Source organism: Labeo rohita, chromosome 18, assembly GCF_022985175.1.
Source record: "Labeo rohita strain BAU-BD-2019 chromosome 18, IGBB_LRoh.1.0, whole genome shotgun sequence".
Lineage (NCBI taxonomy): Eukaryota > Metazoa > Chordata > Actinopteri > Cypriniformes > Cyprinidae > Labeo > Labeo rohita.
Genome location: NC_066886.1, coordinates 14103855 through 14175943, shown reverse-complemented (window position 1 = coordinate 14175943; position 72089 = coordinate 14103855). Strand labels below are relative to the sequence as shown.

The 72089-nt window shown below is 36.2% G+C and overlaps 3 protein-coding genes across 3 annotated transcripts in view; 1 reads left to right on the top strand and 2 right to left on the bottom strand.

Moving 5' to 3' along the window:
* The window catches only part of bcar1 (BCAR1 scaffold protein, Cas family member), a 108701-nt gene extending 90841 nt beyond the window's left edge, over positions 1 to 17860 (bottom strand). Inside the window, 1 exon segment of the mRNA XM_051134573.1 lies at positions 17427 to 17860. Coding sequence (XP_050990530.1) covers positions 17427 to 17438 — 12 coding nt within the window. The 5' untranslated portion in view covers positions 17439 to 17860.
* An 8883-nt stretch (positions 17861 to 26743) lies between these two features.
* On the bottom strand, positions 26744 to 62240 carry cfdp1 (craniofacial development protein 1). Its single transcript, XM_051134300.1, is given in 8 exon segments — positions 26744 to 27479; positions 38049 to 38207; positions 58224 to 58352; positions 60553 to 60683; positions 60946 to 61065; positions 61067 to 61172; positions 61263 to 61395; positions 61986 to 62240. Coding segments are annotated over 8 exon segments (936 nt in total). The 5' UTR covers positions 62053 to 62240; the 3' UTR covers positions 26744 to 27388.
* A 1719-nt stretch (positions 62241 to 63959) lies between these two features.
* On the top strand, positions 63960 to 69249 carry tmem170a (transmembrane protein 170A). The gene is made up of 3 exons (XM_051135766.1): positions 63960 to 64412; positions 67013 to 67183; positions 67503 to 69249. The coding sequence occupies exons 1-3, from the start codon at positions 64271 to 64273 to the stop codon at positions 67631 to 67633; spliced, it is 444 nt and encodes a 147-aa protein (XP_050991723.1). The 5' UTR covers positions 63960 to 64270; the 3' UTR covers positions 67634 to 69249.
* The last annotated feature ends 2840 nt before the right edge of the window (positions 69250 to 72089 follow it).

Below are 72089 nucleotides of genomic sequence, written 5' to 3'. Positions count from 1 at the left end.
ACTAAACAGAAGAGAAAAGGACTGGTCAGCTGTGCCAAACCTCTTCACAAAGTATTTTTTCCACGGATGCAAAATTGACTTCTACATGGTTTTTGAAAATAAATGTGTCTAAACATTGTTGTGGACACAACCACCCTACAATAATAAAAATTAATTCACTCCTTTTTTTTAATCCCCAAAAACCTAAGCAGTCTCAATTATCAAGCTGTTTTGATTTTCTAAGCAGTATGACATCATATTGTTTAGGCCCCACCCACGGCCACTGACAGACTATCCCGTATTAGCATATTTTCGTCCTCAGCCAGTTGTACGCTGTCTACCATTTTTTCTACATTCGAGCAGCTGTAGCAAAAACGTCTTTGTAGTTGGATGTAAAAGTAAACATAAGGCCGCTTTCACATTGCAAGCACTGTATAAATGCTTCCAGTGTGAATACTTTTGGATAAGAAGTGTAAAACAGGCATAAGATTCATTTTCTCCCAACATTAGAGTCACTGAGGACGCATTAGTTTTGTTCATGATGGTAACGCATCACCATATGCACAAAAAAAATAGAAGAGGCTGGGTGAGCAGAGCTCATTAGGGAAAAAATAGAAGAGGCTGGGTGAGCAGAGCTCATTAGCATTTAAAGAGACATGCACCGAATTGGCTCACTGTGAACAGAGCTTTTTTTGACAAGGTAAAAAGGGTGTTGAGAAATTTTAAACAAAGTATGCTGCAGACAATTCATGAAGACCCTAAAGAATCATACCAACTTGTGGAAAATGGTAGGGTGTAAGATTATCCGTAATATATTTATTGCAATATTTAAAAAAAAAAAAAAAAACAGCAAATGAAGACTTGGAAAAAAAACAAATTTTGTACATTTTAAAGTTAAATTCTTCTATCTAATGCACGTTGAGAGTTCAAAATTAGGAGCTCCAACCTGTGTTTCTAACTAAGAAAACTTATGTCAGAAAAGAAGTCAGTGAATTGACTTGTTCCATGAACTTTAATGGGGACTCAACCCTCTTTTTAGTTGTGATATACTGTCACATTGGTTTTAAAATATAATGATAACAATTTCATATTATTATTATTTCTATGACAGTAATAGCTATATATTGTAAAACAACTGCACTGTGAAATAAATTCTAATTAATATTTCAAAGGTTTATTTTTTTTTGCTTTACACTACAGCAGGGAAATTACAATACTTCTTTCCTAATTTCTACACTTGAAAGAGATATTATGAATTTGGACTGCAGTACCCATTTAAACCACTAGCTGATATTCATACTGCATTTTTAAGGTTTTATTTTGATGCAAACGGCAGTGGAGCTTTTATTTTGAAGGAAAACTCCAGCTTCAGTGAAAAGAGGCTTACAAAAACGCATCTCACTACAAATCTATTGAAATACTACAATCATCTGCCGTGAAAATAAAGCAAAACTGGTGGCCGTTGCGTTCCCAAACATGCGCTAAATACACAGCACATGCATTAGTTCGTTTGACAGATACTGTGCCAAAGCCTAATGGCCCAAAACACAACTTTAAAGACCTTTCATGTTAGAATTTATGTGACCAAGTTTTATATTGATAATATCGTTACATCCCTAGTAAATGGGCATCTGATGTCCCCTTCAAATAAAATATAAAACAATGGACCCTGTGGTAGAAAACCCTAGCTCTGTATTTTGTGAAATGTAACTCATTAGTGATTCAGGGTGATGGTAATTAATAGTTAATTTGTTGGCTAATCATATTTAGTGTGAATGCACATGTTAAATCCATCATAAAGAGGCAGATGGATGATATACGCTGTGAAAGAGTGAGGATTGTTCATTTCATTTTCACTCTATGCCTCTTTCCTCTCTGAGGACGAGCCTTTAAGACATCCCACTGCGCACAAACAACACTGCTCTACTGGGCATCACATGTGAGCGTACTGGCTGCTGTATCTAATCAATTCTATATCTTCTGTAGTGTGATCGTATAGGTACAAACAATATCAGAATAGCCTGTGTCCTTATCTAAACCAAATCCTGAAGAGGGATGATCTTGTGTTATGAAGCTTTAAGGCAGTATAGGAGAATAAGCCAGGTGCTACAGACACACGACCATCAGAAGTAAACAATAACAGAAAACAAGCTGGGATGTGACAAGTGTATAGTTACAAAACCTCAAGTAATTCTGCCTTCGCACTCAGTGTTTTCATAGCATGAGAATGTCTAGTTAAAAATAGACATGTTTTATGTTTGCATTCACATTGCTTGTTGTTTTTAAACGCAAGAATGCAAACTGTGTGTAACTCTACTGTTCTCTCTGTCTATCTCTGGACATCTACCAAGGCCTTAGTTGAGGCAAGCCTCTGACAAGGCTTTCAAAAATGCCCACAGCCTAATTACTATAAACATCTTACTTTAAATAAATATATTCAGAATTATCCTCTTTTAATGCTGCGATTTTCATTTTATCCTTTCCGACTATGACAGCTGTGCAATTCATGCAACTCTGGAAAGATACTATCACAGATCCTCTACACTACTCAAATGCTAAAAATAATTAAAAGAAATTTTAAATATGGGATTGTTCCTTGGGAACCTGATATGTGACACAGGAAGCTGTTCCATGACACAACAGCTATCCCGAGTGCTAGGGTGAAGCCTGTGGCATTGGGGGCCGATGAAATGATCGAGTGCTGAGGTGCCTGTGTGTATATTAGCAGCACAGTGGCTGTTGACATGACAGCACTCTAGCCCAGACTCACGTTGGCTTCTCGGAGTTTCCAAAGCCCAGAGCTCCTGGACGCAGTCTGGAAAAGAAAGAAAAAGGAATTGGGGGAGAGAGAAAAAGTGAGAAAGAGAGGAACTGGAAGCCTGCATTCCAGTGTGGCGGTCCAAAAGTCTGCGAAATAGCTTTCCAACAACATTCAGGGACAGAACCTATACATAACATTACACTAGCGTTGCAGAAACATTTAAGGGATACTGTTTTGCAATAGAAATGTCAAAATAATCATGCACAATAAAAACAACTCATGACTCAAATGTTGTTTATCCACTGAAAAGTAAATGAAATTGAATACAGGAAAACATTGGGAATCTTGGAACCTTTACAGGTGGTACAACCATCATATCAACAAAGCTTTGAGCCTCTCATACAAACAGATCCTACAGCCTTCTGTCTCACATGCTTGACTTTCTTTTCTTCCCATATATTACTTCTTCACAATCCCTACTTTTCACTTCATATTTCTTCTACTGGTTCCATCTCCTCTATTTTTCTCATCTCATCCTCTATCTTTTACTCTCCATTTCTATCTAATCCATTCTTTTCCTTTTCATCTTCCTCAACCCCATCCCCCTCTTTTTTTCTCATAAGCTGGGGAACGGTCTGCGAATGAGCAGTAAATTGCTTGCCCTCCCAGTTCAAACCCAATTCACATGGCAGTTGAGCAGATTACCTGCCCAGGCAACAGGGCAAAGGGGCACGGGACAAGAACAGAAGCTTTTCCTCAGACTCTGAACACTGTAGATCTGTCCATCAACAGTCCCACATACATTAACATTCACCTTCTTAAAGGTTTAGTTCACCCAAAAATGAAAATTCTGTCATTAATTACTCACCCTCATGTCGTTCCAAACCCATAAGACCTTTGTTCATCTTCAGTACACAAATTAAGATATTTTCACAAATTAAGATATTTGTTGTCACTCCATATGACATCAGTGGTTCACTACACGACTTTATACATATCAGTCGGACCAACCCAAGTGCAAAAGCTTCTTGGGGATAAATTTTGCTTCAAATGGGACTAAACAGACGATAAGCTTTCCAGACCTCCAGGAACACTAGGAGTCCCTCAGCCATGTAGCTAAATTCAAACACCAGGAAAAATCCAGGTAGGGGGCCCAGATGGCAAACCTTTCATGTCATGAAGAACAAGGCCTTCTTTTACCAGTCTGCAATTGGCCACATTGGTTACCTTCATTTGTTGCCAAGCCTAGCAATGATCCATGAGCCACGGGGATGAACCCGGGGCCTCCACCTGCTATGTAAATTAAAGACCTTGATAAACGCTGCCTCTATCTGAAACCCATCATTTACCTGCTTCATTGGATCTACAGGCCACCTGTACTGACACACATCTCCGCATTCAGCAGAGCATGAACATCCTACGTATCACCTAAAAGACCAGTTGAATAGACTCAGTCAATACAATCATGGACCAAGAGACCATAATTTGAAAAATGACCACTGCACCAAACATGTCCCTTACTGTGGAACTGAAGTCTTCCTTTTGGACCCAAACCAGTCTCACATCAGCACACATGAGCAACTCTAATAAAGACGCATTAGATAAACTGTGGGAGAGAAGAACTAGGTTGTGAGAGTATGAATGTCCAGCAGGTATATCTATAAAAGCCAGCTGTGGTTCATTAATGTTAACTGATGAGTTTGCAGTGTTTGGCTAGAAGCGTTCCGGAGATCATGCTGGGATTCTTATACAGCGCACTGAGTTTGCTACAGGAAGTACAGCATTCCTATAGCACATAAACTGTGTAATAGCTACTCCCTCCTGAGACTAGCATGCTATCACACACACACTCACACAAGGACCTTATAAAGGAAGAAAAACATCAGCACATATAAACAGCTCGTACATCAAGAAACTGATAGAAGCCTATGGAAGACTGTTTCTGCCACTGAATAAAAAATAAACAAAGGCAACTGCGATTTTTTTTATCCTGCAGTTCTGACTTTTTTTTCTCAAAATTACGAATACTAAATTCAGAATTGCGCGATATAAACTTATACTTCTGACGTTATTTCTCAGAATTGCGTGACAAACTCGAGTCGCAACTGCAAGTTATGAAGTGAGAATTGCGAGATATAAAGTCAAAACTGCAAGATAAAAATTCGCAATGCTGACTTTTTTCGATTTTGTTCTGATTTTGTGGAATATAAACTTGCAGTTGCGAGTAATAAAATCAGAATTTTGAGATATAAAGTCAGAATTACGGGATATTAACTCACAATTGCGAGTAAAAAGTAAGTAAAAATAATTCAGAATTGTAAGATATACACTCACTTTTTCTTAGAACTGCGTGTTTGTGTCTTGCAATTGTGAGTTTATTTCTTGTTTATTTTTCTCAGAACTGTGATATAAACTTGCAATTGTGAGTAATAAGTTAGAATTGCGAGATATACAGTCAGAATTGTGGGACATAATCTCGCAGTTGCGAGTAATAAATTCAGAATTTCAAGATATAAACTTGCAATTCTGACTTTTTCCCTCAAAATTGCGGAATATAAACTCGCGAGTTAGAACGTCAGAATTGCAAGTCAGAATTGTGGGATATAAACTCTCAATTTTGACTTTTTTTTTAGAACTTTGTATCTCGCAGTTCTGACATTTTCTCAAAACTGTGCTATAAACTCAATTGTGAGTAATAAAGTCAGAATTTCAAGATATAAACTTGCAATTCAGAGTTAGAAATGTGAGAAATAAAGTCAGAATTGTGGGGATATAAACTCAAATTGCAAGTAAAAAGTAAGTCAAAATAGAATTAGAATTGCACAATTTAGACTTTTTTTCTTAGAACTGCGTGTTTGTATCTCACAATTCTGACTTTTTCTTAGAACTGAGATATAAACTCACAATTGCGAGAAATAAAGTCAAAATTGCGAGATAAACTCGAGTTTATATCTCGCTATTGTAAATGTATAACTTGCAATTGCGAGTATATATCACGCAATTCTGAGGTAAAATTCATAACTGCATGTTGATATATCTTACAAGAAAAAAGTCAGAATTGCAAGATTTAAACTTGCAATTGAGAGGAGAAAAATGAGATAAAATAATAATAAGAATAATGAGATAAAAAGTTGCAATTACCTTTTTAAATTTTTTTATTCACTGGCTTCCATAGAAGCTCGTTTCCATCTTGGAATAAAAAATAAAGCAGGTAATTGTCAGATAAAAATTAAAATACAAAATAAAAAAGTCACAATGAGAAGAACATTTTACAATTACAATAAAGTTTATGAGAATTAAAGTCAAAATTATCAGAAATAAAAAGCAAAGATTAAGCTACAAAAATGCCTTGCAACAACAATAGTAACGATTTTGCAAGTCACAACATTATGACAATCAAGTCGCAATTATGAGACACAAATAGCAACTGCCATGTCACATTGTAAAATAACTGATTAAACTATGATAAACAGTCAATTAGAAACAAAAGAGAAACAAATTGCAACTGTGAAATAAGTTAATGTGAAAAATTAAGTCACATTTTGATAAAATCACAATAAGGAGAAAACAAAACATTGCGATATATATAATCTGTCAATGACAGAAACAGAAACAGGTTTCCATAATGCCAGATTCTTGATCATAAACATGGAAAATACACTGTCATTCAAGTGAGAGAGATTTTTATTCTAAGTATGCAGTGTGTTTGACAATGTATGTGAGCTGTAATGGGACTGTTAATAAAGAACCAATGCTAATCTCCAAACAGTGGCACAAAAGCAAGATCCCAGCTGTCGCTGGCCACTCTACAAAACCAAGAGCAGCAAAGTCCTACAAGAGATCGAAAGCCAATCTTCAAAATCAATTTTCTTTCACATCAAGCTTCTTTGTTGCCTACAAATGACTTTTTTTACCGCAAAGCTGGAGTAATAACGTGCAACGTTCCTTTATTATCCTTCTGCAAGCGTGGCTCACTGGCGTCGGCATTAAAAAGGCAACAAGCTGCTTAAAGGTCGCCCCTCTAGCGGAAAAAGAGATGCAACATTGGGTTAGCGGCGTGCTGCAGCTGATGCAACTTTAATCCGCTGCACTGCATTGATGAGGAAGAGGGACAACAGTCTACAGAAAGGTCACATTTAGCAGCTGTGCGAAATGGAGTCGCCCACTTTCGAAACTGTCTCTCGTTTTGTCTCGCTCTCTCCCATCACCTCTTCTCTCTCTCTCACCTTTCGTTCTCGTGCTCTCTCTCCCTAAATCCCCAATCACACCTCACAAGTTCCATCATCGAAAAGGTCAACAGGAGCAAGAACACATCCGCAGCGACTTCCAATGAGACGCTTCCTCAAGGAGAACCACGGAGAGGTGATGAACGAGGTCAAGCCGAATCAAAGAGGGCAGCCCTAATCTATTCCAGCGCTAGAGTGAAATAAATTACATTAATTATGCATTATGCTTGCTGTTTATCCGTGGGACCCTGATTCTAATAGCTTCGAGTGTTAGCATACGCCGTACGTTATTTGCATGCCACTAAATGACCCCGGATTGTCCTGGAGGTCGGATATAGAAACCTGGAATGTAGTTAATACGTTGCGTAGTTGATTAATCCGCCTCATCCATCAATTACAAAATTGAGTTCCGGCATTCCAACACATAAAATGCTGTTGCTTTAATTTAAGGAATGCAACATACAGTGCAGTGTTAACCTTCACGTGGATTAGCGGACTTCAACTAAAGATTACAGCCTCTTCATGCTGCTGCAGTGCGGCTTAGGCACATCAAATAAGAGGCGCACACTCGCACATCAGTGCCACACACTCACTCAAGCACGCTCATTAGCATTAAGAGTTCCCATGTGCATATACAATATATTTCACGTACACACTCATAAGGACATACACGGCTGAGGGGATGTGATTGAGGTGCTCTACACTCACACGTCCTTAATGAGCATCCAGACAGGGAGGTTCATTAAAACACAGGCGGATACTGATGATGTCATGCTCATGCCCTGTGGAGAGGTTCATAAGGACAGGAGCAGTGCTGTTATTATTAACCATTTCAGTTAGCAAACTTTAATAGCTTTAGTTTTAAAGCTGAAATGAAATATAAATAATATATAAATAGTACTAAACAAAACACTGGATAACACCCAGAGTATACAAATTGATGGTCTTTTCTGCCTGTAGTCCACATACATCATCTTCTGTAATCTTCATACCTCAAAATTTTCATTTCTCTTCCTCTGTGCTTACTATTATCTTTTTTCCAAGCCTTTTGTGGTGACTTTCCTCTTCTTCTGTGTCCTTCACTGCAACCCTGCTCTCGTGTTGCCGTTCTGTCTTTCTCTTTTCAACTTTCATATGATTTTCTAGTTCTCCAGAGGCCGTTACACTTGACTTTTCCAGTTCTAGTCCCAATTGTGTCTCTTTCTCTTCCACCCCCCTCTCTCCTGGCTGCTGCTCTTCATCTGACCCTTTCACTTCATCACTCATCACTGCCAAGATACTCTGCAATTCAGAGGGCGATCAATCTGCAGATTGCCTGGCTCTGTTTGAGCTGGGCTGGACTGGTCTGGGCTTATCGGAGTTGAACTGGATTGGCCTTAGCTAAAACTGGACTGAACTGAGAGGCCTTAGCCGAAATAAACTCCACCTGTTTATCTAAAATGCACTGGACTGGGTTGGGTTTAGCTGAGTACAACTGGACTGGTCTCAGATTATCGGAACTGAAAACTGGAGAAACTATACTGGATCTGACTAAGTTTAGCAAAACTAAAGTGGACTGGGTCAGTTTTAGTTGGGATATACCGGACTGGCCTTAGCTAATTTGGACTGAACCGAGCACACTATAGTGGACCTGACTGAGTTTAACAAAACTAGGGTGAACTGGGTGAATCTTAGTTGAGATAATCTGGACTGGTTTTAGCTAATCTGGACTGAACTGGTGATGCTAAACTGGACCTGACTAGGTTTACCTAAATTTGACTAGACTTGATTGGTCTTAGCTGAGTACTACTAGACTGTCTTTAGCTAATCTGGACTGAACTGGTGATGCTAAACTGGACCTGAATGAGTTTAGCTAAACTTGACTAGACCTGACTGGCCTTAGCTAATATGGACTGAACTGAATATGCTAGACTGGAACTGACTGGGTCGGTTTTAGTTGAGATAAACTCGACTGGCTTTAGCTAATCTGGACTGTACTGGGTATTCTAAACAGGACCTGACTGGGTTTAGCTCAACTTGAGTAGACTTGACTGGTCTTTGCTAAGTACCACTGGAGTGACCTTAATCTGGACTGAACTGAACACGCCACACTGAGCCTGGAATAAACTGAACATGCTGAACTGAACCTGACTGGGTCTGTTTAGTTGAGATACACTGGACTGGCCTTGGCTAATCTGGACTGAACTGGGCATGCCAAACTGAACCTGACTTGGATTAGCTAAACTTAACTGGTTTTATGTGAGTACCACTGGAAGGCTTTAGCTAATCCGGACTGAACTGAAAATGCTAAAGTGGACCTGAATGGGTTTAGCTAAACTTGACTAGACTTGAATGGTCTTATCTGAGTACCACTGGATGGCCTTAGTTTATCTGGACTGAACTGAACACGCCATACTGGACCTGTCTGGGTCAGTTTTTGTTGAGATAAACTGGACAGACCTTAGCTAATCTAGGCTGGGTTTAGAGTGGTACAACTGTACTGGTTTTATCTTATTTGACTGAACTGGGCATGCTAAACTGGACCAGACTGGGTTTAGCTAAACTTGACATGACTTGACTGGTTTTAGCTGAGTATTACTGGACTCGGCATAGCTGAAGTGGACCTGACTGGGTTGGACTTAGTTGAGATAAACTGGACTGGCCATAGTTACTTTGACCGAACTTGCCATGATAAACTTGACATGACTGGGTTTAGCAAAACTGGACTGATTTAGGCTGTGTTTAGCTGAGTACAGCTGGACTGCCATTAGCTAATCTGGACTGAACTAGGCATGCAAAACCGGAGCTGACTGGGTTTAGCTAAACTTGACTAGACTTGACTGGTCTTAGCTGAGTACTACTAGGCAGGCCTTAGCTAATCTGGACTGAATTGGCCATGCTAAACTGGACCTGACTGGACTGATCAAGACTGGGTTTAAAGTAGTACAACTGGGTTTACTAAACTGCACTGGACAACACTGAGTTTAGCTGAGTACAGCTGGACTGGCCATAGCGAATCTGGACTGAACTGGGCACACTAAACTGGACCTTACTTGGTCTAGCTATCTTGGACTGGATTAGGCTGGGTTTCACTGGGCATGCAACTCTGACTGGGTTCAGATAAGGTGAACTGATTGTTCTAGTCTTATCTAAGTTTAACTGACTGGGTTTAGCTAAACTGGACTAGACTGAACTGGGCCAGGCTCAGATTATGTGGACTGGTTTTAGTTGAATTGATCTAGTCTAAACAGATGTCTCTGTCAGGTTCACTTGTAGGTACAGTTCCCTCCCCCATCCCATCGTGCACATACAGTCTAATCTCAGACAGCTCGGTGTGATTGATGGCGCTCCATTAATATGACCACGGCGCACATCAGCCAGCAGATTTACGACGGTGGCGACGGGACGATTTGGCACAGGCAGTGGCAAAAACAGACACGTGCACACAACTACACTCGCTTGTTTTTCTATCTCCCTTTCACTCTCACAGCTGCACTATAATGAGGATCCACATCAGAATCCAGCGTCCATCGAGCTGCAGAACAAATATGCGCAACACCATCTCTCTCTTTGTCTACCAACACAATCACTCAACACAAAACATGAATACGAGACATGCAAATTTTACACATACACACCTAACATAATCTCCATCCACAGACACGCGCACACACATAATCCCCTCTCCTCCCCCTTCTAATGCTGACGGAAGAGATTTACAGGGCAGTGGAACAAAAGAGCGGGTTACACTGAGTTCAAATCATCACGGTGAAAAAGCCCTGCGTTTCATTAGCGACTCAGCACAGCCAAGCCACGTTGACACACACAGACGACTTAAACAGCAGCATAAACAGAACTCTAGAGAGGGCCGTGCATCCAGTCCTGCCCGTCTGACACACAGAAACAAGATGCTACACTTTAAACACCCTGGGGTCAAGAGGAGGGGGACTTGTGACTTGTTTAGAGGAGACGTGTTTACCGTGACTCTTTTAGGTCCCGTGAGGACCGGCATGTGTCCTCCCAACCAGCTGAGAGCGGTCGTCTGCAGAACAGTCAACGCCAGGGTGAGTAAAACGACACCGGCTTTTGAAATCATAAGGGGCCTACTTGGATTTCACACTTAGTATGTCCCCCGCTGCTGCAAATATAACAGCAAAAAAGCTTTGCAACACAAAAGCACGTATGCGCACACACACAGACTGTTAAAAGCAAGAAAACTAAAATTAAAAACAAAAAGAAGCCACATGAACCTTTAGAGTGACAAAAGATGAAGGACAGAGAAAAACAGATGAAGAAGAAAAAAGGATGAAAAGCATTTGGCGAGAATAAAGAGGCTGGTGAAGCTATATTCAGACAAAGAAAACCAGCCAGAGAGTATCTTTTAGAAGTGATCTGTTTGTTTGCCAGTCTGCAGCCTTGCTCCTATCATTGCACATAAAAGCACAAATTCCATACCCTGCATTCTTTTATTACACTATATCAGACAGGCACTCTCTTTACTCCATCATGTGAATATACAGTATTTTTGCAAATACACAAACCATTTAGAACTGAATTGAAAATGCAAACAAATTCATATTACTGTAGTTTTTAACTCGAAAAAGTAAATGTAAAGCAAAATTGGTTTGAAGGTCTGCAGCAATTATAGACGGAGAGAATAATGATAGATAGATAGATAGATAGATAGATAGATAGATAGATAGATAGACAGACAGATAGATGGATGGACAGATAGATAGATTGACGGACAGAGAGAGGGACAGACAGACAGATAGATAGATCGATTGATAGACAGACAGACGGTAGATAGATTTATCTATCTGTCTGATTGTCTGTCTGTCCATACGTCCGTCCATCTATTTATCTATCCATCAATCTATCTATCTACCAATTATCTATCTATCAATCCATCAATCTACAGTATCTGTCTGTCTATCCCTCTCTCTGTCTGTCCGTCCATCTATCTATCAGTCCATCCGTCTATCCCTCTATCTATCTATCATCCTAATGTTCTATTGTTCTGACAGACAGACAGACAGGTAGACAGATAGATAGATAGATAGACAGATAGATAGATAGATAGATAGATAGATAGATAGATAGATAGATAGATAGATAGATAGAGACAGACAGAATTGTAGATAGAATAACAGACATAAGGATAGATAGATAGATGGACAGACAGACAGACAGAATAGATAGATAGATAGATAGATAGATAGATAGATAGATAGACAGAATGAAAAACAGAAATGAAAAATAGAAATGAATAGAAATTGACAGACAGACAGATAGATATATAGATAGATAGATAGATAGATAGATAGAGACAGACAGAATTGTAGATAGAATAACAGACATAAGGACAGATAGATAGATGGACAGACAGACAGACAGACCGATAGATAGATAGACAGACAGACAGACAGACAGACAGACAGACAGATAGATAGATAGATAGATAGATAGAATGATAGATAGAATGATAGATAGAATGAAAAACAGAAATGAAAAATAGAAATGAATAGAAATTGACAGACAGACAGACAGATAGATAGATAGATAGATAGATAGATAGAGACAGACAGAACTGTAGATAGAATAACAGACATAAGGATAGATAGATAGATAGATCTGGTGATTGATGAAGTTCAGCAGAGGAATGTGAGCGCTGTTCAAGGTAATTCAATTTTCATGCTTTACATACAACTCTCCATACTACAAACAACATCATGCTGAAAACACAACACAATTTTTCTCTTCATTTGTATTCTTATGCAAAATACATGTGCAACATACCAAGACATAAACGAGAATGAGGAATATTCACACATATACACATATACCGCATACTAATGCGAATGGTATTTAAATCAGATGAATACGAAGAGCTGTTTGTCAAAAGACTCCTGAGGTGACATAAACGTTAATATTTACATTCACATTCATCATACGTTCACCTGCAGCTGCTTCTAGCATTCCTATTTTTCTCCTGAGCTGACAAGCAATAAACTAATGAGCGTGTCAGCTGGTCTCTGGATTAAGATGCGTCCAGTGTAAGAGTGTGTGTATTTGAGCAAAAAATGGCCATCCTTAATCACTAAAAACGGATAAAGATGCCTGCCGGGAGTGGCAAAGCAGGGGGCCGCTGATGTGTGACTGCGTGTAGGCAAGAATGTCTATGAGATGAGACACTTACTATGCAAGGACAAGCATAAATAGTGGGATTTCTGAAAGGAATTTACAGACGTATTCACAAGCGCGTGTCGCAATTCGTCTTTGGAGTCGTGCTTGTTCATGCATGGCATGTGTAGCATTATACGCTGTTTACTATGAGTTACGCTGCCAATGAAACTCAAATGTGGAAGGCTGGTGGCCTCTAGTTGCCAGGGCAACGCATACAAATAGCAAAAGGTCTTTATTGGGTGATTGAAATGCGACAGCTCACCTAAGCCAACATTATTAATATGTATGTGGAGTATCATCTATGACAAGCACCAAATGTCAGGCGTCTGAGAGTGATCTACCAAGCTCGTTCCGTGCTGGCGTCGCATTTAACCTCTCGCGGCAAAACTCCGAAGGACGGTGGGGGGGAATAAATGCATGCCTTTCTGTCGTAGTGCGCGCTCTCTGGGAGCCGTCCAGGGGACGGGATAAAGATCTGAAGCTGAGGCAAATGACGTTAACAGCCAAACATTAATACCCATCAATATGTATGAAGCCGAGCATGTGTAGAACTCAAACTTATGAATTTATGTATTAAAGGAAGTATGCATGCATCCATACACCCTTGCAGAATTCAAGTGAAAATGTATGGAGACATGCATGTCTGGACACAGCGTCTTCATATTGTTAGCTAAACTTAAATAAACTTAACTTAACTTAAATAAAGCTGTAATAAAATAACATATAAATATTAGATGACAAAAATTGACTTTGAAACTTTTAAATTGCAAAGTTAGAAATACTATCCTTCCATTAAGTTTGAATACTAAAATTACTAAACCTTAAACTGGAATAAAAGTAAAGCTATATATAGAAATATTGTTTAAAAATGAATGATAACAAAATGTCAAAAGTTTTTGAACAATAAGATTTTAATGTTTTTAGAGAAGTCTCCTTTGCTCACCAAACTTGCATTTATTTGATCCAAAGTACTGCAAAAAAAGTAGCATTTTGAAATATTTTTACTCTTTAAAATAACTCTTTTCGATTTAAATATATTTTAAAATGTAATTTATTCTTGTGATTTCAAAGCTGAATTTTTAGCTTCATCACTCGTCACATGATCCTTCAGAAATCATTCTAATATTCTGATACGCTGCTCAAAACACATGTATTATTATTATTAATATTATTATTATAATTATTTTGTTGAAAACAGCTGAGTAGATTTTTTTCAGGTTTCTCTGATGAATAGAAAGTTAGAAAAATTAATACAAAAGTATTAGTTTTTACAAATTAAATACTGCTTTTTGGATCTTTCTATTCATCAGAGAATCCTGAAAAATGTACTAAGCTGTTTTAAAAAATGATAATAATAATAATTAATTTAAATATTGATAATTAATAATAACAGTAAATCAGCATATTAGAATGATTTCTAAAGGATCATGTGACACTGAAGACTGGAGTAATGATGCTGAAAATTTAGCTTTCACAGGTGTAAATTACATTTTAAAATATATTCAAATAGAAAGCAATCATTTTAAATAGGAAAAAAAATATTACTGCTTTTGCTGTATTTTGGATCAAATAAATGCTGGCTTGATGAGCAAAAGAGAATTCTTCAAAAAGCAATAAAAATCTTACTGTTCAAAAACTTTTGACTGGTAGTATCTAAAGTGAAAGTTAATTCAAAATATTAAGACAAATGTACAGTATTATATAAATAATACTAAAATAACACTGGTTCTACACTGATTAGGCTAATTTCATAGGCTTTCTTTCTAAATAATATGGCAAAAAAAAAAAAAAAAAGTAATATTTTACCTGTTTGAAGTCATAAATAGATGTCATAATTATAAAATGCTGTATACGGCTAAATAATTACAAATTCAGAGTTTATGTAGTCAAAATGTAGTCAAATGTAGTCAAAATGAGTCAAAATGTATTATTTGTTATTAATTTTGTGTGATGTTATAATAAATGTTTTAAATAATAAATACTTATACCATCCACAAATCAGTTTTTGGTGATTGCTATATCTGTTAAATATTAAATGAACTGCATAGTTTTGTAATATATCAAGTTCGAAGGTTCCCATATGAAATTTCTAAGCAAAATATATATTTTTAACCGAAATGTGCCCAAACAGATCAGAATCGATTGAAGAACTGAATAAACAAGTCAGGAAGTTTGGATTTAAACCCAGACCTGATGAATAAACCAACGTGGGTTGCAATCCTGACACTCCTGCAGGTTTCCTACTGATGCAAACAGGCTGCAAGCGCTAAATTAAAGTGCTTCAGCCATTACACTTGTTTGTTTTTCACTTCTTGGTGACATCTGTTAGTCTCAGGTAAACGGAATCACACCGGTTGCATGGAAAAACGAGGCACAAGACGAGCAAACCATACTCTCGTCTTTGTGGTAGAACAGCTGCTGCGATCAAGCTCGATCACCCCGGGCAAAAACAGCAATCTGGCTTCTGTTTGTTGAAAATGGCGTGGGACATCAGTACTCATGCGATGGTGAATCTGAACATACACTTTTCTTTCTCACTGGCACTGAGCATTATCTTAAGAGTTAAACTGAGCAAGGAACAGACCACTGAGGTGGCCTTCCGAGACTCGGATGCAAAGAGCAGAAGTGATTTTATTACTTATTCATAAGATCATCAAGATGCCAGTTCTCCTAAAAACAGCAGTGGGAAAATATATAGGTAAGCTGCCAAGACATGCAAATTAACCTCATTCCTCCCACAGGGATCCGCAATGATGTTTTGCAGGGCTGCGCATCCTCCACAGCCCCATATTAGTAATCCACTGACTTCTTCCACTTAACTTCAGCCAGCGAGGGCAAACATTAAATCGTGTTGCAGTATGTCGAAATGAGATGCCAAAAAGCAACAGGGAGGCAGAACACAGGTCTCACAGGTTGAGACTCGATAGAGAGATCTGAACTGGGACTCTTTTGGAAGAAACAGGTCCATGGTGCAGGAACAGATTTTGCCTCAGGATCAACCATGTTTACTTGTGAATATGCACAGTATTAGTAATATTTACCAATTCCTGATTACAATGCCACATGTTAACACAAGTATGGACCCACTTTGTGCATCCATCAAAACAAATCCATTGTGCATTCATAAATTGCTGCAAGAGAAAATTACTTTTAAGTGGCCTTTTGCTCTATGAGGCCATTGCACAGAGACATATGACCAGATCTTAGAAAATGACAAATTTGGTGATTTCTCAAAAAAAAAAAAAAAAAAAAAAAAAAAGCTGCAACAAGCTGTACGGCCAAAGGTGAAAAGTCATAAGGTTCTTCACATATATTACCCTGGACCAAAAAAACAGTCACAAGGGTCCATTTTTTATATCTTTATATGAAATTCGTATTAAAAAAAGGATTTCATTGATGCATGGTTTGTTAGGATAGGACAATATTTGGCCGAGATACAACTATTTGAAAAAATAAATAAATAAATAGTCTTCAAATCGCCTTTAAAGTTGTACAAATGCAATGCATATTAATAATCAAAAATTAGGTTTTGATATATTTAGGGTAGGAAATTTACAAAATATATATGGCATAAAATGAAAAATCGATTATTTTGACCCATACAATGTGTTTTTGGCTATTGCTACAAATATACCCTTGCTACTTATGACTGGTTTTGTGGTCCAGGGTCACATATGGGTTAATCATAATGCAATGTAACACTTTTTGCAAAGAAAAAAACAGTCATTTAAAAAATGAGGTGGGGGTGCGATTGATCGATTTAAGTAGCTAATTTAAGTTTTTATTTTTTTATTATTATTATTATTATTTTTTTTTTTTTTTGGAATGGAATGGAATGGTATGGAAACCTCTCATGAGGAAATTCTGCATTCTATTTGTGCGCTTATTTTTGTACATCTGCTCATTTATTCCGAGGTTGTGTGTCAAAACCTTGTGAGCTGCCTATATCGAACGCATTTTTGGGCACCACTGGCAGGCGCACCATTTCGGGCATCCTCGGAACGCGCCTATGACGCCCAAAAACGCTGTCTAGGTAGACAGCCCACTATGTTTTGACACACAGCTCTTGTATTGTCTTGAAGGAACTGCAAAAATTCAGTCCACTACCACTACTGTCCTGAACAGCTGCTTTATAGCAAATGACCACAGCGCGCAATACCGAGAGCAAACTGCCTATTCTTTCATACCAACATCTGTGCGACCAATAATACAATGCATGTAAGTTACTATCAAGCAGTTCAGTAACTTTTCCACATCGCGATGAATCAGACCAAAGGTTAAATTGAAGAACTTACCGGTACAGACATCTTGAGCTCCTTCTTTCAATCCACTACAAAGCTGATGCTGATTTTAACGGACCAGTTTCTTCCCCTCTAACGGTTTTTCAGCAGAAAACATCAATTTGTGCTGTTAGGCTTCGCTTGGTGTGTTTCTATTCCATGTTGTCGGTAGTAAGGGTGCAATCCGCGTCTCGATGGGGTGAGAAGTTTGATGTGAATGTTTCAGATGTGCCTCCGCTCCACCTCACACGGGCAGCGCTGCGCAGTTTCAGTCGTCCTCTCCAGAGAGCTGCGGCTGGGCTACTAATAAAATAGCTGTGTTAAAATGAAAACGCTTCTTCGCTCGTTTTTTCCGTATAGTATGGAACGACCTGGCTTCTGTTTGTCTGTATTGCGGTGGCGTACACTGACACTTCGTAGCACAGCGAACCAGCACGCTGCTCGCTCGCTCGCTCGCTCGCTCTCCCTATGATGGAATCATCAAGTTCTGTTTAAAGGGATAGTCTCCTGTTACCTCTGTGTGGATAAACACGGCATGGTTTATATTATATGCTGTGAACTGTATAACGCGTGTTTACATTCGATGCGCTTATGCCAATCCAGTGCTACTGTCCTATTTAATGTCCTCTGCCCTGTTTTAATTGTCCCCTCTCACTTACAAAAATATTTAGTGCAAGTATACAAAAGAATATTTGCAAGTATGCCTATAAATTCTTTGTATGATTAATACATCCTGCAAGTTTCATAACTTAAAATGTCATTATCAGTTAAAAAAGCATTTATGTAATAACCCTCAGAAAACGGCTAGTTTGGATCCGAGGTGCAAGGTGACGTCACCGAGCACAGTCGTTTGCCTAAACACCGCCTTCAGAGCAAGGCCCCGCCCACTTGCGTTCAGTCGCTTAAGGGCTTACACTTGATTATTGAATGCAAAAAAAAAAAGAAAAAAAAAAATTACTGAATGCAAGTGTAGCGTCGCATCTATAGCAAAATAGTTACAAGCAGTGATTACTGGGGTTCTTTAAAGCATTTAAGCACATATGAAAAAAAACATTATAGCAAGCCTGTAACCACCTAAATCAATGATTTAAAAAGCATTTTGTCAAACCCGGGTAGTTTACCATAGTAATATTATGTTTTTTAATGTTTATGACTGTTATAGCGGCAGCTGTGGTCCAATCTCCTTAAAATGTTGCTTGCTTGTTTAGAATCACCTGTTGCATGTACTCTGCATGTTTCGTAAAGTTTTAAGTTTTCCTTTAGGCTTTATAGGATTTTGGGTAAATTTGGACAGGCTGCTTTTCTAATCGACCATGTTAAACGTCAACATTTTTTTTTTTTTTGATAATTACTGACCTAGAAGGTGATTGTCCTGCAGTGTTTTTTTTATTTTTTTCAGATTGAGTGCAAAACGTAGGACTAGTTCGCAAAAGTATTATTATTATTTATTTTTTTTTTTTACGTCTTCTCAGTCATTTAACAGTTTGATTGACAGTAGTGGTTCTAGAGGTAAAGTTGTCTAGAATGAGGAGTTCTATCATATGATACGAATATGATAGCTGACTACAGCTGCATCACAAACTGTAAATGGTTTCATTATGCGTTGCCTGGAAATGACAGTTTTATTTTGATCATGTTGTCAAAACACATGCAATAGCAAGGGGGCGACGATACTGTTTTCTATGCAGTGACATCAGCCAGTCATAACAGTGGCTGATTACTGACACGCCTTAAGGAACCCGCCCCTTTATACAGGTCGTTTTAGACAGAGGGTCAGAATGAGTCAAATAATCATTTTTCCACATATTTGTTTTGTTTGTGCAAAAAAACTTTATTTACATTATAAGTATACCTCATAGAACATTAAAATAATTTAAAAATCCATTTAGCCCTTTAAACTAAAATCTGTTCACATTCAAACTCAAACTAGTATATTTGGTATATGTATAGTTCACTTGATCTAAATTTCATCATCAGTAATCACCTTGATTTTGTCTTTTTGACACTAAACAGTTGGTGCATGAGGTGGCAAAACAGGCCTGGGCCCTTGTTTCACAATCAAAAAAAAACAAAAAAAACCATGTAGTGGACAGGACAACAAGGACAAACAGCTGCAGAGATGCTGCAAAAATAGACGTCCACATTGACTAGCAATAGTGTTTTGCCAAGTAATAGCGAAAACACTGTACAAGGATGAAACTTTCTATTGTGCATGTGTCAAGTACCTGCAGGTTTACGTGAGCTTCACAGTCTTCAAGCCACCACATTTGCATGAATTGTTTCTCAGCTTTGTCGAGTCACCAGACATGCATAAATATAGTCACTCATGTTTGCGGAAGTCTCCGGTTCTCATTGAAAATGAATGAGTTGAGGCAACATTGTTGCTTAAGCCACTGACTGTGCAAATAATGGAGCTTTAGAGTGAAGATTTTGTCTCTGATCTTCCAAATTTCTTTAAAAATAAAGAAAAAAATGTCAACTATTTCAAACTTTCAAAAATAACACACTAGGTTATTACATTCACCTAATCCTTTCATTATTTAAAGATCAACAAAATTGTGGCTGTACATCAAGTTTTCAATTATGTTAAAGGTAGCAGGTGCATTTAACAAACCCCTTAAGACGTTCCTTAGAGACATTGTGCAGTCAAATAACATCTTGACGGATATTGATTCAGTAAGTAGACCTTTAAGACAAGAAGAAACTATAACAAACTATATTTTTGGCCAAAGATTGGCCAAAACATCAGTGTATCGTCTCGAGTCTTAGGGTTTAGTTTGGTTTTGTTAGTGTGTGTTTTTTTACTCTCAAATATTTGGTAGCCACTGACTGCCATTATATGACTGACAGACTGCAACGGTTTGACTTAAAAATCTTCGTTTGTGTTCTACTGAAGAAACAAAGTCACCTACATCTTGGATGCCCTGGGGTTAAGCAGATAAACATTAAAGTTTCATTCTTGGGTGAACTACCCCTTTAAGCACATCTTCAAAAAGGTTTAGATTAAACACCCAAAATCACCCTCTCATCTACAATGAAATTCCTTTAAGTGCATTATTTGCCAGACAGCAGATAGAAGTGTGTGTTGTGGACGACAATTAGTTTACAAGCAGCCTCATTCCCGAAGCTCTCACTGACAGCTATGCTATGAACACTGTGAATGGCTTTTAATTATACAGGGCAGCTGCATGAAGGAAGTCAAAGGTCCTCTTCTTATCTTCAAATGTCTGTTAAATTGGTGTCATGGCACTACCTCCCTTCATCTGCCAACATCGGCTAATGTTGAAAGGGCTAAAATACAGGAAAGAAGACCTTCAGAAGGAAAACTTTTTGGGGGGGCTGCCAAACCAGTCCACTGTTACAAGGCTGAATTTACTGCAAAGATGGAGGAAAAAAAAAAAAAAAAAAAAAAAAAAAAAAAACTCTTGTAGTCTGCAATTGGATATTAGCCACTGAGCCAGCCCGTATGGAATTTGCGTGGGCAGAACTCGATTTGGAACACCCCATTCATCAAGTTCTATACTGTACATCTGACACCTCTGCGTGTTTGTTTATGAAATATTTTGGGTAATTTAATGATGCTTTCAGGTAGCATAGTCTCAGCTCTTTTTAACACAATTTACATACATTTTAATTCCAAGATTTCACTGCAGAAAAATGCTAATAAACTGTAGATTCCATAAAGACAAGAACATTGTATAAAGGAATATGTGTGCCATAAAAATTAGCAGCACATTGTTCTAACCTTAAAAGCAAACCATACAGCTCAGCAGGCAATGTATTGAAAATGTAGGAGGAAATCATTTTATTATAGCTCACACATAGCGAGTAGTAAATACCCAGCAGTGCTTTTAAGCTCCTCTTAACTCTGGCGACCTGGAGGTAAGAGGCATTTGGAACATTTTAGCCAGCTGTTATTTTAGGTTCTCATCACAGTGATTGTTTATAATTGTCCTCTCAACAGCGCTGTCTATTTTTAAGGTTTCTGCCCCTGTTTGAAGTCATGCACTTGGTGACAGACAGATACACATGCCTGGAGGTGAAGTTTGTGCTATATATACACGCTACAGGAATTCCGAGTGGACACCTAAGGCCCTGTTGCTCCATAAAGGTCTTTTTTTTTTTATAGGACACTTGTAAGGATCTACAGCTCTATTACAGTATTAAATCTGTGGATTCACTGGATCGAATCCATTTTGGCCTGGTCTGACTCTATACATAGCACATTCTAAGTAATGTTAAAGAGATAGTTCACCCAAAAATTACAATTACCCTATGATTCACTCACCCTCAAGTCATTCTAGGTGTATATGACTTTCTTCTCTCAGTCGAATACAATTGGAGCTATATTAAAAAAATGTCCTGGCTCCTCCACGCTTTATAATGGCAGAGAATGGGCGTTGAGATTTTGAAGTCCAATAATGTCCATCCATCCATCATAAAAAAATGCTCCACATCGCTCTGGGGGGCTAATAAAGGCTATTTTTCTTACACAAAAGGATTGTTTTGCTTTAGAAGGCCTTTATTAACCCCCTGGAGCTGTGCAGAGTATTTTTAAGATGGATAGATGCACTTTGTTGGACTTCAAAATCTCAACAGCCATTCACTACCATTATAAAGCTTGGAAAAGCCAGGACATTTTTAATATAACTCAGATTGTATTTGTCTGAAAGTAGTAAGTCAAATTTACCTAGAATGGCTTGAGGGTGAGTAAATCATGGGGTAATTATAATTTTTGGGCGAACTATCTCTTTAATAACCGACAGTTGGTTACTACTGTGAAATCACTCAAGAAATGTACACAAGAAGTGAAATAAGACAAGAGGAAATAGAGAGAGGAAATGCAAGTATGACAGAAAAGGAAATAGTCTTGTGAAGTGGAAGTCAAAGTTAATGATAATGGCAGAGACAATTGCAAAGGAAAAAAATCAGACTCTTGTCATCAACACATCTAAGTGTAATGCAAGATGAAAGCGATGGAAAAATTGAAAAAGTGACAGAAGAAAAGGGATGAAGGCATTATTTAGGAGCTAACAGCAGTGTTCAGACCCAAGAGAGAAAGTAAAATCAGGAGAGGACAGGTGCATTTGAATAAAGATGAGGACGACTGGCTCCTCTCCACTCCTGAATACCACACACTTACCATCGACTTTGAGTGGACGGGGGAGGACATGAATAAAAATGAGTGTGGCTACCTCTCTATACTCCTACTGTGCCTTTACATGGAAAGGGTGATATGCATTAGATGCATATTTTAAGGATAAGTTCACTCAAAAATTAAAAATTATTCATCATACATGGGTCTAAGCCAGGGAAGCTACAAAAAGCACACATAAAATCTGTTTATACAACTCATATGCTTATATTACAAGTCTTCTTAAGTGTAACAAACAGACTAAATTTTAATTCATCATTAGCTGATAACTATTGCAAGAAGACCCTTTACACATTTCCGGGGTTCTCAAAAGCAGAAGTTGTCACAGTTGGGTAAACTTCTATAGTGGTGAAAGGAAACTACAACAATATTTTGAGACTCCATTTGCCACAATAGCAAAATAAAAATAAAAAATCCACAGTGGAGATTTTACAAAATGGGGGGAAAGTATTACACTGGTTAAAAGAGAGAATGATGTCAAATTTTCCATCACTCCCTCAGCCTTTATATTAGAAACACAACACTCACAGTGGCGTTAAATAGTTTTATGTAATTTAATGTAAGTTAAGAAAGCAAAGTGTAGTGTTAGAAATACGTTAACAGTTTAGCAACAGTTCAGAAGTACGTTAACAGTTTAGCAATGAAAATATAAGAACCGCTGCTAGATTTATGATGTTCATAACTGTGGAAACTAGAGCTGAGTCCATGAGCTGATTGATATCAATATTACATTAAATCGAAAAGAATGGCAAGCTTGCGAGTAGAAATCGAATTGGAATTGAATCGTGAAAACTGTGTCAATGCCCAGCTCTTGTGAGTAGAAATCGAATCGAATATCTCAGATACAGTACATAAAGTCTCTTTTACTCCAGTTTGTTTTTTGAAAAATAAAAACTGTCATAAAAACTTGACGCATTTAAATAAAATTATTTAAGAACAGTAAAACATTAGGGTACATATATTTAGAGAAATGTTGCTCTCTAGAGTTTTTCTATCTGACTAACGAGTTTATGGTCACCGAATCATGTTTTCTTCTGAGGTAAATGTGACGTTACAACATTGTTTACAAGCTGTTGCCGACTTTCCGCGGTTGAAACACTGATTGAGCGAGTACATGAGACAGGAATCAGGATATGGATTTCGGTAAGTTGCAAACTTTCTTTTAACATAACTTCGGACATATATTCAAGTTTATTTCATGCTGAAACTGGTTAAAGCGGAGATGATGATCAGCTCTTGAACTGAGGCGCTATCTGTCACTGCACATTAAACAGCGCCAAAATGGTATTGTTTGAATATTGTAATAAACAGGGCAGAATTGAAATCTGAGACTGTGTTTCATATCAATAGTAAAAAGCACGGATGTGAGGCGAGCTACAATATTCCATTCATTAACCAAAAATAGGCTAGACTAATCAATTTTTGGGATCTATAAATTGATATCCTTTTGTAAAAATGAGAATTGATTAAAACCGAGAAATTATTGTTGTTGTTTTTTAACCTGATCCTAGTGTAAATGCATCATTACAATCGATGGATGGCACATGGATCCACATAACTAATCTTAATTTGTGAACGAATCTTTTAGATTTGTGAACTCATTGGTTTAAAATTTCATTGTATAGATCTGACTAAAAAGATGTCTCGTTCATGAATCTGAATTCTCTCATGAAGCACAAAGAGGGTGAATATCAAGGTTTTTTTTTTTTTTTTTAAACTGGCATTGCGATTTTGGTCATTTTTTCAAATTTTGTCATTTACTCATCATCATGTAATTCTAACATTATGACGTATGTCAATATGTCTCATCCTCATGTCTATGTTTTGTCCATGTTGTTTGGTTACCAACATTCTTCAAGATATTTTCATTAACGGTCCACAGAAGAAAGAACATCACAGTTTTGAAACAACATGAGGGTACATAAATTAAAAATGTACAGATAATGTACTCACCCCCTTGTCATCCAAGATGTTCATGTCTTTCTATCTTCAGTCGTAAAGATATTTTTTTTTTTTTTGAGAAAAACATTTAAGGATTTTTCTTCATAATGTGGACTTCAATGGTGCCCTCAAGTTTGAACTTCCAAAATGCAATTTAAATACAGCTTCAAAGGGCTATAAACGATCCCAGCAGAGGAAGAAGGGTCTAAAGAATGGATTGGTTATTTTCTAAAAAATTACAATTTATATACTTTTTAACCTCTAACGCCCTTGTCTAGGTCTGCCTGAGGTCTGTTCTTTCTGGTTAAAGACAGTTAAGGTAGGTCGAAAAACTCCCATCTCATTTTCTCCTCCAGCTTAAAATTTGTCCTTCATCACTGTTTTAATTTTTTTTTGAAATTGTGATTTGATCTTCTTTGCATGTTCACTTTGCAAACACTGGGTCGGTACTTCTTCAGCGATGTAGGGCAATTTTGAAATTAAGGGAGAAAATGAGATGGGAGTTTTTCGACCTACCCTAACTGTCTTGAATGGGAAAAACAGAGTTCAGGCAGACCTAGACAAGATGAGTGTTTAAGGTTAAAAAGTATATAAATTGATCATTTAGAGCCCTTTGAAGCTGCATTTAAACTGCATTTTGGAAGTTCAAACTCGGGGCACCACTAAAGTCCACTATATGGAGAAAAATCCTGAAATGTTTTCCTCAAAAAACAATTTCTTTACGACTGAAGAAAGGGGGTGAATACATTATCTGTAAATTTTTGTTCTGGAAGTGAACTTCTCCTTTAAGAGCACAGTTATGCATGCAAAATGACACATACACTGTAATATGACTGCTTTTGTTTGCTTATGTACAAACATTTATTTATTACTGCCTAGAATGTACCAGTTTATTGGTGTGAAACACAAAAAGCCCACAGTGCTCAGCTTTGAGAACACTGATTAAGTAAGGGAATTATGCCAGTATCATTCAAATTCCCACCTGCAGAGTCTGATGTTTGCACAGGACAACATCAGAGCACAGAACAGCTACTCGTCTCCATTTGGGAAATAAGCAATGCAGCAGTGAGGCAGGGGACTGCTGTGGGGGTCAGCCATTACAGAAATCTGGAGAGATGCGTGGAACACGCCGAACATCCTTCTAAATGGTAGTCGAGCAGCAGGAAATGGCAGTAAACAAACTTTGTGCCCACACAGGCCTACGCGCAGGGAAAGGGAAGATTGAATTAAGTAAACAAGACCATTATCTTCAAGTCAAAGGATGAACAAGTTACCGCCCATGCCATCAAAAGACCCAACATGGTTTTTTAAGGAAAAATAACAAATTAAGAACTGACACATCCAAAAACAAACAGTACTGCAATTTAGTCTGAAATATACATCATGTATTTACACAACAATAACCGCTGACATCATTAAAAAGTGAGTTCACTCCAGACTAAAAATGTCCTCATAATGTACTCACCCCTGTGACATCCAAGATGTTCATGTCTTTCTTTCTTCAGCTGAAAAGAAATTAAGGTTTTTAAGGAAAACATTCCAGGATTTTTCTCCATATAGTAGACTTCAGTGGGGATCAACATTGAAGTCCTCAATATGGAGAAAAATTCGGGAATGTTTTCCCCAAAAACCTTCATTTCTTTTCAAAAGCATGTAACTCGTCCCATTTGTGGTACGCCCACCAATGATACCACAAATCATGCAAGAGAGGTGTGCTATTGCTTTTCTATACTATATGACTTACCATTTTGCCTTCAGGATGATAAAATGAGTGAAAAAACACTCAGACATTGAATGAAAAAAAGAGAAAAAATATCACAAAGATTAAGGCATGTGCTTTTAGGGCTGAGCAATCACCCATAACACCTTTGCAACTGCTTAGCAGTGCAGTAAAAACACCTTTTATACAGTCTAGCAGCACTCACATTTTTTAAAATGATGAAATTCTGCAACTACAGAACTTTCATAGTCAGAAAAAGACCTCACAGATTATTATAGCTTTGAAAAGAGGAAGGATTCATGCTCGACTCACTACAGTGATTCAGAGATATGTGACTTAAACCCTGCTGATCCATTTCCTAGATGGTATTTCAAAAAAAAAAGAACAGACAGTGGTGGGGGTGGAGCTTCAAGTGTGTAGGGCATCAAGGGGGGCATAAGCTGGCGAAAAGGAAAGCTGTAAGAGGTGGAGCCATTAATTAGTAGGTCAAAGTAATTAACAGCAAGACACGGTTCGTTTAAAAAGAAAGCGTTTAAACCCATTGACATGATTTATTTCTGTCAAACAGTGAAACACGATTAAAACGACGGTGGGGTAATTACCATACAACCACTCTTAGTGAAATAAATTCTCAAGACAGTATTAAGTATGCATGGAAAAAACAAAAACAACTGAGCTCTTATATTTCACCATCAAAAAAAGAACAGACCTGAAGGCTGTGTGTAAAGAGCGATACTATAGGACGTTTACATTTACAAAAAATCTTCACTGTCAAAAAAAGCTAAGTATGTCAGTCTAAGATGAAATCCCTTATCTGTGCATCTTAATGAGGTTTTTTTTCCCCATTAATGTCACTGTTATTGAATGGTTAGGTGTGGCTGACATACCTCAGTGAATTATAAAATGAGGTTTATGAGGAACTGCTTGAAGAAAACATCTTGAGCTGTTCTTCTTTCAGGTTGAAAAAGCCCTGATAGAAGTGGACATGCAATATTGGAAAATAAGACAATACGGGAGCTGTACATTTGATTGTGAAATCAGACCGTTTTTTGTTTTTTGAAGGCTACACGCCAGTATGACAATGAAAACTGTATGCAGGGTGTGTGTGAAAATAGGACAGTCTGTGTTTTGATCAGTGAATGTGTCTGCGCTCTCCTCTTGTCACCGTTTCATGTTGCTCAGTCGCACAGTCTTCTCCAACTCAAACTGTCGCTGGTCCACTCTCTCTAGAAAGTTCTTTCGCTCCACATACCTACAAACAAAGAAGGCAGAGACAGTGAGGACACTGAGATAGTGGCGGAGAAAATAAAGCACATGTAAACAAGCCCTTGGCAAGAATGAGAGTGACACAAACCCTGGGTTTTGCTTTTTCTTGTGTCTGTGTGAGTTCAATGACTGCCTACACTGAATATCATCTTTTTGCGACTGTTACACACTACATTTCCAGTGATGCTTTTCTAAAGCTTCTTTCTGTGCTTTTGTTGCCGTTTCCCATTGTGTCTTGGAACGAAGCGCAACGGTGGTGAGTGGGGACAGTGGGGTGTTGGTAAATGTCAGCACTCAGGTGGTAAAGTGATTTCACACACATATTTGTTTCTTTTTTTAGGCGTGCTGGCTTCACAATGCTATTATCTGTCACAAGTGGATTGCAATTGCTAAGGACCACAGAATTTCACATTTTGGATGTTTTCCTTTTCTGACATACCCCATTCAGGTTTTGAAACAATTACTCACTTACGTCATTCTAAATCTGTATGACTTTAGTTTTTCTGCAGAACATAAAAGATTTTATTATTATTATATATATTTTTAGAATATTTCCATTTTTGTCCATGTAATAAAAGTCAATTGGGTGCAATTTTATTATGAAGGGGAAAAAAAAAGAAGATGTTTTTAAAAAAAAAAAAACTATAGAAGGTTCAAATGCTCACTGATGCTTCAGAAGGAAACACAATGCATTAAGAGCAAGGGGTGAAAACTTTATGAATTTGAAGATCAGGGTAAATTTAACTTATTTTGTCTTCTGGGAAACATGCAAGTATCTTCTGTAGCTTCTGAAGGGCAGTACTAAATGGAAAAAAAAACATGATATTTAGGCAAAATAAGAAAAACACATCTTCATTGTGTTCAAAAGTTTACACCCCTTGCTTTTAATGCATAGTTTTTCCTTCTGAAGCATTAGTGAGCGTTTGAACCTTCTGTAATAGTTGCATTTGAGTCCATCAGTTGTCCTCAGTGTGAAAATATGGATCTCAAAATCATACAGTCATTTTTGGAAAGGGTTCAAATACACAAAAATGCTGGAAAACCAAAGAATTTTGTGGGACCTGAAGGATATTTCTTAAGAACAGTGGGCAGTTTAACTGTTCAGGACAAACAAGGGACTCATGAACAACTATCACTTTTAAAAAAAAAAAAAAAAAAAAAACATAATTCAGGTAACAACACAGTATTAAGAAAGCGTATGTAAACTTTTGAACAGGGTCATTTTTATCAATTCAACTATTATTTTCTCTTGTGGACTGTATGTAAACGTCTTGTGTGAAATCTTATTCAGCTCAGTACTAAATAAACAACAATATGCATATTGTATGATCACTCTTATTTTAGTAAAATAATTAACATTTTGCAGATTCTGCAAGTGTATGTAAACTTTTGACCTCAACTGTATCTTCTGTGATCCACAGATGAAATAAAGTCACACAGGTAAGCTCAAATGATCAAAGGCCAGAAATTGTCTCAGATAACACAATAGTGGCTTTAGTGAACCTGTATCCATTAGATGTCGGAGGTTATTCAGCCTCCCTGTTTACTGTCATCACAAGACATGCTGGTACTCAGAGTAAGAGCGCATGCTGAGGACAAAGAGAATAAAATGGCCCTTTCAGGCTGACATCATCTGGTTTTGTGGTTTTCCTCATAATAGTCTGGGTTCAGGTTCAGGGAGCTTGCTGATGATCAGCAGAGAAGGGCATCTCCTACACAAAGCTTTATGTGAGGTCTAAATGAATTGTTCTGTGGAGCACTGTGCACACTAGGAAAACCCTCGGAGCAGCTGCTACACAGACATGCGAGGCTATGGCACAGAGAGTGAACATTTTATTAGATATCACATCACGCCCCTGCCAATGATGAAAAGAAGACAGAGAGCAAAAACTGATTGCCTCTGTCTTGTTTGAAGTCCTAATGGGATCTCTGTAAGACACACACAAACACCCACATGCTCACAAACACAATCTGGCTTGAGCAACAGTGGGTTTAAATGGCTCATATCGTGCATTTTTTACAGTTGGCATGAAATGAAATTTTACAAATTTTTAAATGCTACTGATGATCTCCCACCATATTTTGAGTGCAACACCCATATCTTAAGGCCTAAAATACAACCGATGAACTAAACCAAGTCCCTGTCCAACGTATTTTCTTTTTCAATAATCTGTTGCACTCACACGTATATCACAATACACAAGAAAAGAGCTGTCAATACTTAAGTTTCATTGACGCTTTAATTTTACTGGTGTCCCCCAGGGCTCAATTCTTGGTCCTTTGCTTTTTAGCGTTTATATTTTTCTACTCTGTCAGCTATTAAGATCTCTTGACCTCAACACCCTTTTTTTTCTGTTGACACCTAGATTTTATTCCATTCAAAACCAGGACAAGATGTGGACCCATCTTTCATATTGTATTATGTAATTCTATGTATTATGTATTATATAATTCCAAATTGTGGAATTCTCTCCCAGTTGACATCAGGGAAGCAAAATCTTTCCAAAACTTTCTACTTCAGGTTTGCTTTTACTTTTTTATTTATGTTTTTTAGTTTCTTGTTTACATATTTAGTGTCATTACAGTTTTTTTCAGTGTGTTGCTCTGTATTTTGTGTTTTAAAGGCGCTGTACAAAATAAATGTATCATTACTATAACTATTATTCATGGTAAATTTTTGGCATTAAAACAGACATAAATTTATGCCCACTCTGACCTTTACAATTGCAGTGGTCTTTTTTCATGCTCTGCCTTTAAGAGTTCTATGTAAATGCCTTTTTTGCATATGAAATGAGAAACGGCAATTTGCTGCGCTTACACATGGGCTAAAGGTTCGCTGTTGCGTCCAAAATAGCTTGTGCTGCCCCCTTTTTTTTAAAAGCCAAATGCATTCTGCAATTAAAGCTGCAAGCAGCGTTGAAAGGGCCCTCGCACCTGGGCTTACCAACACCCGGTGGCTTTAGGGAAACAGTGAACAGTGAGCAACATGCATTTAAAGCAGTAAATATAGGAGGAATATGTCAAAGTCAATTATATGTGCTATAATTCCTGCTGCCAGCTGGTGGCGCTATGATTATAACTGAATATCGGCATGTAAATGTCTTCAGGTCAGGGCTTTTGAACATGGTATGTTTAAGTTAGTTTAAAACAAGTCATTTCCTGTTGCCAGCAGGTGGTGCTATCATTATAATGGAAGTGTGGGACAGATTGGACATTGTATGGCTGAGTTACAACAACAACAACAACTTTTTCCATGGCGAAACATCGAACTTTGTCACACAGAAACGCCCTTTAACGAAAACTCAAACTCTTTGCAATTTAACATTGCAAAGGCCTTTAGAGTAGACTGACCAAGTATAATGTTGATGTCATTAAATCTCTAGGAGTTTGTTACAGCGGAAAACATGCTACTTCCTGTTGCCAGCAAAAGGCGCTATGACTATAACTGAATATAGTCATTGGCATGTGTTCAGGACAAGACTCTTATCAAGCATTTGAAGATGCAGATCAAACATTGTATGCGTGATTTATAACTTCCTTTTTCATAGCAAACATCGACATTTGTCAAGCCGCCACAGACACGCCCTTCAACGAAAACTCGCAATTTAATGTCACAAAGGGCTTTAGATTTGGTGTTGATCTGTATAAAACTCTAGGAGGAGTTTGTTTAAATACAACGCCTGAAATGACAAAACCGGCACAAAACTTGTAGAGAAAATTCTAAATAACAGACTTCCTGTTGGTTTTCAGGTTTCATACCAGGGGGGACTTATTTGCAGGTATTAGTCTGTTACATGTGTTTACCTAATTTTTTACATGTATGCGAAACAAGGCTCAAGGGGCACTTTATTGATTTTGCCACACCCACTTCTGAAACCCATATCAGGTGTAAATTTTTACCAGTTCTGATGCATGTGCAAAGTTTCCGAACACGTTTAGGCCCTCAAAAATGCAATTCATTTTGGAGAAGAAGAAGAAACTGAGCAATTCCAAAAGGGTCTTTGCACCAACGGTGTTCGGGCCCTAATTACACTGCGGCAGGGTTACATAATCATATGGCGCTCACCCTGTTTATGTCAAAGCAAAAATATCAGGGACTCATCGGGAGAATCTGCAGAGCAGAAGGTGCTACACTCAGCCAGGATTTTCCACATTTTACTCATATCGTTAGTCCATCTAGGAATAACAGTATGCTTCCTATTACGTTTCTAAAAACAGAACAGACATCTTTCTTTGAACAGGTAATTTAGTTTTGCATTCTAAAAAAACACAGCATACAAATCATTAGCACACAAAATTCTTTTTAAAGTAAGGAACAGTTAAAAGTTTTTTTTTTTTTTTTTTTTTTTTTTCACAATATGACTAATTTAAAGCTACTTTAGTTTTTTTGTGTACCTAGTTAAATTCTATTAACACTCAGAGAAACATATTGTGCATCCCGCCTACAGTATTTGAAGAGCACAATCCGTCACATGTCCTCTCCGTTCCCCCTAAATCCCAACAGAAGGGCACTCTCCCCAGTGTCTCAATCCCAGATGTACTGGAAGCTCTGATGCCCAACCAACCGTTTGCCTCCAGAGACTCAAGGCCCTGGGTTTACCGAATGCATGAGCTCTGACAGATCTGGGTGCATTTGTCGTCCTACATTTTGTGAAAAAAAAAAAAAAAAAAAAAAAAAAAAAATCAACCATCAGTCTCACAGTGAAAGCAGCCCATACAGTCCTGTGGGCATACAGTTTGCCCTAGCGGCCTGCGAACTATGCTATTCTCTGGTCTGTGCATCCTCCACACCCTTCAGCGATCCTCCTCTTAGACCACATCCCTCTCAGAGAAAAAGAAATATGGAAACAGTGGCAGACCATAATTTTGTCTGCTTTATTTTTAAACCCCCAGGCCAGGTTTTTAATTTAGTAACTGTTCCACTCCCTACAACTGTCTGATAGAGAGCTAACACAGTGCTTTTTTTTAATCCATATATTAAAAAAATAGGAGCATCAGGCCATTTTAGGAAAGCCAGAGCATCAGTGCTGAGTGTGCAGTGAGATTTAAATGGATAGTTTACCCAAAAATTATAATTCTGTCATCATTTATCCACTTATAACTCTACAAATTCATAGTAAGGGAGTAAAACATTGGCAACTGGATGCACAAATTATGTCATAGTACATCGCCATCCCCACTGGAAAAGATGCAAAGTTTCTCCTCCCTCATCTTCCTGCTTGTTTATACACCAAATGCATCTTGGGAGTGGGGTAACGTCGCACAAATGTGGCGCTGCATTACCCCAGAGGAATGTAGGATGGGTAACTATGGTGACAGGGCTAGTTTTGAGCAGTATACACAACAACAAAGTTGATGCACTACTGAGAAAACCTAAAGCCACATCTGTGGCACGAAACCCAAGAGACCTCAGAATTACTCACCTCCCGAAACCCATCGGTGTGCATTCACGAAAAGCTTGACAGGAAACATGCTCCACCAAAAGATTTCAGTTCTCCCTAAACTCACTATGAATAAAATCTAATCACGACTATAGAGTAGACACAAACTGTGTGTGTGTAGATCTCAATTATGGTCTTGTTTAATTGGCGAAGCCTTTTGAAGTCTAAAAACTGAGATGTAGATTAGTAGTACTACAGTCGGCCCTGACAGGGTAAATATACTTAATCTATGAACGTTATTTTCAATCCCTTAAACATACTAATTTGTATCATAATGTTGTAATTTGCCAGAAAAGACCATATATTTAGGCTTGTGGTAGCAACCCTGGGGACAAGCAAAAATTAGCTTGCTATGTAAAGAAACCGTCCGTACAGAGTACGGTTCACTCTCTATCATCTCTATATGCACTTAGTCTCCATTACAGCAGGCGTAAACCTTTCCACTGTAGACTGTTAGATATTAATTATACATTCGAGATGAATGAGGTATGTTGAGGGGATCGATAAAGCGGTATGTCTCTTGGATCAGATATTATTCAAATGAAAACCTCTTTCAAAAACGCCATCCTTAATATTAGGGAAAGGAGGGTGAGAACAGCATTTCTAATCCTGCATTTACAACATGACTTGCATCTTTATTTATTAGGATGATTGAATGAAAATAGAGGCCTGTTCATGTGTTCAGAATTGCGTATGTGCTTGTATAGAAGAGATGTGGGCTAGAACGTCCCGCACACTTCTGATTGGTCGATTAGGAATCAGCCAAAACTATACTAATATACAAAGGCGTTCATAAGAGTCCACATGTGACAAAGCCTCAGATTTGCATTTTTCTAATTTAAAACAGCTTTTTTCATAAAGGGATTTGGCAAAAAGTTTAACTTAAAAGTTTGCATGAATTTCAGAATGTTCTAGTACGTGGTTTGTCATCCTTTTGCTTTAAAGGGTTAGTTCACCCAAAAATGAAAAGTCTGTCATTAATTACTCAGACTCAGACCTTCATAACACGAAAAAGATATTTTTGATGAAATCCGAGATTTCTGACCCTGCATAGATAGCAACTGACAGGCAGTAAGGACACCATCAAAATAGTCCATGTGACATCAGTGGTTTAACCTTCTTGTACTCTTGTAGCTTCATAAAATTAAGATTGAACTGATGTCACATGGACTATTTTAACAATTTCTTTCCTTTCTGAGCCTTGAACGTGTCAGTCACGTCGCTGTCTACGCAGGGATTGGATTTCATTAAAAATATCTTAATTTGTGTTCCACAGATGAATGAAGCTCTTACGGGTTTGGAATGAAATGCGAGTGAGTGATTAATGACAGAATTTCTATTTTTGGGTGAGCTATCCCTTTAATGGCAGCAGCAAAGGAGCTGCACGAACTAGTTTGTGTAAAACATTGTGTCCTCCAGCATGATTGGTGATGATTCAAACTTCAAAGAGCATCTTTAGCTTTAAAGGGTCATGAAACCCCCTGTTTCAGCACTGGTTAGTTCTCACCATAGTTTTGAAAAATGCTGCAAAAGTGGGCGTGGTGCGCTGCGGAGCGGAGGGGGAAGAGGGGGGAGAGTCAACTTCGAGTTCACACAGTTTCATTTCGCTCCCACTGAGTTAACAACACAAATAAACGCACAGCCATTTGCACTCTGCATCGAAAACATATATACATATACATATATAACATATAAAACATATATACATATTGCACCTCTATTAACTTTTAAGGCTTATTTTGTGGCATTGATAATCCTTTTGATACTTTGCGTTAAGGAGTTGTAAAAACCGCTATTACACTCACCTTATGAATGAATTGCGTTTGTGCCAAACTCTACAATTACATTTCTAACATTTCCCTAGTTTTAAATCCTATCAGCTACACCCTGTTTCAATTCCAGCTCAAACGAGAACCATGATGAAACAGCTCTAATAAAAGCGAGAAGTCAATACTGCAATATTTCATTTACTTCCCTTTAAACTTTTTGACCCTGATTAACACAAGCTTTTTCTGATACGGCTTTGCATCATCAGCTTTTGAGTAAAGCTGAAGTCCTATTCCTCACCTCTTTCTCCTCAAGATAGCCATCAAGGCCGAGATAAGCAGGTTTAAATGAAGTGCTATTGGCTTAGCTACCACTCTGTTCATTCTGCTGATCTACTGATCCTAGACCAGTCTGGAGGGCAATGTTAATCTCAAAATTAGTTTTTTCATTCCATTAACAATTCTAAATGACATAGAAAGTGTGCATCACAATGACATTTAAATTAATTATTTATAAAAACATAACTTGCAAGATATTAGCAGTGCACTAACAGTAACTGTTAAAAAACATAACTGTTTTAATAACCTAATCAATAATGTCGACAAACGAACTGTAAGAGCCAAAGCTGAACACTAAATGAAAATCAGTAAACATAAAACCCTTTACAAGTAGGTTAATTAGCTCACCCAAATGCATCAGATGCAATTTTAGTCTAAGTATGTGACATGACAAAATATTGAGTCCATTTCAAAAAGATATTTTTGTCAAAAAACTGACAAATAATTGCTGCTGCCATTAAAGCAAAAGAGGAGCAAATACTCAGATGTTCTGATTTGCATATAATTTTTCTATTTAGCTTTTCACACAAATTGCTATGGTAATAACATCTGAAATGAAAAAAAGCAGTTTTAAATCAGAAAAATATGTGAAGTAAAAACAGTCACAAGCAGGGCCATATCCACCATTGAGGTCCTCGGCATGTTTACGACGAACGTTCAAAAGGTATGTTTGACATGTCTTCACCACATATGATTTCAGTTATTTCAAAAGACTTACAACAGCAAAATAATCAAACCCACAACGACACTGGCCAAACAAATAATGTTAAATATAGTAAACAAGATAACAGATCCTGTTATCTGAGATGCCTCAGCGGTCTTACATCACTCACTGTCAAAGTGTTTGTGATGATGGCCAATCAAATCAAAGTAGGCGGGGTTTATGTCCACTGGCGCTGAGTGTGAAAATTCCAGCTTGATGCCTCAGACATCAGTTACAAAGTGCAAGATTTAAATAGCCAAACCAAACATTTCCTATGTGACTGCTGTTTTACTATAGAAATGTTAAACGACCAACAGAAATATTCAGGGACGTAAACGGATATATTTTTGTATCATTTCGCTATTTAGAATTATGTATGTGATTAGGCTAATGCACTATTTCGTAATTGTCAATGTGACAAGGCAAGAGTCATTAACAAATCTGTTTTCATCATTTAGGATTAATTAAATAAATGCACATATTTTAAATGAATTTAATAAACTCAGTTATAATTATCCTGGTAGCCTTCAGTAAAATAACTTGTCTAAAATAATTAAACATGAATATTTACGTTCTTCCCTTACACAGACAACAATGAAAAGACTGCATCACTAAAAGCTCAGTTTTGGGAAGGGAATAGATACAGGGAAAGAGAAGGAGACAAGAGAGAAGAAAGAGAGATGGTGATGGAGGTGAGAAGTAGTGCAGGCCTAAGTATGGTATTAGCATTATTACAATCATGATATTCCTAATTACCACAGAAATTTATGATCTTTGTTAACATTAGTGGAAACTGTAGGCTTCAATGGAACAACATCACAAACACTACAACTGGTCTGTTTTAACAAGAGACATTCCATAAATACTGATATTTCACTAGTATTTCACCAAAAGATCTAGGATTTTTCACTTTTGAATCATTCTTGGTCAGTGCTGGCACGTTTCATACATAGGCTACTGACATATTTCTTAATTAAGGCCATTCTTGTTTGGGATGTTATTGTGTATCATCAAAAATTAAACTATATCTTTTCTATTTCCAGTTTGTAGCATGGATCATTCATTGCAACATTTAATTTGATTCTCATGTTTAAGAATCTGTTATCTTAAAAAAAATAATTTATGCTACTTCTGCCCACTGACTTAGTTTTAAGCCTATATTGTTATCCAATTTATGATCTTTAAAACATCTTAAAATGCATACATGCAGGTCAGGAAAATCAAAATTTTCCCAGAACCACCAAACAATCTCCATTTTGCGATTTTCTAGGCTGGTATGGCCAGAAACTATACTCTCATTCTGGCGTAATAATCAAGGAACTTTTTAGAGCCTGTGCAAGCAGGTAGTCACGTTTGTTACGTTGACGGAAGTTAGCCTATTTTCAGGCGCTGCGTAATATTATTGCGCCTGCTGCACCCATGGTACGAAAACAGTAAAACTCAACTGTTTAACTCTAGGGGAATTGGAAAATGAGCCTATTTTTAAATAAAGTGTTCCTGTTGGAGTGTTCCTTTAACTACTCACCCTCATGTCTGAGTAAAATCTGACCTTCGTTCATCTTCAGTTATTTTTGTTTTCTTTGCACACAATAAGCATTCTTGTAGCTTCATAAAATTAAGGTTAAATACGTATTATCACACGGACTATTTTAACAATGTCCTTACTACCTTTCTGGTCCTTGAACGTGTCAGTTGCATTGCTGTCTATGCAGGGTCAGAAAGCTCTTGAATTTCATTAAAAATATCTCAATTTGTGCTCTGACGATAAATGAAGGTCTTACAGATTAAGAATGACACGAGGATGAGTAATTAATGTCATAATTTTCATTTTTGGATAAACTATCCCTTTACACATATACATCTCTCCTATACATGCATGTATGCAGAGACAGCACAGATCTTTTGACAGACAAACAGTAAGGAATGATTTATACTTTGGCCAGAACAGAATCTAACTTTTTTGTACCAACTACAAATTTTCTCGAAATGTTCATCCCTAGTCCTAAGAGCAACGGCAAAGGTCAAGAATGTTAATCAAATGCATGCGCAGCATATGTTTTTTTTTTTACCCCAAATACATTAATTTTACTGTCCAGTTAACTTTAGTACATAATTAATGAATTGCAATGTATTATAAAAACTGCACTGAAACACAATACGCCACCACGTTGAGGCTTTAAGCACTTAAGACACTTAATGATATTTATTCAGCTCTGATGAAAATCTCAGAAGCTAGTGTGAGACACTAATGGGAGATAATATGAGATGATGTGTTTGTCTGGGTCACTAATGAGGCTTAAACATACCCTTCTTTGCCTCGATTATGGATTGCCAGCTCGTCTGTAATGCCCTCCTCCGTTTTAAAGGCATCCCAGTCCATCTTAGACTTCTCCAAAGTGCTCATCTTCTGCTTTTTGGCCCCGATGCGATTCAGGATGCTCCCCATGCCCGCTGGCCTCTTCGCACTAGAGGAAGGAAGATCGTAAAAGAGATTTTGGAGCAGGATTTTTAAATATTAAAATTGGCTGTTCTAACTGAGAGGGGCTAAAAATGTGTTTTTTTTTAGGAGACTAAGGCTCCAGTGACATTTTTGTTGGATTCCAGAGTGGAAACATATCATCTGCATCAAAATAATTTAGTTAAAAATGCAGGAAGACAGACAGAAGGACACAGTGGAAAATATTTCATCATTTTATTCACAAAAAAAATAAAAATAAAAGGACCTTATGCTGACGTTAACATAGCTGGTATGTTTCTTGCAACATGCTGCCGGAACAAAGATGTGTTTTGAACATTACCAAAGTCATCTTGACACTGAGGTTGCGCTTGGCTGCAGTAATGAAATGTTAAACGATCTGTGGAATGAAAGAGCTGAAGAGTCAAGACCAGCGGCCCTCTCTCTTGTATGTGGGTGCCAGAGGGAGTGAGTAGGCTGGGGGTCTAAAGGGGGAATGGGGGGGGGGGCGGCAATAGGACCTTGGGGTGCATTAGAGGGTGCCGGGGTGTCCAAGGACAGACGGTTTCACGCTCAAGCGAGTCATAGGAGAAAGTCTGCCATGAGGAACGAGAAGGAAAATTGTGTGTACAGGAAAGATGGTACAATTGTTTTCAGAATATGAAATGAATCTAACATATAAATAAACCAAAAGGTTTGGGTAGGAAGGTATTGCAATATTGGTTTAGAAAACAGAACTGCATCACATCATTAAAATTCCCTTATATAAATCAGTTGTTAACGCTCTGTCTTGCTTCAAGCTGAAGTAAAATGAATGCTATGAACTTGTATTACTTCACTGCAGGGTAAAAAGACTTCATTAATTTCTTAATGAACTGCAAATCACAGTTTCCTCACTGTGATCGAGTCGATTTAGCAGGACTTGTGTGTTTAACAGGCGGGGTGCACGTGCACACAGAGGAATGAGGCGACCCACAAACAGACACACATGACTAATGTCTAAAGGTCTGATAAAATGCATCTGCCATCTGTGCAAAAACTGTCAACATTATTCAAGGAGGAAAACAGGGAGGTGAAAAATGCAAGATGAAAAAACGGAAACAAAGAAGAATGTTTTAACATCTGCAGGCACACTACTCTTTCCTTATTAATAAAATTTCCACATTCTTGGGCTATTTTCTTACAATATCTGGTCATATTCATTCATAAATAAGTAAAAACTTAGATATATAATTTATAACATTATATTATTATATTTTCCCAATGTTTATACACTACCAGTCAAAAGTTTTTGAACAGTAAGATTTTTTGTTTTTAAAGAAGTCTCTTCTGCTCACCAAGCCTGCATTTATTTGATCCAAAGTACAGCGAAAGTCATAATATTGTGAAATATTTTTCCTGTTTAAAATAACTGCTTTCTATTTAAATATATATTTTAAAATGTAATTTATTCCTGTGATCGAAGCTAAATTTTCAGCATCATTACTCCAGTCTTCAGTGTCACATGATCCTTCACAAATCATCCTATTATGCCGATTTGCTGTTCGAAAACATTTTTATTATTATTATTAATATTTAATACAGTTGAGTACATTTTTTTCAGGATTCTATGATGAATAGAAAGATTCAAAGATCAGTATTTATCTGAAATAAAAAGCTTTTGTAACATTATACACTATACCATTCAAAAGCTTGAAGTTTTTTTGTTTTTTTTTAATAGAAATTATAGAAATTAATACTTTTATTTAGCAAGGATGCTTAAAATTGATTAAAGTGATGATAAAGACATTTATAATGTTACAAAATATTCCTATTTCAGATAAATGCTGTTCTTCTATTCATTAAAGAAACCTGAAAAAAAAATAACAAATGTTTTTTTGGGGTTTTTTTTTTTTAGCAAATCATAATATTAGAATGATTTCTGAAGGATCATGTGGCTAAAAAAATCAGCTTTGAAATCACAGGAATAAATTATATTTTATAATATATTCAAACAGAAAACAGTTATTTTAAATAGTAATAATATTACAGAATTTTACAGTTTTTGCTGTACTTGAAGTCAAATAAATGCAGGCTTGGTGAGCAAAAGAGACTTTAAAAAACAAAAACATTTTGACTGGCAGTGCACATGCATGGAATTATTTAAATATATTATTTGTATGAAATATTGCACTGTTAGCTGGACAATTTAGAACTGCACATATGTACGTACGCACACCTGCAAACTGAAAGCCCATGAATACATGCATCTTTGTGCCAGCTGTTTTACTGCAATGCTGTTCCCACGACAGTCACAGGCTGGCCAGACAACATAGACAAAAATAATGTTGGGGTGCAAAAAAGGCAGCAAAAAGTAAAAATCAATAATGGTAAAATCAATACTGTAATTATATTCCCTCCGTTACAGCTGCATCCACAAACACATTTCATATGAGGAAAGCTCACCTGACTGCTGCACGACCGAAACCTTATTAAAGTCACATGGAAAACCACAAAGATTTTCATATGAACAATTCAGCTTTATGAAATTATTCACAGATAGCAGCACGCTGGCACTTTTCGATTTAAAAATGACAACTGAAGAATAACTCATTTAAAACTGTCGCAAAGCAGTATCCCCGCACACAGTGGAATATCACTGGTTAAAAGTTCTAAAAGAGAATGGTTGAAACAATAAAAGTTCTGGTTCTCTCATAGCATTATAACATTACGGTTGAACCACTGATGTCATGGACTATTTTATCGATGACCTTACTACCTTTCTGGGCCTTGAACGTGTCAGTTGGTGTCTATGCATGGTCAGAAAGCTCTCGGATTTCATTAAAAATATCTTCATTTGTGTTTCAAAGATGAATGAAGGCCTTACAGGTTTGGAACGACATGAGGGTGAGTAATTAATGACACAATTTTCAATTTTGGGTGAAATATATTTTTTTAAAAACTGAACGGACTCAATCTGGTTTGTGAAGCGAGACGAGAAACAACAAAAGGGAGGCAAGGTTGATTGTGAAAGTGTTACCTGCAGTTTAACAGCTTAGTCAACAGAACCAGTACATACACACAGAGAGAAACAGGAACACTGCTTAAACCCATCCTGACAGGGAATCAATATACAATCAGGGCTCAACTGATAGTCAATCCTGTGTGCCATGCGGCAGCGTCAATGTGAGTGGGGAACACTGGGCCAGGAGCCAGACCACAGTACACAGTGCTGGGGCAGAATGCTAAAAGCAGAGCCAAGGTGACTGTATTCTGTCTCATCACTTACAGTGTTTAAACTGAGAGAGATCTATGCATGTTATATCACAGGCTAATAAAATACAACATACTGGGTTATATACGGCAGTGCAGGCATCTAAAACCTAAAGGCAAACAGGGAAAACAATCAGTGAATTCAGTTGTTTATTTGCAGTCATTTTTCCCATGACCGAAGTCTTTTTACCATCTCATTTAAAGGCACACGCAGTATCACAGTGTCCCGGCACTCAGCGTACGGGGAGGAAAAGGCTGGAACATCCTATTCTGATTCCTTTCAAGACAGGAAGTAGATTCCCCCACCTCATTATATCGGTTTATGTCATCGTAAGTTCACAGAGCGGCTCATAAACTCAGCATCGACCCGCAGTCGCTTGACAAGTCTTTCCATCTCCTCTCTGAGTAATTACAGTCTTTGTGACATCATAAGAGAAGGCACAACAGGGCATCTTGGGAGACGGACGCCAACTAACCATGAATGCTTCATCTCCATTATCGCAGTAGCCTGCTTGTTCAGACTGATCTAATGGTCTTTTGCCGCCCGAGGCGTGGACCCTGGCCTAGTTGTAGACCAGCTATTTACGAGAACGTACAGGCGTGGGCCTGGGAAACACAGCTATAAACTCAGCGCACACGTCCTCCGTAAGACTTCGGTGCAACAAACTGACCCACATTTTGTCCAATGGGCGGAAGCTGGAAGAACAGCCAGTGGAGAGACTGTGGGGTTACACAACACATCAAATCACAAAACATGCACATACTCTGTGCATATTTTAAAAGATGAAAGAAGTTTCTAATGTTTATGTTTTTCTCATATATTCATCAATGATTACTGGTGTAAGGATTCCCAGAATTACAATATCTGAAAACAGCTATCTTTGCTCACGAGTGAATGACTGTTGAAAGTATGTTGTTGTTTTTTAAATATTTAAAATAGGGCTTTCAAATAACTGTGATTAATCGCATACAAAATAAAAGTTTGAGTCTGCCTAATATATGTGTGTACTATAATTATGTATATATTTAAGAAACATTTACAAGTATATATATATTTTTATATAATTTATATTATATATAAACAAAAATATTTTATACATAAATAACCTCTCTTAAATATATACACATTAATGGTTGGGTAATAATTGGGTGTATTTATATATAAATAATTACACACAGCACACACACATATATTAAGCACTCAAACTTTTATTTTGTATGTGATTAATCGCGATTAATCGTTTGACAGCCCTACTTTAAAAGAAAAATGCTTTTGAAAGAAATTTCTTATGCTCACCAAAGCTACATTTATTTGATCAAAAATACAGTTAAAAAGTTAAAATATTATTACAGATTAAAATAACTTTTTTTATTTTGATATGTTTTAAAACTATTTATTTCCACGGTGGCAAAGCTGAATTTTCAGCAGCCATTACTCCAGTCTTCAGTGTCACACGATCCTTTAGAAATCATTCTAATATGCTGATTTGCTGCTGTAGTAGTATTTTTAATATAGATTAATTTTGAAAATTGTTGTGCTGCTTAATATTTTTGTGGACTCATAATTATTTCGAAATCTTTTGTAACATTATAAATGTCTTTACTGTCACTTTTGATAAATTTAATGTGCCCTTGCAGAATGGAAATATATTTAGAGGTGAGAACCAGAAAGGCACAAGTGAAATTTCACCACTTTACAGGACTTTACAGGAGAGCCAAAACAAAAATTTATTATAGACTGATATAACTTTGTGTACTGATTTTAGTTGTTTATAATAAATATTTGTACACTCAGTACGCTTTTGCCAGTAGAAAGAGCTCATCAAAAGCTTACATTTGATTTATATATGTCCATTTCAGCTAAAATGTCACTTACACATATCTGGTTTTCACTCCTCATTATATATACATAAAAAAAATCTTACTGACCACAGATTTTGTAAGAATTATTTTGTAAGAATACACTGTCATTTTTGACACTTTCACAGCCAGATGGTGCCGTCATGGGCCATGCTAATCATCAAAACCTAGTTTTCTGGCACCCAATAAGCCAGTTAGTGAAGCTGTTAGTTAATAACATTATCAAGATTTGTTTCTTAATCATTTTAGCTTTAATATTCCCAGTGGTGGTGCTAAGGATACATTTTGAGACAGGATTTTAGGGTCAGGTTTGCTAGAACTGCTAACAGAAAGCTAAAACATTCTCAGAGAACTTGTGTCTTTAATTTCCTTTAAAAGCACAGCTGGTACAACATCAAAGCACCAATTGTAACAAATTCGCCACATCAAACTATAAATTTCAAAACAATTACTGTCAAGACTTCATTTCGCCTGCTGTGAGCAATGGTCCCAATATTACCCACAATCCACAGGCCTGCATTTGTTTGTAAAGACTATGACAGTTTTGTGTATTATAAAATTACAGTTATTGAGGTATTTATTTGTTTAAAATTGGTCAGTTACCCTAAAGACACTGCACTTAGTGTCTGTAAAATCACCTAATCTGTGTCTAATGGACAATAATTGGCTTTGCCTGCCACTCACTAGCCAAATCACGAAGCTGATTTAAAAATACAGAAAAACGTTTAATAATCATACATTATAAGTGTAATAAAGATAGATTCAATGCATTACTAAACTTAAATTTGTGTTGTATTTGTGACTGTAGCATCAAGTGTGTACTGTAACATAAAGAGCACAATCTAGAACTCAAAAAAAAAAAAATATATAAATATATTTGTAAAACAAACCATGTGTGGACCATGCAAATTCAACACTGTCATTTGCCTCAGTTCTTGTGAAGGACAGTCACACATAAATGATATACTGGCAAAGAGATTTGAGTTTATTTTAACTATGATATTCTTCCCACCATCTCGATGTCCCATTTTTCTTTCTCTTTTTAATCTTCAAAGCTGTTTAAGTTGTAATATGAGGTTTTAAGCATCTCTGCTCCGCCTTTAACACGATCAATGACAGATTTACATTCTGTGAACAATGAGCAGCACACCTGCTTAAAGGTGACTAATGAACATACACACGATCACGTAAACACACCTGCAGTGCTAAGACCCAGAGTTCAAAGACCTTTTACGCTCCGGGCCCCTGGCCCCTGTGATCAGCCACCTGGACTCAGTGACACTTATAGCCCCACCCAGCCCCTAAGCTGTGATTTGTGTCTTTCATATACACAAACAAATGTGTTATGTGTAAATGTTAGGTCAAAACATGTCTAAAAATACCATGGCAAGGCCATGTACACACAGCATCAAAACTCAATTCACCTTTTAGTGCTTAATCCTGTCCTGTACACCAACAGTAAAGTATCTTTTTTTTATTTGACCAAATGTCAACTGAAAAATGCAAGTACAACCACACTTTCAGAAATTCTACGCATTGTGTACAGAACCAAACTGAAAAACTAGTGGTTAATATGTGACACTGGGAAAATATTGAGAAAATCACCTTTAAAGTTGTCCAAATAAAGTTCTTAGCTATACATATTACTAATCAAAAATTACGTTTTGATATATTTGCGGTAGGAAATGTACAAAATATCTTCATGGAACATGATCTTTACTTAATATCCTAATGATTTTTGCCATAAAAGAAAGATCTATAATTTTGACCCGAACAATGTATTGATGCCTATTGCTAAAAATATACCTGTGCTACTTAAGACTGATTTTGTGGTAAAGGGTCACATACTTAAGCATGTATCAGAGTTGTGTTGCAGAAAAAACACAGGGAAGGAGGTACGTTCGACTCAGATCTTGCAAAAAATGGCAAATAAGAACAAATTACATCCAACCTTAAATTCAAGCCACATACAAAAATATCAAGAACCAAACCGGCCTACTTCATTATATCCATAAAATAGATCACTTTATGAAACGAGTCCAAAACAACAAGCCCAACGATGCTTAATAAGCTTTGCTATGATAAGTGGACATGGCATAGCGTTCCAAACACACAAAACACAATGGCTCTGTAGACGGTGGCTTAGTTAAAATCACCTAATTTAAGTATTCGGTTGCTTGTAATATTACTTTGGTTAAAAATAATGGCGACTCAATGTGCTAGACAGCACAATGTTTAAATGCGGCTGTCAATTCTGAAATTTTACAGCGTGTTCTTGGCCTGAAGATGTTGTTTAATGCAGCCAATACAGTGTAAGGTAGTTGTGGCTTCATGTTTTAAATCTTGCATATTACTCAATGTCTTTTTATGACTCCATAAAGATTTTATACTTTGCTTAAGCCGGGGTTAAGGACACTTTTAACCCCAGGAATGTTTCTTTGTTATAAATGGGTGTTCACACTACTTTTATCCCTGCAATGCAGGCAACCAATCACACACTGCCTCAATACTTGTCTGATTAAGTATTCATGTGCTTTGAACAGAGACAGAAACATGCTGAGTTTAGTTGCAGCATCTAAAGGAAAGTTAAAAAGACATAGCAGATCAATGTGATATTTCCAAATATTGACAAGGAATTAATTTAAAACATGTTACATACTGTACTTGTCCAATATTATTAACTTTGTAAACATATGAAGATTAATCTAGATTTACAGAAGAAATTGAGTCCACGCTGATTTAGATATTGTAAATTGCTTTGATTTCATTTAAAAAGATTAAATCAAGAAAGCCACATTTTAATTTTAATAGTGACCTTGTGTTTCATTGACCTTATGCATTTTGAATTTTCTGCAAATAAATAAAATAATAGAAAATTTGAGGTTCTACTTTAATCTTTAAACCCAGGTTTACAAATACACAGTGTGAAATTATGTTAATCCAGGGTGAACTATTTCAAGAGTGAACCTATGAAGAAGCGGTTTCCTTTTCCTCCAGTTCTCCCCTAAGTAACAGCGCAGATATTTTCAGCACAGATGGACAAAGTGTTGAGCCCAACTGTGAATTCAACTGAGCTCTGCAGGAGAAAGATGTAAGGAGACATGTGAAGGAATAAAACCTTACATCTCAAACACACACAGACAGATTTTGTTTTCACGTGTTCGGTAGTTGCTGGGGAAACTGTCTGAGAAACATATGTGTGGTTTGTCCTTTGGATCTTCTCTGAGAGTGTGTGACTTTTATGTGTGCACACAAGACCGGCCTTGGGCTTTTGGAGAAGGACCTATATATTCTGTGGGGTCTGTGCATTATCAGTATATATGTGCATGCATGCATGTCTTACACAAGATGTGATGCAGACTTGGAAAGACTGGAATGCAGGAAATGCATCCTGAAGAAACAAACAAACTGGCTGACATAAGACTTCAGTGACTTCAATCAAACTCATTTGAAGTCTTTCACAGTCCTAGTGGAGAATTAACAGTCTTTTCTGGATACAATCATGATGTTACTTCATACAACCCAGCAGGTAACAGGAGGACTATTATATTTTCACAAAAACAAATGATGGACAAAAACTGTAAATGCAAGACTCATGCCAAACCTGCTTTTAGGATGCTAGCAGGTGTTCTGGGTGGTTGCCAGAATATCGCTATTTGTTGCTAGGGTGTTGAGTTGTTGCTAGGCAGTTAATTACAGTTCAAAGAAGTCCATCTTCTCTATTCTAGTAATGCGATGTGTATTGTCTATGATAATATATCGTAACTGTTACAAGCTCATGTTATCGAGTATGTCACTCACTTTGCAAAACCAAACTAAAACTCATTGAAAGTGCATACTTTCATCAAATTATAACCTATTAAAATGCAGTTAAAATTCCCACAATATTCAAGGCATAGCAAAAAAAAAAAAATGCCTCTACAATATGAGTTTTTTGTCTTATATTCATAACATACAACATATTATATATACAATATAGTAACATTTGTGTGACTGCATTCTTTATATAACAGTTCAATAAACAATAATGTGAGTTAAATTTTAGACACTATTATTAATATTGTCTGTTTTTGCAGTATTTTGCCAATTAAATAAATACCAAGCAAACAGCAGTGTTTTCTTACTGAATGAATCCACAATTTTTAATAAATCAATTGAGTTACTGATTCAATGACTAATTTATAAAGAAAGTATACAAACAGAAGAGGTGGGATTTATCGCATGAACCAATAACAGCTGAACATAACCAGTCACATCCAATCATATCACAGTGGAGGCACTGCCTCCTCTCACGTGACTTTCCCCCATTCATTCTCAATTATCCAACATATGAAGTTTGGGGCAGATTGAACATGGTATGTTTAAGTTAGTGTAAAACAAGTAATTTCTTGTTGCCAGCAGGTGGCTGTTGTAACTCAGCCATACACATTGTATGGCTGAGTTACAACAACTACTTTTTTCTATGGCAAAACATTGAACTTTGTCAGAGGGCCACGGACACACTCTTTAATGATAACTCAAGATCTTCGCAATTTAACATTGCAAAGGCCTTTAGATTAGACTTTCCAAATATAATGTTGTTGTCGTCATTAAATCTCTACACTGTAAAAAAAAAAAAGTTTGTTGAGTCAACTTAAAAAAAAATTGTTACCAGGCTGCCTTCAAATTTTAAGTTCAGTCAACTCAAAAAAGTTGTCAACTTGAAATGTTAAGTTGTACTGACAACTTAGATACTTGAGTTGATTCAACTTAAAATTTTAAGGCAGCTGGGTAGGAAACCCAGCTTTTAAAGTTAACAAACCAAATTTTTTGTTTAGTCAACTCACATATCTAAGCTGTCACTTAGTATAACTTAACATTTCAAGTTGACTAAACTTATTTGAACTTAAAATTGTAAGGCAGCAAGGTAAGAAATAATTTTAATTTGACTCATCAAATTATTTTTGTTTGTTTGTATTTTTACAGTGTATGGCTATGAATATGGGCATGTGTTCAGGACAGGACTTTTATCAAACTGTGAAAATGTGAATTTTGGTGCTGAATTATAACAACTTTGTTTCATGGAGAAACATCGAAGTTTGTCAGACCGCCATGGACACACCCTCCAACGAAAATTCAAGATCTTCGCACCACCAGTGCTCGAGCCCTAAAAATATTTTGTCTTCATTTTGGTTCCTCTAATTATCACTAAAAACTCTGTGTGCCTTTACTCCCAGAAGTCGGATAGTCAGCCAATCAGATTGAAGCTTGCCAGATCAAGAAAATACTTTCTAATTTTGTCAGCGAATAGGCTGTGGGCGATCTGCTAGCTAAATCTACCGAAAACAACAATGATAAAAGAATAATCTCTGATTAAGTCAGCACTGAGAGTGCTGTATGTGCGTGTATCAGTCACTCGTCTGTCTCTGCCCCGTGAACACAAGGCTGTCACACTTTGTTCACCTTACAAGTGTCCCAGTTCCAAGCTGTCAGTACATTTCCCATCTTCAGAGCCACCGCCTGCTACTTGCTCTGCATTTCTTCTTTCACTCACGTACTGCTCTGATCCTCATTCCACTCACATATTACTATACTTTGCGCAGAGGCCGGTTTGGTTGATGCACAAATCCATAAAGCTTTCCTTAGCTAATTACGCTCTCATTATATCAGCATAAGCGATAAGAGTGAGTTACTATAATCACTTCCAGCCATTTTGTGTCTAACGAGGATAATTTCCTTCCTGAAAGGGTTTTCTCTTTGTATTTCAAGGAAACCGGCAGGGGCAGTGAAATGTGGGGTCTTGAGTGGACCCCAAGCTGACGTTCCCCATCTGTTCCCACAATTTTGAAGAGAGGAGCATTACCCAACTTTCCCCTCAACGTTTAGACTATTGAAGCTCCGCAGCTGCACGTCAGTGAGGACGGAAATACACTTCCTGGCACAAGCAGGAGTTGTCTCAAACCCTGGTGTTTGAAGATGAGGCCTGACGAGGACTGAAGTGGTCTAGTTGTGTCTCATTGACAGCCTGAATGGAGGCTGATGGAGCTCTTAGGAACCGCAGAGAAACAGCAGGGAGGTAAAGTTTCTAAACACCAAAAGCTGGTTTGACATTTTAAAAGTGTCTGTGGTGAATTCCCCCAAAAATGTTGAGCGCAGCTTTGGATATTAAAGTAAACACTCTTAATATTTCATGTGTGATTCTAGATTCAGAGCTGGAGCTTGATTGTAGGTCATCGCAACTGTTTAAACACTACACTTTTAAAAAAAGGTTCCAAAAGCGTGTTTTCGCAGCAACGTCATAGAAGAACATTTTGTGGAGAATGGATGTGGTTCTTCATGGAACCATAAATGCCAATACAAAACTTTTTTTTTATTTTTTTTTTTTTTTAAATATACATCAACTGAATGTACTATGAGATGCAACTGCAGTTTGTTGCCACATATTTACCACCTCCTGAGACGCTGCCTTTCTGTGATCTCTTGTTTAACACAGAGCCACTTGGGGGATCTGCATCTGTTTTGGCAGAAGCACACGCACTGACATACAGGAAACTGTGTGGCCTGATCTCTTTCGGGCCACGGCACATTTTTAGATGCCAGGGGAGTGAAGAGTGGCCTGGTTTTGTCAGAAACATTAGCTGGGAGACGGAGCACACGGCAGCGGTGCTCTGATGTGTCCGGTGGTGAGGGGGCGTGATATCGAACCCTCACTTCAGTTAACATGCATTCATTATAGCGTGAGGACTGGCTGACACGGCGTCCAGCTGCGAAGAGACAGGGAACAGGTCATTTCAGGTCTGCTAATGAAATCCTGAAGCAGCCTTCCCCATTTTAGACCCAGAACAAGCTTCCCTCCACTCACTTTGACCTCATTATAAGTGGGTGGATGAAGTGGTGAAATTGTTAAAGATCTGAGGTGGTAACAAGAAGATTCTTAGTTTGAACTTTTTGATGCAGAGGACCCCCAAATACAATGATCTTCTTGTGAGGGGACCCCCTTTCTAAAAATAATTAAAAAAAAATTAAAACAAAAAGTAAAAAAGGGCAGCCGATGTATATTTGTCTTTCAAGTTTTCTTGCGCTTTAATGATATAAAAATTACATTTAAGGGATAGTTCACCCAAAAATGAAAATTCTGCCTTTAATTACTCAGCCTAATGTCTTTCTAAACACTTAAGACATCATCTTTGGAACACAAATTAAGATATTGTTTATGATATCCAAAAGATTTCTGACCCTGACAGCAATGGTACTATCACGTTCAAGGCCCAGAAAGGTAGAAAGAACATTGTTAAACTAGGCCAAGTGACATCAGTGGTTTAACTGTAATGTTATGAAGCTATGGGGATACTTTTTGTGCACAAATAAAACAAAAACAACATTTTCTTTGCCGTCTATGCAGGGTTAGAAAGCTCTCAAATTTCATCAAAAATGTTGTAATTTGTGTTCTGACGATGAACAAAGGACTTATGGTTTTGGAACGACATGAAGGTAAGTAATTAATGACAGAATTTTCATTTTTGGTGAACTATCCCTTTAAAGTGCATGCATATGAATTGATAAGCAAAATCAAAATGCAAAATGGAACCAGTTCTCAATACCCAACCCAAACTGCAAGTTAATCATGGTTAGAGAATATTTAGTTGGTATTAAGTCCATTTGTATCCACTAATTGAGTAAAGAAATAAAAAATTAAGCATAAATATATAAATATGCAATATAAAACAAAATATTAAATAAAAAAAATAAATAATAATAATATTCAACACATACAAATATAAAAATAATTATCCATTTTCCAACCCACCTATCTTATATGGGGTCACAGAGTAAAAATTATTATAATAGTAATAGATTAGTAAAGAATACATAAAAATGTACATAAAAATATCTATAAAATAAAAAATATTACAGGGATAGTTCACCCAAAAATTAAAATTCTGTCATAATTACTCACTCTCATGTTGTTCCAAAGCCGCAAGAACTTTGTTTGTCCTCAGAACACAAAATATTTTTGAAGAAACCTGAGAGCTTTCCGACCATGCATAGACAGCAACGGTACTACCATACAATAGTCCATGTGACATCAGTGGTCCAATCATAATTTTTTGAAGCTATGAAAACATTTTTTATAAACTTACCTTTCTGGGCCTTGAACGTGGTAGTTGTATTGCTGTCTATGAAGGGTTATAAAGCTCTTGGATTTCATCAAAAATATCATAATTTTTGTTCTGAAGATAAACTAAGATCTTATGGGTTTGAAATGACATGAGCGCGAGTAATTAAAGGGATAGTTCACCCAAAAAGGAAAATTAGATGTTTATCTGTTTACCCCCAGAGCATCCAAGATGTAGGTGACTTTGTTTCTTCAGTAGAACACAAACGAAGATTTTTAACTCAAACCGTTGCAGTCTGTCAGTCATATAATGGCAGTCAATGGGATCCATGGCTTTGAGAGTCAAAAAAAAAACATACAAAGACAAAACCAAATTAAACTTTATGGCTTGTCACGATACATTGAGGTGTTAAGACATGAAACAATCGGTCTGTGCAAGAAACTGAACGGTATTTCAGTATTTATAACATTTTTTACCTCTGATTCACCGCAATGTCCAACTGTCCTGAGTGCGTTCACAACAGCCGGCGTGTGACGCATAAAAAAAAAAACTCGAATTCAAGACCACATATATCACCTCTACACAATTCTAAATAGTACACCTACATTACATATTACCCATCAAATTACCTTTACCCACAAAACAATCCGGTCACTTATTATTTAATAATTTAACAGATAAAATTTGCACCTGTTCAACCAACAATTTGGTACCCTATATCTCCTGCCCGAGGGCATCAGCTCATACTTCTTATGAAGAATATGGCCTGGGTCACCAATAATTTTAAGACTCTGCTTCCTAACCTCTCAAAAATGTCCTGAAGAGAGTGTGGGGATGACATATCAATTATTTTTCCAGCTCTTCTAATCAGCTGTGACCTGAGTTGCAGCGGCTGTTGTGAATGTGCTCAGGACAGTTGGACATTGCAGTGGATCAGAGGTAAAAAATGATAAATTATATGTTTCGTGTCTTAACACCTCAATGTATCGTCACGAGCTGAAAGGTTTAATTTGGTTTTGTCTGTGTATGTCTTTTTGACTCTCAAAGGTGTGGATCCCATTGACTGCCATTATATGACTAACAGACTGCAATGGTTTGAGTTAAAAATCTTCATTTGTGTTCTACTGAAGAAGAAAAAAAAAAAAAAAAAAAATTCACCGACATCTTGGGTGCCCTGGGGGTAAGCAGATAAACATCAAAATTTCATTTTTGGATGAACCATGCCTTTAATGACAGAATTTCCATGTTTGGGTGAACTGTCCCTTTAAGATGCAGTTACATAACTGGTCACATTTACCATTATTTGTCAAAATTTTGGGGGTGAAGCCTGGTCATTTCAATAGTGAGTTTCACATTAGAGAGCAAAAAACCTCTCAACGCTGATCATTTGTGCAAGTTGGTTATGCAAATTTGCCTGTGTTATGGCATTGTGCTAATAATGTTGAGTTATGGATTTCATTAGGCCGTATGATTTTTGGTTATGTGGAAAACCTCAGGGCTAGAAACGAAAATGTTACTATTCAAGTCCCATAAAAACGGCATCATCAGCCATGACTATTGCTCCTTTGAGAAAATCACTTAACCCTAGTTTCTAAAAACAGCACAAGACATGACGCATTGATGTTTCACAGTATGTGACTTAAAACTAAGAGAATTATGAAGGCAGGGATAACACAGCATAAACTCCCCGCTGTATGGAGTATTACAGAACAGCTGAGTTTTACTCATCGGCATGGAAGCAATTATTCACTAAAGCTTAAAATACTGCCCTGAGCATGAGAAAATTGAGAACTAGAAAGCACGAACACAAGAGGTGGGATTTATTTCATGAACCAATCACAGCAGAACATAACCAGTCATATCCAATCATACTGCAATGGAGGCATTGCCTCCTCTAACATGACCCCATTCATTCTTATTTACCCCCCAGCGAACTCAATGCACATTTTAAGAGGTCTGTTAAAACTCAGTGGGCTCAGGGGGAGGCATGAGAGACGCAGACTTCCGCTGTAACTTCACCTGCTGGTGTTGCTGTTTCTTTTTATGCACTTTTCAATATTTAGTAATATTGCAGATGTTTCATTTTTGTACTGACTATATGACAAAAACTGTTCATCCACATGTACACACACATTGACACAGTGTACAGTCTCTTTTACAGTTAATGCACTGCTTGACCCGACAAAGAGTGAGGTGTGTGACTGTTCTGTAATAATGGATAGCAAGGCCCTATTTTTAGGGTCCTAGAGATGAGGCTCTATAATTAGAAAAGCAGAGCTGTGACTGGCGCATGTGGAAATCATTAGTTTAAGTGGACGTACACAAAGGTTTCCCAGAACCGCTGTATGTTGTGTTACTCACTCACGTACAGCAAGCTGACGGGAAGCCAAGCGGAACTGAAACAGGAAGACAGAGGGCAGACTTCTCTCAAACTCTGAGTGTGTGCTGTGCAACCAGCATTTTATATATGTATGTGAATACGTAAGCTTTGATGAAGCCTCAGTTGTCCTTAAAGTACAGATTTGGTTGTGAGCTTTTGGGCGCTCAGCCACAACGTCAGTCAAGTTCTTTGATAAGACCACAGAGACACTAGACAATCAATCAAGCCATCACTGAGCTCAGAACAAGCATCAGTAAATCTGGCTGGTTCTGTGATCGATAGCACTTAGACGACACAGAATTACACAACGCTGCTCAACACTTGAACCACTAGCAGTGAGGTCACATCAGTCTGTGGTGTCCACACAAATGGTGCCCACAAAAAAAGTCATTCACACATACATGCAAACTTACACAGCGTCCAAAATTAACTTTTGCCACTTCACCCATCCAAAGGAAATGTACAGGTCTTAAATATTTCTTAACAACCATGAAACTGTATTTAACATTATTTCCATTTTACTGTAGCTACATGGAGCTCTGGAAAGAAAGAATAAAATATGTGCATCCTAAATAAACTATAACGGTACATATTTCACTGAGGAAAAAAGGTTAGACTAACATTTACAGTTCAATTAAACCTAGCAATGTTGCAGTTCCTAATAAAGTTACCAGCCAACTGGTGAGGAAATACATTCCATTTACTTGCCAAATTCAATTTTTATTCGCATTTTGGCACTTGGCGTGTGTTCATTTTGATCCCTGTTCACACGCCAGTGGGCTGCTGGGAAGAATCAACAGATGGAGGGTCGAGGTGAGTCTGTGTGTGTGGAGGGAGAAAGAAACTGAAGAGCTGTTTAACATCATTTCGGTAATATGAATTGCTGAAAAACTACAGGCTCTTCATTCTTATACTGTAACATTTTCAATGTTTTTGGGAACGACTGAAGCTTTATTTATGAAACCCAAGCAGAATGATTTGTTCATAAAATTTCAATTTACACAAGAATAGCTTTACAAACAATTTACACTAAGGGTGTGTTCACACTTGTAGTTTGGTTCATTTGGTCCAGACCAGAAAGGACAATGATAACATTTGGTCCTGGTCTGCTTAGCAGTCACACTGGCATTTTTAACAGTGAACCTAAAGATACTGAACCTAAAGGCATAGTGATATGTTCACAACCTGATTGGTTGAATTGAATGATATACATGTCGTGAAGGAAATCACCGAACACTTTAAACAAAAGGAAAAGGTGTGTTCGACTTAAACTTGCACTTGTTGAGTGTATATGATTTTATTTTCACAACAAAGAGCACACAAAAGGCGCTTTACCTCCTTATTGCTCCAGGTTTGCCCTCTGCTTATTTTGTTTTGGATACACCGCTTGTTTTCTTTGTGAAATCATGTTGTATAGCGCCGCATCTTGTCATTACTTCCTGTTTTTGGTTTGTTTAGAAGTATTTGTTCCGTGTTGCATTCATATTTTATTCGAACCGCACCGGAGTTCCTTTTTAGAGGTCTCGGTCCACTTGTTTGGCACACACCAGGGTTCGGATGGTAGCATTCACATTCATTACTCAAATGAACCGCACAGAGCAACCGCACCAGAGTTCGTTCTAATCTAACCAAACATGACAAGTGTGAACACACTGTAAAATTAGTGTCTGTATGTTTTATCAATAGCTATGTTTCCATCACCCTGTTTATGCGCATTTTAAAGTATCACATCAGAAACAAGTGATGGAAATGGCAAAAATTCATTTTTATGCTCGCTTGAGGTGGTTTTTGAATTGTGGCAAAAACGGTTAATGCGAATAATGAAAGATGAAAACGCATTTTTAAATAAACTCCTCCACGCGCATCAAAAAAATGGGACAGGATAACTTGACTAACCAGCGGACCAATATTGTTGCACAGCTTTTGAATTGTTAAGGTCATTCTGAAATGCCTGAGCAAAGTCTGTCGACAAACTATTTCTGCCTCCCAGAACTGTCATACACGACTGCGTTCCCAAACAGCTAGCATCCACATCTGAAAGCAGTGACCGTATTTACTGTGTTTCGTTTGCTTTCTCTGAGGTGCAAGTAATTTATTATATAGGAAAATTATTATATTCAGTGGCTTTTCCTACTTTTCTTAGTGATATTTAGTGCCAGTTAATCAGGAAGTGACGATTTAGTTCTCTTTGACTCACTGGATGGAAACAGTGCTTATTTGCAAATGTTTTATGCAATATTTCAATTTTACGCACAAGTTAAATTTGCAACTTGGGATGGAAACCCAGCTACTGAGCATTAAATTTAGCTTCTTTATCCAGTTAAGCATTAGATTTGTCTTTTAGAGCTGTAAAACGATTACTCACAATTAATCAATTCAAAATAAAATTTTGTTTGCACATGTGTGTACTGTGTATACTTATTGTGTATATATATATGTACGTATATGTGTGTGTGTGTGTGTGTGTATATTCATAATAAATATACACAGTACACACACATATAGCATGCAAACAAACTTATTTTGAATCGATTAATCGTGACTAATCGTTTTGCAGCCCTGTTGTACTTTTTATAATAATTGCAATAATCAATTTTATTTTCTACACACACCATTGTTAAAAAGTTTGAGGTTGGTTATGCTTTTTTAAATGTTTTCAAAAGAAATCTCGAAAGCTGCATTTATTTGATCAAAAATACAATAAAAACAGCAATTTTATAAATTATGATTACAAAAGTTAAAGACCTGTTTTCTGTCTTACTACATGTATAATGTCATTTATTCCTGTGATGGCAAAGCTAAAATTTCAGCATTATTACTCCAGTCTTTAGTGTTACTTCAGAAATCACTTCTTATCATCAACCTTCAATACAAATGAGCTGCTTAATATTTTTCAAGATTTTTTCATGAAGTTTAAAGAAACATTTGAGACTTATTTTGTTACAGTGTAAGTCTCAACTGTCACATTTGATCCATTTAGTCCTTGCCAAATAAAAACATAAATTTATTATAAAAAATAAATCTTTTACTGACCCTAAACTTTTGAATGGTAGTGCATACTATTATATATTTTTAACATTTAACATTAATTATAATCAACCAAATTTAAAATGAATATTTATCATCTTTATAAACAAAGCACAGAAACGAACCTAGAAAAATAAATGCTGTAAAAAGTCATTATTTTGTGATACCTAATGCATGAAAAAAAAAGCAAATATTCACTGTAAAGGGTTACCATTTTCCATAATTATGCAAACCAGAGTAACAAAGTAAGATCTGTTCGTAAAGAAGGGGTACAAAAATCCCGGAGAAGGAAGAAGCGTGTGTATTACCATCGTCAGCAGTTCTGCATTGAGGCGCAGTATGACACTGTTAAGTAGAGAAACAGAGAGCCACTGTGCCTGTGTATGAGAGAGAGAGCGCCACACTGCTGACTCAAGCCCTCTAACCTCAAATCACACAAAAGAGGTTTAAAGGAAGAGAAGGGAAGCGAGTGAATATTGAAGACAGGTACCCTTTGTGTTTAGGCTCCTTCAGTGCATAGTTTAAGCAGGAACCCTGCTGTGTTGAAGCGAAACAGCCATTGGAATTTGAAGAGGTCTGATTTAAAGTCACATTGACTGAGCAATGATATGCAAGCACTTAAAAGCCATCAAAACCAGAAACAGACAGTTTAGTAGAGGCAGAGGGAACATTTTTAGCATGAACATTAAGTGACGGATGATAAAGGGATGAGAGAGGTGGGGTCCAAGCTGCTTTCCTGCTCCACAAGTCAACGCCCCATACTGTATATCCTGTGCAGGGAAAAATATGACTTCCTGTTCAGCAAACATTCACAGTCTCAGAGGACCGACGAGAGCATCTGTCCAAAATAACCTTTTGTAAGGAGATGTGAAGACCCCGAGGAAGATCACAACAGTGATTTACTCTTAAACATGCACAAACTCCACAGATGGACTGCAAGGGCCATTTTGGATTGGTTTAGTACAACATCAGAGGAAATACAACCCGTGCACACACCACCGCTGAAACATATTTGTGTGTCATCGCTGGTTTTCCCTACAGGCAGATATGGAATTATAGAGGATCAAAGACTCCCTATCATAGCTGTCAGAGATCAATGACACGTCTGACATTCCCTCTAGCCCTGCACGGCAAACACACAGACGTCTCCATCCATTTACCAGCACCAACCCCACTGAAGGAGATCACATCTAATTACTGTAATATAACAACATCAATAACAAAGAATTAATTATAGTCAAGCGCTAATGAGTTATTCACTTCTGTGTCAGTGAAACACAAAACAGAACTATTAAAAACCACTTTGTTTCATTAATTAACTGACACAATGGTTGTAAAGTGTAATTTCGCATGTACTGAGAAGGATCTGAACAACAAAATGCAGGAGTAAAGGGATGAAGCGGGGTGGTACCTGGATTCAGAGGAGAGCGGTACAGATGCCTGTGGCTCAGAGACCTCTTCTTTCTGCTTCAAAGCCTTCTCCTCATTCTTTAGAAAACTTTTGGCCTCTCGCGAGTCTGCGTCTACCTCTTTCGTGACCCTGTGGACCACAACAAAAGATATAATGCTCAAAATACTCACTGTGCATTTTAAAATGTTAAAAAAAAAATAAAATACACTACTATATACACACATACACACACATTATATATATATATAAACTGCCGTTCAAAAGTTTGGATTTTTAATGCGTTATAAAGAAGTCTCTTATGCTCATCAAGGATGCATTAATTTGATCAAAAACAGTAATATTGTGACATTACAATTTAAAATAACTGTGTTCTATTTTAAAATAGAATTTATTGCTATGATTAAAGCTGAATTTTTAGCATCATTACTCCAGTCTTTAATGTCACATGATCCTTCTGAAATCATTCTAATATGAATAATATTTTCTAATATTTTTTGGAGCCTTTTTTAAAGGATTTTTAATAAACAAAAAGTCAAAAATAACAGCATTTATTAAACACAGAAATCCTTTGTAACAGTATACACAACTATTCAAAAGTCTGAGGTCAGTACATTAAAAAAAAACACTTTTATTCAGCAAGGATGTGTTAAATTGATAAAAAGTTATAGTAGATACTTATATTGTTAGACTTTTAATAAAAGCTGTTCTTTTTAACTTTTTATTTATCAAAGAATTCAGGGGAAAAAAAAAAAAAAAAAAAAACAGATTCCAAAAGAAAATTAAGCAGCACAATTGTTTCCAACATTGATAATAAAAGTAATAAATCAGCATATTAGAATGATTTCTAAAGGATCATGTGACACTGAAAACTATATAGTAATGGCTGATGAAAATTCAGCTTTGCATGAAAGGAACAAATTATATTTTAAAGTATATTAAAATAGAAAACCATTATATTAAAAAGTAATTTTACTGTGTTCTTTTCAGTATTTCTGATCAAATAAATTCCGCCTTGATGAGCATAAGAGACTTCTTTATAAAACATCTTTGTAAAAAATTTTACTGATCCCAAATATTGCTGATCCCATTTTTTTTAAAAAGAAATTAATACATCTATTCAGGAAGGATGCATTACATTGATGAAACGTAACAGTAAAAAAAGACATTTATAATGTTAAAAAAAGAGATTTAATGCTGTAACAGAAAAAAAGACATGAAACGTAACAGTAAAAAAAGACATTTATAATGTTAAAAAAGACATTTATAATGTTAAAAAAAAGATTTAATGCTGTAGTTTTTTTTTTTTTAGTTTTTTTTTTACTTTTTTAGTTCAAAGAATCTACAAATATCCAATATCCACAATTGTTTTCAACATTGATAATAATACAAAATGTTTCTTGAGCACCAAATCTGCATATTAGAATGATTTCTAAAGGATGTGTGCGAAATACTTAAAGAAAATTTAGCGTTACCATTAAAATTACATTTTAAAATACATTAAATTGAATTTTATTTTTCTTTTAATTTTAAATGGCAATACTATTTTACAAAATCACTGCTTAACTTTTTCACTGTTGTGTATTTTTCTTCTTTTGTACCAAAAAAATATTTGGACATATAAGCCATGCTTTAAAACATAAAGTAAAAAAAAAGCAAAAGTGGTAATTAGGAAATACAGAAAAAAAAATATTAGCAGAACATTAAACAAATAAATAATAAAATACCTTAGGCCTAAAATTATCCAAAAATTAATATATATATTGGATATATTGATATATACTGTCAAACATTAGTGAACCTACACCAGGCTTCATTTGTTTGCAGAAGTCACTATTTTTTTAATATTCTGCCATTTATGCAGTAAAATTCAAACACTTTTAAATATCACAAGTGTCTAAATACTTTTGGGGCCACTGTATTGTGATTCTTATTAACATTTGTTCTATAAAAACATCTTGTGTTCATCAAATGAGTTCAAAGCTTGTCAGTGCTTTGTGCTTGGCAGGATTTGAATTTTTTACTGGCTCATAAATACAATGTACTGGAATTAATTATTGAAAAGCAACAATACTAGACGACTGCACTGTTATTAACTATTAAATGACAGCATTCACTGAAATGGCCCACATATTTCAATACGTTTTTTGATTTCGTTTATAACATGCACACATAAAAAAACTGCCTATCTGCACAAATCATCCTTATGAAAAGAACATGTTTCTGAAGAATTGTCTAGAGCATGTTTGGCTCTACATCTAATTAATGAAGGTGTGCTGCCATCTGGTGGCTATATAAAAGGCTTACAGTTACACAAGACAGTTACACTTACCGAACTTCTTCTCCTGCAAAATCAAACACCTTGGTAATTGTGATTTTGGAGGATTCTTTTGGTTTGTCCTCCTGCTGCCGAGACGTTGTAGAGGGTTTACTAGGCTTGTCTGTACCAGATGTAGATGTAGACTATAAGAGATACAAACAAAAACATGCACATTAATCTAACAGACAATTAAATAAAACACAAGCACATAAAATTTAATTTTACAAACTTAAATTTTAAAAATACATAATGCTTTCTGACTGTAGTATCAACACACATACACAAAAAGTTTCACAGCAGCCCAAACGGAGCCAAGACAGAAATCTAGTGTTAGTACATGAAAATTAAAATCAATAAATTATATATCTTACTTCACTTTGATCGTTTTCTTGAGTTGATGGTTACCTGCTGAGAACCTGTACTTGGAGCTGCAGCTTGGGGTCGAGGGCCAACATCACTTAAAAAACTAGCCCAAAGATCATCTGCTTTCTTCTTCTGCTTCTCTTCGTTGTTTTCTTTTGACACAGTTAGTTACAAAATGATCTTCTTTTGGCTCATCTTCACCTTTCTGTTGGTCTGCTGATCCACCCTCACCATCTCCTTCCAGTTTAAGGCCTCCTTTTTTCCTTTTCCTTTGTAAATATGAATAAAGTGAGAACATTTTCTCTTACAATCAGTTTTACTTGGAATTAAAATATACTTAAGTAAAAGACATAGAATACCTCATAGGAATGTTTGCTTTAGCTTTCTTCTTTTTCGTTTTCACGTGCTCTGACCGTTGCGCGTCATCATCTTCCCCTTCCAGTGCGTCCTCCTTAACACATTCATTCATATCATCCTCGCTCAGATTATCATCTAATCAATTAAAGAAAACAATGAAACTAATGTGAATAAATCATATTTTTAACATAAAGACAAAATGATCACAGCAAATGGCAAACTAATGCATTTGTGAGTTGCTGGAGCACTGTTGGTTGAAGAGAAAAAACACTTAATGCTACTAAAAATGTCTGTTATCCCTTTCAATGAATATATTTTTTAAAAATACTTGGAAGCAGAAAAGAAAGACCAGCAGGGGTCTTGGTGAATTATATAAGTTATTGTTTACATCCTTGTTCACAACCAAATAAACCTATTTCACAGAGGAGTGAATATGAACAAGTATGAAGAAATATACCATATACACATTCTAGGTAATACTGAGATAATAGATTTATGTTGTAGATAATTCTGAAAGTGTAAACCCAAAATGAGCAATAGCTATGATGATGCTGTTTGTGTAATTGTTTTTGCATATCACAAATCACACGTTAAAAAAAAAAAAATAATTTCTAAATGGAGCAATATATGTTTACATAAAAAGAGCACAGGCGAGTTAGCTTAGCTACATCTGAGCTCTTGCTGCTCATATACTACAATGCAAACTTCATGCTAAAATCTCTTACCAGAAGGGACATAGTCTTCATCCTCATTTGAGGAATAACCGTCCGAGTCGTAATCCGAATAATTCATCTTTATTTCTCTATGTGATTCGCTGTGTTTGCTGCTAAATCAGATAAAGAGTTCGATAACAACTATATGAAACACTGTTGCTAACCAGCTAGCTTGGAGCAAACGTGCAGTTTGCTTTACTAGAAACCCAGCATGTTAGCTTTGCTAGCATCATCTGATCTATAAAAGCTTCGTCTTCGTCTCCATTCGGAACAGCCGTTTCTTTTCAACTGCAAGCTCTTTGCTAGAATGGACCTTAAGCAACCTTATGCTAAAAAAAAAAAAAAAAAAACAATGGCAGAAAACAACAACAATAATAAAATATTATTAAAACTAAAATACGGTCAAGAATGGACTTATATTCAGCCTTCCTAGTTCTTCTAGTAATTTTTTAAATGTAATTTTTTTAATATAATATAATACATACATTTTCACATACCAAACTTGTGCTAAATTCAGTGACAGAAAATATTTAGAAATATTTATTAAAAGCAATAACAACATTGATAAACCGGGTTAGTATTATTATTAAAGGTCAACTATTATTATTAAGGTAATTATAATAAATTATAATAAAATATAATATATTAAAATACAGTTAATACAATAATAATATTCTGCCTTCCTGCCTCTTCCATTCTATAATCAATTCTTTGTTTATTTAATTTTATTTTATTTAATTTTATTTTTTTCCATGTTTTTTTCAACCAACCTTGTGCTTAAAAAAAAATGTAACAAAAATATTTGAAAATTATTTATTTACAACAACAACAACAACAATAAATGGGATTATTATTATGGATAGTCTACAACATAAGATGGAATAATAAAATAAAATAATAAAAAAACAACTTCTTTTCTATTTATTCATTTCAGTTTAAACTTTAACATTCTATCCATATAATAAGCTATCCGAATCAGTTTATATTATATATAATAATAATAATAATAATAATAATAATAATAAAGGTCAAATATTATTACGGTATTTATAATAAAATATAATAAATTAAAATACAGTAAATAAATTAATAATAATCTGCCCTTCTGCCTTTCTTCGTATTTGTTTTCATGTACCAACCTTGTGCTAAAAAACAGTGACAAATATTTGAAAATTACTTACTAAAAACAATAACAACAAACGGGATTATTATTATTATTATGGACAGTCTACAACATAAGATGGAATAATAAAATAAAATAAAATAATAAAAAAAACAACTTCTTTTCTATTTATTCATTTCAGTTTAAACTTTAACATTCTATCCATATGATAAGCTATCTGAATCAGTTTATATGGATATGAAAAGGGATAATAATAATAATAATAATAATAATAATAATAATAATAATAATAATAATGAAGGTCAAATATTATTACGGTATTTATAATAAAATATAATAAATTAAAATACAGTAAAAAAATTAATAATAATCTGCCCTTCTGCCTTTCTTCGTATTTGTTTTCATGTACCAACCTTGTGCTAAAAAACAGTGACAAATATTTGAAAATTATTTACTAAAAACAATAACAACAAACGGGATTATTATTATTATTATGGACAGTCTACAACATAAGATGGAATATTAAAATAAAATAGAATAATAAAAAAAAAAACTTCTTTTCTATTTATTAAATAAAGGTCAACTATTATTATTAAGGCCTTTACAATAAATGCAACTAATTAAATACAGTGAAGAAGTTGAAACAATTCTGCCCTCCTGCCTCTTCTATTCAGTGCAACAGTGACAAAAATATTTCCAAAATATTTATTAACAACAATAAACGAACTTATTATTGTAGGCGGTCCAAAACATAAATTGAAATAAAATAAAATAAAATGAAGTATTCATTTCAGCTTACACTTTCGCATTCTATCCATATGATAAGCGAATCGGTTTTTACGGATGCCGAGAAGTGACAAACGCTACAAACCCTACAGGCCCCGCCCACGAGCCTGTCGCAAATCGCAGGTGACAGGAAGATAATCTCAACCCCGACACAGTTGTGGTCGTTAAAACTATATTTTCCCTGTTTTTAAACAGAATTACAGAGCGTTAGTAGATTGGCAGTGCTTTTAGTTTAATGAAAGTAAATCCGCGCACTTATCGCGTTTCCGCAGATCAAATGGATGTTCATGCAGATGGATGAGCATCTGTGCTAAAAACAAACGCTAAACTCAAGCCCACATTCCTTTTCTAATGCTGTTATTTGACGGATTTGACATATTCCTCACGAATGAGCGCAGCGTTGATCTTCAGAGAAATGCAGGACGAATATAGCGTAGGATTCGTGAAGCAGATCCTTAGTTTGAATTTGGTGCCGAGGAAAAATGCCACCAACTGCGGGAGGAACGACACCTCTCTGTGCGATTTCTCCGGTGAGTATTCACACCACAGCAGACAAAACACATCATTTCGATCGGCTACTGTTTCTACTGTTATCAGACACTATTGTTGTGTTGTATGATTCGCACTGCACTTTAAAAGTGCTCAAGCTTTCGGACTGATAATGGGTTAGCAACTAATGCTAATGTATTAGCTTGTCCTGCTAATGTTAAATGCTTTTGAATGTTTGTGTCTGCTAAAATTATGGTGTAATTTTTGTCTGTTAATATATAGGTAGACATGTAAACAGAATGACAGACTGACATACGGATGACAGTCCTTACTACATAGGCAAATAGACTATCTATCTATCTATCTATCTATCTATCATATCAGGCATACAGAACAATATTGCTGATTAATTCCATGCAAAGGTCAACCTTACCATCAAAAAATAAAGTTTTTTTATTATACTGATAGCACAGATGTCAACATTTGGTGGTTCAAATATGCATATCTCTTAAAGTTTTTAAAGCACTTTTTGTTTTAGTGCTATTTTCAGGCTTGTCACATCCACAGCTGTGCATATTCCTCATAAATAGACATGTCAAAATCAAAATAAAGACATCACTGACATTAGAACAATATTACTACAGATATCTATCTATCTGTCTATCTAGATAGACAGAACAACAGACATACAGAATGATATATATTACTACAGGTAGATAGGGAGATATTGATATATCTATCTGTCTATCTATCCATTTATCTATCTTTAGACGTTATTATAGACACATTTATCTGTTCTATTTGTGGACAGACAGAACAACAGACATTACTACAGATAAATAGGCAGATATCTATCTATCTGTATGTCTATCTTTGTCTCAACTTATATCTTCTATCTTTATATCTTCTTCTATCTTTCTTTAGACAGAACAACATATTACTACAAACAGACATTTATGTGTCATTCTCTCTATCTTTGGACAGACAGAACAACAGTTGTATAGAACGATAGATATTACTACAGGTAGATAGGCAGATATCTATCATCTATCTATTTATTTATCTGTCTGTTTATTTATCTATTTATCTATCTTTAGACAGAATGACATATTACTACAGACATCTGTCTATCTGTCATATCTGTCTATCTGTGTATCTATCTATCTTTAGACTGAACGACAGATATCACTAAAAAGACATCAATCTGTCGTTTTATATATCTATGTATCTATCTATCTATCTATCTATCTATCTATCTGTCATCTATCTGTGGACCAACAGACATACAGTATGATAGATATTACTACTAAGAGATAAGCAGATATCTATCTATCTATCTATCTGTCATCGACAGACAGCATGACAGATATCACTACAGAAAGACTAATAGACATTCAACAGATAGACATTTGTCTATCTCTCTATTGTTCTGTATATAGTAGGGCCCTGTGAAATCTGTTTTATTTTTTCCCAAATTCCGTTTTATTTCTTTCCGAATTCTGTTTTTTCCATTTTAATTTTTCTGGATTCTGTTTTTTTATTTTAATTTTTCTCAACTGGTTTATAATGATTAAATTAAATTGTATTAATCAAAGAGCATGTCTAATTAATTAAAATCATGAAACTTATACAATTTCACAATTTAATAAAGGTTTAACAAAAATGACATGTTTAGGGCCCTATGTAATGTTTTCTTTTTTTCTCACCGTATGTTTTATTGTTATCAAATTCTGTGTTTTAGCATGTCTTATGAAAAAACCTTATGAAAGGTTTTTTTACCCTCAGAAATTTTGTGTTGTGTATTTAAAATGTTCTGGTTATGAAATGAAGGCATAAAACATTTATCTTTTAATTATTGAAAATTAAGCAAACTTTTTTTTTTTCATTTATAAAATGACTCAGCAGATATTGTTAATGTATTTATGTCCTAATTTTGTGAGACGACAGAAATCACTGCAAGCGTCACACACACTTCAGTGTGTGTAGTAAACAAAACCGCTCATCTGCTCCATTCATTAAAACAGACACATGCAGAACATGCAGGATTCACATTTAAATGGTATTTTGCTGTGTAATATTTACAGATACTAGTCCATATTGTGGTTTGATTTAAGTGTATTGACCTACTTTTGATTAATTAATTTAGACTTTGATAAATTCTGTGACATTCCGCATTATTCAGTAAATTTTTATGACTGGATTCCGTGATTCTGTCTGCGTTTTCCGCATCGCGGAAATCATAGGGCCCTATATAGTAATGTCTGTCTGTCTATTGACCTATTCGATCTGTGTCTATCTGTCTGTCCTATTCATATATCAATCCATCCATCTCTGTACCTGTCAATCTGTGTGTCTACCCATCCATTCATTCATCCATCTCTCTACCTGTCTTGTCTTTTTATCTTCAAGTTGTGTGAGGGAAATGTGAAGTTAAATATTTTATTTGCAATATTACAGGATTGAATTATGACGAATGACACTTCACCACTAACAAACAGTCCTACTTTCAATGATGCCAGATCCTTTCTAAGGTTATGTGGGAGATGTTTACATCACAGGTGTGGGAAGGTTTGATAGACTGTTGTTGGCTGATGTTCAGGTTTTCGATGCGTTTCTGAATGTGATATCTTGCTTTTGGCAGAGATGTGGTATGGTGTGTTCCTGTGGGCTGTTGTCTCCTCATTGGTGTTCCACCTGCCTGCTGCCCTCCTGGCTCTGGCAACCCTTCGGAGACATAAGATGGCACGATTTTTTCCAATCGGCATCCTGCTCATGGGCATCATCGGCCCGCTGTTTGGAGGGGTTCTCACTAGTATGTAGCTTGTGTTTTTCTAGTTACACCTGAAATATAATAATGAATATAAAATACATCTAGACCAAGGGTGTCCCGTCCAGCTCTTGAAGGGCTACTGTCCTGCAGAGTTTAGTTCTGACTCCAATCAAACACAATTGAACCAAAGTATTCAAGGTCTTCAGAATTACTACACTCTTCCAGGTAGATATGTTGGGGGAAGCTGGAGATAAACTCTGCAGGACATTGACCCTCCAGGACCAGAATAGACATACAAAATGCTGGTATTTATATATTTTATTTATATGCTATACAATGTATAAATATAAATGTCTTACAGGTGCAGCCATAGCAGGAGTTTATAAAGCGGCTGGGAAGAGCATGTTCTCCTTGGAGGCCTTGGTGTTTGGAGTAGGACAGTCGTTGTGTGTTTTTATAATTTCCTTCCTCAGAGTTCTGGCTACCCTGTAGCACAAAGACATTGGCACACCAGGCTGCCATCACAAGGAGAGGAAGCGGTTCAGTCACCTGGGCGTCATATGCAAAACATGGAGGCCTTACTTCCCAAACAGTCCCGACAACTTGTTTCCTTTGATACAGAACAACGGTATTTTTTCCAAACGGGTTTCTGATGAGTTCTTCGAGTACCATGGGAGTTTTCATTTGGAAACGAAACATTACGAGCTACCTTTAAAGCAGAGCTAGCCTTGCGTTACAGGTGGAGTCATCTTGCACATGTGTATTTTTTTTAAATGGTCATTATAGATGATATTTTGGTTGTTAGTTTCTTTTCATTTTCTTTCTTAACACTAAGTCTTTTATAAAGTTTTGGATGAGGTAAAGATGTACATACTAAAGCCCATTCCAGCTTGCCCTTAAATTATGCTTGGGAGGAACAACTTGCATTCACTTTGCACTGATTATATGAATCCATTAGGCCAAAGGCTAGAAATATCAATTTGTTCTTTTCTTCACAAAGTTTTACATGTATTTTGCCCCTAACCGTGGGCATATTTGAAGAGATTACAGTTGTTTGTGGACTTTGACATTGTAATCGTTTCTCAGCGTGAGATTTCCGTCTGGAGTGGCTTTTGTTGGTTAAATTACATATTTGTGATCTGTTTTTACATTTAAAATCATTTTTGAATTTGTTTTTCAAGTGGGCTCTGGGATTTGGCCTTCACTTTGTTATTTCTGTATATATTAGAGTGACACAATCTTGTTTGCCCATAAGATTCTGTATGTGGCAGCCTCACCTTTTATGCCTAACATGTGAATGTAAACCAGATTTCAGCTGAATCCATCGTAGAATCACTTAAACTTTCACCAAAGAAATTCTAACACTATTCTACAGTCGCTATACACTGTTATTTTTAGTAGAGAAAGCTCATGTGGAAAGATCAAACTAAATTACTATAGAATGTACAAAATGATCAGAATCAGAAACCTACGTTTATGTACAGAAGTATATAAAATGTTTAAGTTGCAAAAAAGTGTACTCACACATGTAGATGTTCTCCCTATCAGCAAGAGGTGTAATTCTGAAACAAATATGAATATGATCTTAACACAAAGTAGCATAATTTTAGACTTATCTAAGGAATTATCAGCCTGACATCTAAACCAAACTTATTTCTCAAATATCAGTTTCACATTTCTTCAGCATACGCATTTGTACACTTATGTTTTCCCATATTACAAGCCCTCAGGAAGTTCTTGTGTTCTGGAAGTTTCATTCAAAGCTCGTGTGGTGTGAGTTAATGTAAATCAGACTAATCTTTTACGATTGGAGCGCTAACATTAGTGGGACGCGCTGAAAGCTATGCTTTATTCGTCTGAGCCTATGGTCTCTCAATTGCACAAATGGATTTATTTTTCTAAAGTCCAATCATTCATGGTGGAGTGACTGCTCATTGTTTTTGTGGTTTGTCTTTGATTGTATGGTCTTCTTGAGAAAAATGGATTTACTCTTTACAACCTACTTTCTGTTTATTATTTTTTTCTGGGCAAGTTTAATTTTCTTATTGTATAATAAGTGCCAATTGCTAGTATTTTCATGAAATAAAATGGTTTAGATTATAATAACACCACCTGGTTTTGCTATCGTGATTTACTGTCCTGCAGCTTAGATGTAATATGTTGGCCAGGGAGCTAAATGAGTGCCTCAGACATGAAAATAACAGCTGAAAGAGTAGTAAGAACAATTTGGTTGTATTCCAAAAGGAGGGTGGTTTACTCACACCACTCTTATCTGTGGTTTAGTGCAGCTTCTGTGTTCTCCAGCACTTCTACACTCACAGATGGCTCTCCTGTGTTCTATTAACATTCACCGGCCAAATCTGCACAACCGCCACTTGCTGTGTACTGGAGGGAGTAACATGCGGTAGAAATACACGTGGAATGATGACTCAAATCATGTGGGCTTTTCTGCTAACAGACCCCTGGTTTTGTATTGGAATAATCCTTTACTTTTGAATATAGGAGAAATGTTACTTACCACAATATGTTTGAAATATATGATTTTAGTGTTATTAGTTAGCAAGACAACCAAATATAGAGTGTCATCTGTAATCTCAAATATGACATTTGAAATTTAGGCTTTATAGATGCTGTTTATTTTAAACATCAAGGATAAAGCTATTTCATAAACTAAAATCTTAAATATACTTGCGGTATGTGATGTAATACACAGTTTGGACAAGAAAAGTGCACCACAAACATGCAGGGAGCTATCCACCTTATTCTTTAACGCGGACGTGCGAGACTTACGGTTCAAAATAACTAGAAGAATAACAACGCACGGTAGACGGTAAAACGGTATTTGCATTACAAACCAGTGTGTTCATACATAAAGTAATACATTAAAATAATATTGTAAGACACGCCAATTTGCAATATCAAGCAGCAAAACGAGCTGTTTTGTACAGCTGAAATGGACGCCGTTGAGACCGGAAGCCACACCCATAACATTTACAAATGGCCGCGCCCGCTCTTACGGCAAAAATAGGATGGATATAAATAGAGCTGCTGCTGACTGTTAATCGATTTCTAATTTAGATTTCTTTTTACATGTTGTAATGTATTTAAAGCAGCTGTATAGAAGTTTTAACCTTGAAATATCTGTTTCAAAATAATTTTAATGATACAATTAATTTTAATATGTCCAAGGCTTGTTTCTTTTCCTTGTCCCCCCCCCTAATCAGGACAATCAGATATTTTTGACAGTTAATTCCACTCCGTTAACTGTAGGAGGCTCCAAAGTCTCAAAATACACGTAACTACTTAGTTGCTTTAAAGGGATAGTTTACTTAAAAATGAAAATTCTGTCATTGTGTACTCACCCTCATGTTTTTCCAAACTTGTATGAGTTTCTTTTATTTCTTGAACACAAAAGAACATATTTTGAAAAATGTTATGAAACTGTTGATCGACTTTTAATTGTGTGAGGTCAAAATCACCATAGAGTGCCTTTCAACCCTCACAATACTCAAAAATTTTGGTCTTAATTTTCCATTCGCTTTGTCATCTTATGGTAGTACTATAGAAATATATTAGCTGAGCTCCCACACATTTTTTTTTTTTAGATAATTATGGGCAATTAAAGCAAAAATCATAAGATATGTCCACCCTGTCATGGACATATTACAGTTAAATACGTTTTCATTGCAATAGATGCAAATGATATTTTCTGAAAGGTATAATGTCCCTTTCCTAAACAGGGTTATTTGTTTGCTTTCAAATTCCAAATACGGCACATGTATTTTTTCTTATTTGGAGAAAACTGTGGTATTTGGATGCAGTTCTTTGTTTGCATGTTATTTCCCCCACACCTAACTATTGAACATACTGGATTATACAGATATGATTGAATTGTTATTTAAAATATTATCTTAGAATATCAAGATGACACATATAGCAGAATACACAGCATGACAAAATATGACAATGAAACATCTATTCAACTTCGAAAATAATAATATAATAGTAAATAATATAATTACATTCTCAGGCACACTAATCACCACACAAAATTCGTTTTAGTTTTTAGCAATATAACTACAAATGTTATGTCCACCCTATCAAGTTTGAGTGGCCGACAGGGTGGACATTTTGAGCTTCAATTATCATATTAGCTTACAACAAACTTTGACTAGTTAAATAGTTAGTCTGGTTGTTGGAGAGAATTTGGTATATTTAAACGTACATATTTTGAAAATAATCACTTCCGGCATATTGTTCCGAGATGTTAAGTTTACGAAAAGCAAGTAAGCAAACTCATACGAAGAAAATTTGTCAGTTTAAAAGTCACCAACTTACTTACCTCAGCTGTTGAATTTCCCGCCATCTGTCCAGATGTCACTAAACGGGGATGGCCTTTTCTTAAAGGGGTGGACAACCTTTCTTCATGGACATGGACAAACTCTTCTTTTTTTAATTAAATAAAAATATAGTTTTTTATATAGTTGGTCAGTACACTCAAATTGAGTAATCTCTCATTTAACAAAATATTAATAGAAGAACAAAAGTGAAAAATATTATGATTTAACTATATTCTACTCTCATTCAAATTTAACGAGCAGTGCGTGGGACATAGCAAAATAACACGCATCCTCCTACACAAAACTTAAACAAAATCTAGAAAATGTTTCTAAAGAGCCAAGTAATGCTTTTGTTATGAATATAAAAACTTAGCATAATATAACACACCCTTTCATAGTTATTTTTATGTTACCATGGCAAATGAGTTGTTTATGTGCAGGACATGATATTGACCCTATGGGCGAAAAAAATACCTTATTTTATTTACATTTTTTGGTTCTGGCTTTGTGTCCAGCTATTTTTAGCCGTACGAAACTGCTTGTTTTGCTGATTAATATTGCAAATTTATGTGTGTTACCATATTATTTTAATGTATTATCTTAATTCT

Excerpts from the sequence above, each read along its gene's own strand:
- tmem170a (XM_051135766.1), top strand. The coding sequence starts at position 64,271 with ATGAGCGCAGCGTTGATCTTCAGAGAAATGCAGGACGAATATAGCGTA. Across the intron at positions 64,413-67,012 it reads CTCTCTGTGCGATTTCTCCG|AGATGTGGTATGGTGTGTTC; the intron begins GTGAGTATTCAC and ends TGCTTTTGGCAG. Across the intron at positions 67,184-67,502 it reads GTTTGGAGGGGTTCTCACTA|GTGCAGCCATAGCAGGAGTT; the intron begins GTATGTAGCTTG and ends AATGTCTTACAG.